At 51.9% G+C, this 65,863-nt stretch overlaps 4 protein-coding genes and 2 long non-coding RNA genes across 10 annotated transcripts; 4 read left to right on the top strand and 2 right to left on the bottom strand.

The window, feature by feature from the left end:
* Positions 1-11,196: 11,196 nt before the first annotated feature.
* Positions 11,197-13,835, top strand: LYPD2 (LY6/PLAUR domain containing 2). Its single transcript, XM_054498859.1, has 3 exons — positions 11,197-11,334; positions 12,555-12,674; positions 13,513-13,835. The coding sequence occupies exons 1-3, from the start codon at positions 11,277-11,279 to the stop codon at positions 13,710-13,712; spliced, it is 378 nt and encodes a 125-aa protein (XP_054354834.1). The 5' UTR covers positions 11,197-11,276; the 3' UTR covers positions 13,713-13,835.
* Positions 13,836-21,354: 7,519 nt separating this feature from the next.
* Positions 21,355-22,778, top strand: SLURP1 (secreted LY6/PLAUR domain containing 1). Its single transcript, XM_054498860.1, has 3 exons — positions 21,355-21,433; positions 21,838-21,957; positions 22,484-22,778. Exons 1-3 carry the CDS (start codon positions 21,376-21,378, stop codon positions 22,615-22,617), a joined length of 312 nt encoding a protein of 103 aa, XP_054354835.1. The 5' UTR covers positions 21,355-21,375; the 3' UTR covers positions 22,618-22,778.
* Positions 22,779-26,907: 4,129 nt separating this feature from the next.
* THEM6 (thioesterase superfamily member 6) lies at positions 26,908-36,718 on the bottom strand. Of its 3 annotated transcripts, none has more exons than XM_054499012.2 (2): positions 35,978-36,718; positions 26,908-28,511 (listed from the first exon to the last, which is right to left on the bottom strand). In XM_054499012.2, the coding sequence occupies exons 1-2, from the start codon at positions 36,488-36,490 to the stop codon at positions 28,398-28,400; spliced, it is 627 nt and encodes a 208-aa protein (XP_054354987.1). In that variant the 5' UTR covers positions 36,491-36,718; the 3' UTR covers positions 26,908-28,397. The 3 variants fall into 3 exon arrangements, with proteins under 3 accessions (XP_054354987.1, XP_063525232.1, XP_054354988.1); XM_063669162.1 differs by having other exon boundaries at positions 35,864-36,665; XM_054499013.2 differs by having other exon boundaries at positions 36,137-36,660.
* Positions 30,293-34,066, top strand: LOC134740052 (uncharacterized). Its single transcript, XR_010127312.1, has 2 exons — positions 30,293-31,221; positions 33,412-34,066. It is a non-coding gene; the product is annotated as an uncharacterized LOC134740052 (long non-coding RNA).
* Positions 36,719-36,781: 63 nt separating the features above from the next.
* Positions 36,782-57,150, top strand: LOC129042723 (uncharacterized). The gene is made up of 3 exons (XR_008504193.2): positions 36,782-37,115; positions 55,838-55,941; positions 56,649-57,150. It is a non-coding gene; the product is annotated as an uncharacterized LOC129042723 (long non-coding RNA).
* Positions 57,151-60,762: 3,612 nt separating this feature from the next.
* LY6K (lymphocyte antigen 6 family member K) lies at positions 60,763-64,137 on the bottom strand. Of its 3 annotated transcripts, XM_054499009.2 has the most exons (4): positions 63,626-63,839; positions 62,544-62,657; positions 61,640-61,726; positions 60,763-61,135 (listed from the first exon to the last, which is right to left on the bottom strand). In XM_054499009.2, the coding sequence occupies exons 1-4, from the start codon at positions 63,726-63,728 to the stop codon at positions 60,855-60,857; spliced, it is 585 nt and encodes a 194-aa protein (XP_054354984.2). In that variant the 5' UTR covers positions 63,729-63,839; the 3' UTR covers positions 60,763-60,854. The 3 variants fall into 3 exon arrangements, with proteins under 3 accessions (XP_054354984.2, XP_054354985.2, XP_063525231.1); XM_054499010.2 differs by lacking the exon at positions 61,640-61,726 and having other exon boundaries at positions 63,626-64,137; XM_063669161.1 differs by lacking the exons at positions 60,763-61,135; positions 61,640-61,726 and adding an exon at positions 61,169-61,382 and having other exon boundaries at positions 63,626-63,847.
* Between the last annotated feature and the right edge of the window lie 1,726 nt (positions 64,138-65,863).

Raw genomic sequence — 65,863 nt, 5'->3', positions numbered from 1 at the left:
GGCTGTGCAGGGTGGAGGAAGGGAGGAGGTGCCCTTGGCAAAGACGGCTGCAGCAGGCCTTCTGGAATAGGGAGAGGGGTGAGGCGGCATCCTCACCCTCGCCCTCATACATGCCCCTGGGCCAGTGGCCCGGCCTGCCCCGCTCTAGGAAACCCCCAGTTCTGGCAGGGAACACTACCTCCAGCTCCTCTGGGCCACTGGGTACCCAGCACACAAGGCAGGGTGCTGGGGAGAGATGCCGGGAGTAGGATGAATCAAACTGAGGTGATGGGCAGCTGTGGCCACCCATCTCAGGGTGGACATGGAAACTAGGTAAGTGATGTTTGTGGAAGTTGCTCACTCACTAGGCGAACATTGCATCATGGCTGAGCTTCGGGCTGCGAGGTGAATGAGACTCCCACATAAGCCTGGCACTCCCCTCGGAGAGGCCAAAGTGAGTCAACACCTGCAGCACCCAGACCCCCCCCCAATGAGTTAGCACCTGCCATGAAACACACCGCCAGGCCCTTTCCTTGGCCTTTTTTGCTCTCACCTTGGCAATGTTCTCATAAAGAATCAGCACAGGAGAAAGCTGAGGCAATTGTTAAGCTGCTCCACAAGGAGCGGGTGTCTCAGGCAGGGCCGCCAGACACGCAGGTGCAGGACAACTTTCAGAGTAGCCCCGGGCACAGAAGAAGACATAAACGGGGGCGCTGGAGATACCCAGATAAGCTCAAGAGTTGAGGTGACAATGGAGCGCTTCTCAGATCTGCGGGAGAGGGACAGGGCTCACTGACAGCCGCCGCGGAGCACTGCGGAGAGAACAGGATAAGGCTGGATCCTCACCTCTCTCGCTAGAGCCAAAGGCATGCCAACTGAATGAGAGGTTTCGATGTAAAAAGAGGAGGTTTTTAAATGCTAGATAATTCAGAATAGAAAAGCAAGACACGTTCCTGAAAGGACTGAACAGAGTTGCTGTAAACACAGCAATTCCACCCCCGCCTCCCCGCCGGGCCAAATTCCACCCCCAGGCCAAATTCCACCCCCAGGCATGGCCCAAGAAGAGTAAACACGAGTCCACACAAAAGCCTGTGCACAAACATTCACAGTGGCATTATTCATAGCAGACAAAAGGCGGGAAAAACCCAAATGCCCATCAATTGATGGACGGGTCGACAGAGATGACAGACCCATACCACGGAATGTTATTCAGCCACATAAAGGAATGAAGCCCCGACCCACGCCAAAACACAGGGGAGTCTTGAAAACACGACGCTAAGTGAGACAGAAGCCGCGCACAACAGGCCAAGCAGTGTACAATTCTATTTCTCAGAAGTGGCCGGAATAGGGAGCTCTATAGGGAGGAAAAGGAGATGAGTGGTTGCTAGGGGGTGGCAGGGATTATTAAGAAATAGGGAAAGTCCGGGCGTGGCGGCTCACGCCTGTATTCCCGGCACTTTGGGAGGCCGAGGAGGGTGGATCAAATGAGGTCAGGAATTCAAGACCAGCCTGGGCAACATGGTGAGACCCCGTTTCTACTAAAAATACAAAAATTACCAGGTGTGGTGGCACATGCCCATAATCCTAGCCACTTGGGAGGCTGAGGCACGAGAATCACTTGAACCAGGGAGGCAGAGGTTGCAGTGAGCTAAGATCGTGCCACTGCACCCCAGCCTGGGCAATGGAGCGAGACTCCATCTTAAAAAACAAACAAACAAAAAGAAATAGGGAAAAGCCAGAGTACTTTTCCTGCTCTCACACAATACAGTACTTCACCCCATCACCAAAGTGTGTGTATTTCTCTCCACCAGCAACCAAGCCACACTGGAGTGGACACCAACTGGGTGTCCTCAATTCAATTCCGACGCCATTCCCATGGAGGTCACGTCAGATCTCGCAGGTGGAGGGCTCAGTCCCACGCAGTGAGCCCCACTTCCAATGCCAGTCGCAAGCCCCAGGTGTAGCCTGTGCTTCTGACCGACCTGCCATGAATCAGGGTTCCCACAACCCCCTCCTCGGGTTTGATGACTTGCTGGAGCGGCTCACAGAACTCAGGGACACACTGACCTGCGTTTACCCATTTATGACACAGGCTGCCACAAAGCTGCAGATGCATAGCAGGTGGAGGAGACGCGTGGGGCAGGCACGGGGAGGGGCGCGGAGCTTCCAGGCCCTCCCAGCACCACCCCCAGACACCTGCGCATGTTCTGCTATCGGAAGCTCCCTGAACCCTGTCCTTGTGGAAAATTTACGGAGGCTTCATTACGTAGGCATGATGGATTAAACTACTGGCCACTGACCAACCCAACCTGCAGCCACCTCCCCTCCCCTGAAGGCTGGGGGTGAGGCTGAAGTCCCTGCTCTCTAATCCCATTGTCCCTCATCCTGAAGCTCCCTGGGGACCCCCAGTCACCAGTCCTCTCATTAGCGTACAAAAGATGCCCTTGCCACTCCAGAGATTCCAAGGGTTTTAAGAGCTGTATGTCAGGAAACCAAAATATCCATCTCACAATCTCACAAAATAACCATTTCACGTTCTTACAGGAATGGAGCAACAATAGCGCTAAAGCGTTCAAGGTTTCTTTTCAAGATGATGAAAATGGGCTAAAACTGTGAATATACTTAAAACCACTGAATTACACACTTTAAACAGGTGGATTGTATGGTACGTGAAGTATATTCAACAAAGCTGTTAAAAAATTTTTTTAAAACAAAAGACACAAAACGAGGATTGGCATTCATAAATACTACCTAAAAATCTAAAAAAAAAAAGAAAAGAAAAAAAGAATAAACAAACTGAAGGACAAGACAAACAAGGAAATATTTGCCACGCATGTAACAAGCGATGATTCCCTCCACACATAATGTCCACAAAAAGAGTCAAACTCTGTAAAATATTTGAAGACATTTATTCTGAGCCAAATATAAGGGGCCATAGCCCATGACACAGCCCTCAGGAGACCCTGAGAACATGTGCCCAAGGTGGCCGGGGCACAGTCTGGTTTTAGGGAGACTGAAGACATCAATCAAATACATGCAAGGTGTACATTGGCTCCATCCGGAAAGGCAGGACAACTCCAGGGGACGAGGTGGGGGCGGGGCGGGGGGGGCGGGATTCCAGGCTTTAGGTAGATTTTTAAATTTTCTGATTGGCAATTGGTTGAAAGAGTTAAGATTATCTAAAGACCTGGAATCAATGGAAAGGAATGTGTGGATTATAAGAGGTATGGAGACCAGGGTTTTATCATCAGATGAAGCCTCCAGGTAGCAGGCTTCCGAGACAATAGATGGTAAATGTTTCTCCTCAGACTGAAGGTCTGTGTTGATGTTAATGCTGGTCAGCTGTTCCTGAATTCCAGGAGGGAGGAGGGATGATGAGGCTGTCCAACCCTTTCCCGGCATGGTCCGAACCAGTTTTTCAGGTTCACTTTGGAACACCCTAGCCAAGAAGAGGGTCCATTCAGATGGTTGTGGAGGGCCTTAGAATTTTATTTTTGGGTCAAATGGTATTTCTAGTTCTAGATCCCTGAGGAATCGCCACACTGACTTCCACAATGGTTGAACTAGTTTACAGTCCCACCAACAGTGTAAAACTGTTCCTATTTCTCCACATCCTCTCCTTTGTAGGGACATGGATGAAATTGGAAATCATCATTCTCAGTAAACTATCGCAAGGACAAAAAACCAAACACCGCATGTTCTCACTCATAGATGGGAATTGAACAATGAGAACACTTGGACACAGGAAGGAGAACATCACACACTGGGGCCTGTTGTGGGGTGGGGGGAGGGGGAAGGGATAGCATTAGGAGATATACCTAATGTTAAATGACGAGTTAGTGGGTGCCGCACACCAACATGGCACATGTATACATATGTAACTAACCTGCACATTGTGCACATGTACCCTAAAACTTAAAGTATAATAATAATTAAAAAAAAGAAAAAAAAGAATTTTATTTTTGGTTTACAGTAAATAATCCTTCCAGATTCCCAAAGAGTAGCAGATATGAGCAGCAGGTTTCCAGAAAAAGCCATTCAAGTGGCCAAGCCAAGGAGAGGAAATTCAACTGTACTGGGAATCAGAGAGGTGCCAAGCAGAATTGCAAACCCCCAAGCAGGAGAGCTACCAGGCCACGCGGCGAGAAAGGACACAGGCCAACCTCGGTGCTGTCACAGATGCAGCCCTTGCAGGACAGATCAGCCTTGTCCAGGAAACTTCAAAATGCCACTAGCATTTTGTTGAATGCTGGCTCCCTAAAATGTCACCAAAAACCCAAGGACCGGTCACCCCAGCTCCCTCCAGCACTCCTGGGATTTGAGTCTGATTTGAGGTAGGTCTTCCAATGAGGGAGCTCCGTTAGGGTTGAGCCAGGACTCGGAAAAAGTAGTTTAGAATTTTGAGGCCATGGGTTCTGAGTCTTGAGGTGTCCCCTAACGGTTTCTATTGAAGAGTCAATAGGCCTTTTGGGAAGATCCTCAATAAATGATAGCTATTTGCTGCTTTATCTTCCTGGAAGCGTGAAGCTCAGGAATGAAGATGCAGGGTGGAAAGTCATGGTCTAGGCCAAGTGCAGTGTCTCACCCCTGTAATCCCAGCACTTTGGGAGGCCGAGGTGGGCGGATCACTTGAGGTCAGGAGTTCAAGACCAGCCTGGCCAACATGGTGAAACTCCATCTTTACTAAAAATAGGAAAATTAGCCGGGCATGCTGGCATGCACCTCTAATCCCATCTACTCAGGAGGCTGAGGCAGGAGAATCACTTGAATCCAGGAGGCAGAGGTTGCAGTGAGCCCCATCTCTACTAAAAATATGAAAATTAGCCGGGTGTAGTGGCATGCACCTATAATCCCAGCTGCTCAGGAGGCTCAGGCAGGACAGTCACTGAGGCAGAGGTTGCAGTGAGCTGAGATAGCACTGTTGCACTCCAGCCTTTGACAGAAGGAGACTTTGACAGAAGGAGACTCTGTCAAAAAAGAAAGGGAAGGGGAGGGGAGGGGAGGGGAGGGGATCGTGGTCCCATGAACAGTGAGCCCTGTGGTGGAGTTGGCTCCGGTTCTCAGTGTGAACAAGCCCTGCTCCTACCCGCTGCTCCTAACAGGGCAGGAGGCAAAGAATATGCACAGACAGATGTTCCCTGCAGTTTTCCCATCATGAAGCTGCAGGTGAGCTAACCTGCGTGAGTGCAGAGGGTGGCACTGGAGGGCACATCCCTTCTGGAAGTGCAGAGGAAGGGCACTGGAAGGGCACATCCCTTCTGGAAGGACACGGGAGACCTCTTTCCAACGTACAACCCTTGGTGCTGTTTGTGCCTCCACTTCCTTTTCAACATAGGAACATTGGTTTAGGAGCCATCAGTCTGCCCTGCTGGATGACCCGGAGAGCCGGAGCCCAGGTGGGGCAGCCCTTGAGACTGCCGGGAGGAGACCACCCAGAGGCAGACTGCGCAGGAAGGCTCGCTGGGCCCTGGAGCTGCAGTGGCAGAGAGAGCTCCTCTGGGTTCTGGGCAAGGGTGGGCGTTGCCAAAATAAACTGGGAGGGACTGTGAGGGGAAAAAGCCGCAGAGGGGAACAACGCGAGCTCCTACAGGGCTCTGCGTGTCAGACTCAGGATTGTGTCTCCTGCCCACTCAGCACCTCTAACCTGACTCCTTCCAGCCAGCCCCCAGGCCTCGCTGGACGCTGCCAGCCCTCCCTGAGCCTTGCTGGCATCTAGCCTGGAAGGGTGCCCCAGGCTTGAACTTTTGACACTTCCTTTTCCCCGTCCACCCAGGAAGCTGCCCGAATAGAGGAGTTCCTTTTTTGGAGGCAAAAAACCAAAGAGGCCGTCCCATACGAGTGTGATCAGAAACTGCCCTGCCCCAGGCTTGGCCACAGCCTCCCACATGGGGCCTGGGGACCCCTGCCCCGAAGCGGAGGTGCTCACAGCACAAAACGTAGACGGGGTTAGAGGATGGAGGAGAAGCCACCAAGAGCAGAGCAGGTGGGGCTGTGCACAGGCAGGGCATCCCTGGGTGCAGGGGAGAGGCCCCCAGTGCTGCCCCTGTGGCACCTCACTGTGGCTTGGGGCCAGTGGGGAGCCCAGCCTGTGTTGATGGAAGGCCCAGGCCTCCACCCACAACCTTGCCAGGGCACCGCCTGGCACTGCAGGGGTTGGAAAACCACAGCTTCCTTTCCCAGGGGCCCTGGACCCTAGGGGCGACTTCTATTTCCTGAATATGGAAGGCAGGAATCCAGGCAAGGCACCTACTTCTCTGCTGGCTGTGTGGGGTCCTGGCTCGCGGGGCTTCTGGGCCGCAGGCCACCTTGCAAAGGTGCACATGTGAAGGCAGTGGCTCCTGCATAGGCCCCGCCCACCACCTCCCTGATAAGCAGTGGGCGTGGGGTCTCGTTCCAGGAGTCTTTCCTCAAGACTCATTGAGGCCATCAGAAGGCATTACCTACGAGTGACCCTTGAGGGTCAGATTCTGGAACTGGTCATCTGACCTCTGAGGGTCCCATCAGCTGAGAAGATGGGCAGCAACAAATCAGCTTCCAAATCCCTCCCTGGGATGAGGTGGCCATGGAAGGTGAGGCTTTGGGGACGGCGTGTGGCTGCACTTCATCATAAGGGTGGGAAGGGGGAAGGCAAGAGCAGAGGCCAGAAGTCACCTCCAGTGAACCTCAGCACTTGTGGAGAGAATGACAAAGTCGGGGGTTTTACTGTTTGGTGCAAGATGCAGCCAGGGATGGAACATGTCTGCTAGTGGCAGAAAAGGAAGACAGAGACTGAAACTGGAGGAGGGTGCAGTGCGCATGGCTGACTGGCAGGTGGAGGGGTCACCCAAGGAGGAATGGGGGCCCTAAGGCAGACAGCAGCCTCCGCAGATGCCAGCAAGGAAACAGGGATGTCAGCCCTGCAACCTCAAGGACCCGGATTCTGTCAATGCCTGAGTGAGGCTGAAGATTCCTTCCGGAGCCTCCAGGTGGAGTCCAGCCCCACCACACCTCGATTGTGGCCTGTGGGACCCTGAGCAGAGAGCCCAGCCAAACCCACATGGCAAGAAAGACCTGAGCTAAAAATGGGTGTTGTTTTAAACCACTAAGTGTAGGGTGATTTGCTACCCAGCAACAGACACTAGCGCAGCTTGAGGCTCTGACGAAGCTGGTGGCCGCGTTGAACAGGCCCACGTGGCTGGGAGCTGAGGGCGGCCTCCACCAACCGACAGTGAGGAACAGAATTTGGCCAACTCCACACCAGTTTAGAAGCAGATCCTCCCCAAGCTGAGCCTTGAGATGATTATGGCTCAGCCAAAGCCTGTATTGTAGCCTGGGAGTGACCCGGCAGCAACATGAAGCCGTGCCCAGACTCTGAAACAGAAACAGTGACACAGCAAGTGTGGGCGGCCCCAGGATACTGACTGACCACAGGGCCAGAGCAGACACAGAACACTGGGTGATGATGGGACACCAGATGACCACGGACAGACCCTGGTAGCAAGGGACATGGGAGATCATGGAACCTGAGCTCCCATCCCACCCTGGGTACCATCCGACCCACTGACCTGTCAGCAGAAACTGCCAGGGACCAGGGTGTGGCCTCTCTTCACTGCTGCCCTCCCCCACCAGAGTGCCTCTAGGTGACAGACTTGAATCTTCACCCTAGCCCATGGAGAGGGATCTGGGGAAGGTCCTGGAGAAGGGCTTCACAGCAGGGGTCCAGTGTGCCCAGAAAAGAGGCAGTGGTGTGGGAGCAGGTGTGAGGGCCCCATCTGATCCCTGGATCACAGTTCAGGGGTAATTTCTTGAAGTCAGCAGCTCTGGTGGCAGCCTGACAATCCTCAGTTTAGCAGCAGCATTACTGTGGTTGGAGGTCATCCCTAGAGGCTGTCTCTGGTCTCACGCTGAGCCCTGATCCTAGTTACACACTGATTCCAATACAAGTCACAAGCTGAACTCTGACATTTGTTACATGCTGAGCCCTGCTCCTGATCACACACTGAGCCTTGATCCTGGTTACAAGCTGAGCCCTGACATTTGTTACATGCTGAGCCCTGCTCCTAATCACACACTGAGCCCTGATCTTAGTCACAAGCTGAGCCCTGACATTTGTTACATGATGAGCCCTGTTCCTGATCACACACTGAGCCCTGATCCTGATTACAAGCTGAGCCCTGATATTTGTTACATGCTGAGCCCTGCCCCTGATCACACACTGAGCCCTGATCCTGATTACAAGCTGAGCCCTGACATCTGTTACATGCTGAGCCCTGCTCCTGATCACACACTGAGCCCTGATCCTGATTACAAGCTGAGCCCTGCCATTGTTACATGCTGAGCCCTGTTCCTGATCACATATTGAGCCCTGATCCTGATTACAAGCTGAGCCCTGACATTTGTTACATGCTGAGCCCTGCTCCTGATCACACACTGAGCCCTGATCCTGATTACAAGCTGAGCCCTGACATTTGTTACATGCTGAGCCCTGCTCCTGATCACACACTGAGCCCTGGTCCTGATTACAAGGTGAGCCCTGACATTTGTTATGTGCTGAGCCCTGTTCCTGATCACATATTGAGCCCTGATCCTGATTACAAGCTGAGCCCTGACATTTGTTACATGCTGAGCCCTGCTCCTGATCACACACTGAGCCCTGATCCTGATTACAAGCTGAGCCCTGACATTTGTTACATGCTGAGCCCTGCTCCTGATCACACACTGAGCCCTGGTCCTGATTACAAGGTGAGCCCTGACATTTGTTATGTGCTGAGCCCTGTTCCTGATCACACATTGAGCCCTGATCCTGATTACAAGCTGAGCCCTGACATTTGTTACATGCTGAGCCCTGCTCCTGATCACACACTGAGCCTTGATCTTAGTCACAAGCTAAGCCCTGACATTTGTTACATGCTGAGCCCTGCTTCTGATCACATGCTGAGCCTTCATCTTGGTCCCAAGCTGAGCCCTGCTCCTGATCACACACTGAGCCCTAATCCTGATTACAAGCTGAGCTCTGACATTTGTTACATGCTGAGCCCTCCTCCTGATCGCACACTAAGCCCTGATCCTGGTCACAAGGTGAGCCTTGCTCCTGATCACACATTGACTCTGATCCTGGTCACGTGCTGAGCTCTGACATTTGTAACTGATCTTGATAATAGACTGATCCCGGATTCTGGTCACACACTGAGCCCTGACCCAGAAGTTCCTGGTGGAACTGAGGAGGGAAGGGTGTGGTCTTCTTGGAACACAATCCTCCCAAACAAAGCCAGCCCAGACCCTGGCTAGGCCACATTTTTCCACACCCCAATCAGGCAGCTGCAACTTTGCAGAAAGGCTTAGCCTGGATCTCTCCAGTGGGGGTCAGGCAGAAATTCTAGGAGGAGCTGAATGCCTGGGGGCCAGGCGTGTGTTCTGGGTAGAAGGCGCAGGTGGGGCCCCTGGGTCTGAGGACAGGAAGGAGCTGGGCCATGCCATGGCAGAGGAATTGGGTCAGGCCTCAAGAGGAACCCAGGGCGTGTAGGGTGGGGTGTCTAATCCAGTTAGCTGCACCCAGCATCAATGGCCAATTGCAGTGTGGCTGAGTGGCACCATGCAAAACAAGACAGGCTTGCTGCTATTCCGCCTTCACCCAGCCCTGGCTGGGCAGCCTTGCCTAAGTCAATTACTTCTCAGAGCCACAGTTACCTTATGCAAAATAAATTCATTAGCACTGTGCACCTCTGAAGCTGCAGTGAGGAAAAGGGAGATCCGCTAGGCTAAGTCTCTGACACAAATGGGGCGCTAGGGAATCCTTGGTGCCCCACTCACCACCCCTGCACACTCCACCCCCACCTAGTGCTCAGGGAGACACAGGCTCTCCCAGCCGCTGGGGCGAAGACCAGATCCCAAACAGAGCTGATCCAGCAGGAAAGCGTGGGGACACCAAAAGGGCCATGGCAGGGAGGGGGTGCGGGCAGGAGAGTTCAGTCGACCAAAGACAGAATTTCAACCACTGGGACAGAAGAGGGAAGGACATTCCTAGCAGTGGGAACAGCAGGAGCAAAGACCAGGAGGAGGTGGGATTTGGGCGTTCAGGCCGAAGAGCTCCAGTGTGAGTCTGGGCTTAGCTGAGATCACGGCCTTGACCGCCAGGGCCCAGGAAGACACAGGCTGCTTGTCACGCATCCGTCCCCCCACCCCCACACCCTACACACTGGCAGCTGCAGGACTGGGAGCAGGGGGTGGCATGATCACAGACCAGACACAACCTGGGGAGGCCGGAGCAGGCAGTCTGGGGGGATGTCCATGGGGGGAGCGGGGAGCTGAACAGGAGATGGTCTGAGTCATCCCAACCCAAAGTCACTGTCCCCTGTCTGAGCTCCGGGTAAGGAACTTTCCCTCAGTTTCCTTACCTGCAAGGAGATGACAAGCCCTGCCTGAGGGCAGCTTTATCAGAAGGTTAGAGATGAAGGTACCCAGCTGGCAGGTGGCTGGGGGCATGGGATTAGCACCCCCAAGAGACCCCAGCTCCTCCCCACCCCACTCTCCATCCAGGACCTTCTCTGCTGACCCAGTAGTTTTTGGCATTTGTCTCCTTAAGCCTCTGAGCAAACCCTGTAGCTGGCTGTCCGGGTGGCAGTTCAGTCCCAGGCCCCCAACACCCAGCCTGACCACTCGAAGGAGCTCGGAGGTGGGACCAAGGTCCTCCTGGGAAGATTCCAGCCCAGAATCTTGGAAGATCCAGCACACGGATCTGCCTTGGAACACAGATGACCTGAGGCAGGAGGGATCCCTGAGGAGCCAGCAGCAGAGAGTGGCCCGTCACACTCCCGTGCCCCCTTCCAAGCAGTCTGGGGGGTCCCTGGGCTGCCTGGGGTGAGCCAGTGGGGGCTGTCCTGGATGAGGGGAGTGGAGAGAAGAGCCGAGGCATCCCGGATGAGGGGGGTGGGGAGAAGAGCCCAGGCATAGGGTGTGTAGGAGTCAAGGAGGGTCCCCACAAAGGGAAGAGGGGGCAGCCCCAGGCCATGGTGGTGGAGCGGGGAGCTGGAGGGGTCAGGAAAGGGCAGGGAGGGGACCGGCCTGATACTGGAGGAATGAGAAAGGGACAGGGAGGGTCCCAGGCGGGTGGGGTGGGCCTAGAGGGCCAGGCTGGGAGTGGGAGGAGCAGCCTGGAAGGATGGGGAGCCCCTGAAGGGGCGGGGTCTTCACACCTCCACCCTGGGGAAACTTGATCCCACTAATCCGCTCAGCAGACCGGTCTGTCACCACCTCACTTGGTGTCTGCTGTCCCTGCCAGGCAAGCCTAGGGTGAGAGCACAGAGGAGTGGGCTGGGACCATGCGGGGGACACGGCTGGCGCTCCTGGCGCTGGTGCTGGCTGCCTGCGGAGAGCTGGGTGAGGTGTGGAACCCACAGGGGAGCTGGGGCGGAGGGAGATGCCACCCACTGACATTCACACTGTTCCCGGGAGGGCGCCCCAGGAAGGGGCCTCAGAGGCAGGAGAAGCCAGAGCAGTGGGGCTGGGGGTGTGGCCCACCCCGGCCATAAGGAGGGGAGGGTGGAGAGGGAGAAAGGGGCGGGCGGTGAGGGGGGTGCCTAATGAGGGTGAGCAGAGGGTGGCCTTCGAGGTGGGTGGGGGCCCAGCCAGCCACATCCCTGAGCACCAGCCTGGGTGTCACACTTTATGGGGGGCTGTGGGCACCCAGAAGGGCCTTGAGTGGGGGAAGGAAGGGGACCCCAGGGAGGCTCTGAGGCTGGGGTGGCAGTAGGGGTGGAGAGGAGTGGGGAAACCAGACACATGGGGTGGGGTGACTCCCTGATGTGGGGCCTGAAACAACCATCAGGGGCAATGTCCTGGACTCAACCAGAAGCAGCTTGGCCCAGAGGCCCCTGGCGGATGGCTCTGCCCATTTCCCAGAAACAGGTGCACCAGAGAGAGGCAGAGGTCCTGCTGCATCCCCACAGTGGGGACAGAGGGGTCGGGCCTAGCTGTGCAGCTGGCTGCCCCGGTCAGCTGGAGCCAGCCAGACCCACCTGGGCTGCTGCGGTTGGGGCCGGGGTCACTGGAGCAGGAAGGAATTGGAGCCTCTCCAGTCTCCACCTCTGCCAGCCTGCAAGTCCCTGTGGGAGAGGAGTGGGCACCCAGACACAGCCCGGATGCAGCCTGGCACACCCTGCATTCCATGGGCCTCCTGGCCTGATCCCTTAACCTCCACAGCAGCACTTCCCTGATGGGGAAACTGAGGGGTAACCTGCCCCCAGCCACGCCCCCACCCAAGGCTTCCTGCCCGAGGTGCCTCTTGCTATGAAGATGCCAGGGCCTCGGTCCCCCTGAGTCTCCCAAACACTTACAAAGGGGCTTGGCTTGGCTCCGCCCAGGCCTTGCAGGCTGGATCCTCACCCCCAGCAGCCGACTCTGCCTCTGGGATGCAGGGCCCCGAGGCTGAGCCCGGTCTGTCCCCAGCCCCAGGCTCCTGGTATTGCTCCTGAGTTCTGGCTGGTGGGCATCTCGACCCTGGCCAGTGTCACTGTCCTCTTCAGACCTGGGCTTCCAGGACTGTCTCTGGGCTTGGGAGGGGTGGAGCCTGCCTGACTGCCCTTGTCCCTTCTCCCCAGTGCCGGCCCTGCGCTGCTACGTCTGTCCGGAGCCCACAGGAGTGTCCGACTGTGTCACCATTGCCACCTGCACCACCAACGAAACCATGTGCAAGACCACACTCTACTCCCGGGAGATAGGTCAGTGGGCACGGAAGGCGGGCAGGGCTGGGTTCCCGGTCAGAGCCACCTCCAGCCCAGTCACACTCTACTCCCGGGAGATAGGTCAGTGGGCACGGAAGGCGGGCAGGGCTGGGTTCCCGGTCAGAGCTACCTCCAGCCCAGTCACACTCTACTCCCGGGAGATAGGTCAGTGGGCACGGAAGGCGGGCAGGGCTGGGTTGCCGGTCAGAGCCACCTCCAGCCCAGTCACACTCTACTCCCGGGAGATAGGTCAGTGGGCACGGAAGGCGGGCAGGGCTGGGTTCCCGGTCAGAGCCACCTCCAGCCCAGTCACACTCTACTCCCGGGAGATAGGTCAGTGGGCACGGAAGGCGGGCAGGGCTGGGTTCCCGGTCAGAGCCATCTCCAGCCCAGTCACCACCAGCCAGCTTGGCCCCAGTGCACAGCCACCACCTCACCCATCTCCAGAAATGGCTTTCTGCCTGAGCTAGGCCTCTCTCTGCGCTCCCCTTTCTTCCCCTCTCCCTCACGTCCTTCAGTGGGAACACATCTGCAGCCTCGTTTTGGGGGGAGTGGAGAAGGTGGGCGCACTTACAGGCTTTGGTTTCAATGGTCACCTGGGGGTGGGAACTGCCCCATCAGGCCGGGTGCAGAATGCCAGGTGTGTGCCTGGCACGTGGTAGACACCCGGACAACGTCGGTGGGAGGAAGGAGGAAGAGGAGGGCACTGGGCCAGGAGGGACGGAGACCCGGGTGGGTGACCCCAGAGTGAGGCCTCCATGAGGTGGTACCGGCAGGGACTAGGGCTTGGAGGCAGTGACCAGCCCTGACGGCTGACTCTTCCCGCACCCCACAGTGTACCCCTTCCAGGGGGACTCCACGGTGACCAAGTCCTGCGCCAGCAAGTGTGAGCCTTCAGATGTGGATGGCATCGGCCAGACCCGGCCCGTGTCCTGCTGCAACACTGAGCTGTGCAATGTAGACGGGGCGCCCTCTCTGAACAGCCTCCACTGCGGGGCCCTCACGCTCCTCCCGCTCCTGAGCCTCCAACTCTAGAGTCCCCGCCCTTCCCCATGGCCTTGCCCCAGCTGGCCCTGTGTAGCCCAGCCCCGAACGCCTTGAAGAAGTGCCCCCTGCACCAGGACTCCTGAGTCTCCTTTCTGGGCACAGACCTGCCTTCCAGGGCAGAGAGAGGGGCCCCCAGCTGCATCTCTGACCCCGTCTATGTCCCCGTTCCTGTTTGTCTGTCTCTCTTCCTGCCTTCCTGTGATATTAAGCTCTATCCCATCGCGAGAACAGCCACTGGGCCTGGGACCCCCACACAAACCATGCAGATCTCTGCCCTCAGGGGATGTGGGGACCTGACCAGGGTGGGGCAGCAGCTGAGACCCATGGGCAAGGGAGCACCACATCTACCAGGGTGAAGTCAGGGCCAGCTCCTTGGAGGAGGGGGCATTAGGGCCAAGCCTTGAATGATGGAGAGATCTGGCAGGCCTTGAGGAGGGCAAGGCATGTCAGGTGGAAGGAAGGTCAAGGCAGTGACCAGGAGCTGGGGTTGTCTTCTGGAGCACCCCACTACCCACCTCCCCAGCCTGAGCAGGGCCTTGCCCCAAGGCTGATGGTGGAGGCTGCTTTGAGGAGGAGGCCATGGGCCGGATCCCAATGAGTCCACTGCCTGCCTCCCCGGGCTCACCCCACATGTCCACCTCACATCCCTGCCCTCGCTCAGCTCTGCTCCCAGGGGTCAGGTGCCCAGGGGGTCAGATGCCCAGGGCAGCCACAAGTTCTGGTGCAGAAGGGGCCTTCATTTCACCTTGGCCCTAAGCCAGCACCCCAGTCCTCCAGGCAACTCTCCAAGGAGTCCTCTGCCCCAGAGGCTTCCAGGCTGAGACTCCCCATGATCACAGGCACGGACATGCATGCACACACATGCACGTGGTCCTAGAAACACACAAGGAACTCAAGGACATGAGGAAGGACAGGACCCAGTGGCCCTCCTACCCAGCGCCGGCCCCTCCCAAGGGCTGCCCAAGGGAGGTCGTGGCAGGAGATGGGCCCCAGTCTGGCCAGAAGAGGAGAATGTTCACCCTGGAATCTGCCACTCCTCCCGGACCCTGCAGACCCCCACTGAGCCTACCCACCTCACCCTCCCTGCTCCAGCAGCTGTTTCTGGGCCCCTGGGTGTCACCCTCCTGGGGCTAGACCTGTAGTCCACAGTGGGTGCTATGGTCCAGGGCCTGCTCCCAGGGGCCCCACCACCTGGAGCATAGCCACCATCTGTCAGAGACGCCTTGGTGGTAAAATGAGGGCAGCCTCCTGGAGAGGAAGGGGCCTGGGAGGCTGGGAACATTCTAGTGCTGTCTTGGATGCCCCATTCGGGCTGTGACCCTGAGCTCTGATTTTGTCAAGAGGGAGACATGCTCTCAGCCATCAAACATGTCACAGCTCTCAGCTGGCTTTTCTCAAGACTCCCACAAAGTGTCCTCAAAGCCTAGGCTGAGACTCTATTTACACACACACGCACACACACACCCTACAAACACACATGCATTTCATAACCCCTCACAGAGACTGGGAACAAGGCCTATCTGTGACCAGAGATCAGGACTCAGCCTGGAAACAGGATCAGGGCTCAGCCTGGAATCAGGATCAGGGCTTAGTCTTTGGCCAGTGATCAGGGCTCAGTCTGTAACCAGTGCCAGGCCTTGATCTATGATTGATGTTCTGGCTCCGTGTGTGAGCCTGTGGCTCAGCCACGGAGTATGACTCAGTCAAGGGCCAAGGATCAGGATTCAATCTGTAACTAGGGTCCAGGCTCAGTGTGTGATTGTGTGATCAGGAAAAGGCTTCAGTCAATGATAGGGAAAGGGGCTCAGCTCAGGCCCAAGCACAGGCTATGAGTGAGGCCCAATCCAAGCCTTAGAGCCCTATCTTTGACCTTAGCCTCACCATCCATGATGCCTCCTTTTGGGTACCTGCCCCTGAGATTCCCTATGACCCAAGTCCTTCATCCAGGCTTACTCCTCAGCTTGCCAGTGGGGTAGGAGAGGCTTATAGTGAGATGCCAGGGCAGGGACCCAGGGCCCCACCAGTGCAGTGCCCTGGGCAGTTTCACAGCCTGTAGAAATGGGCAGGGCAGGACATGGCTTGATGGGAAAAGGAAGAGCCAGTGGTTCCAGATTTTGGTTAGAAGAGGAGCCAGGAGCAGGCAGGCGAGGGGAGGAGTTGAACTCAGTGTCTGGTGATGCAGACCACTCCCACCCCTGGCGGGCTGATGGAGTGGGCTCTGCTCCTCTCTAGGACCTGCTAGCTCTAGCACCCTCTGCCCTGGCCCCATTACATCTGGCCCTGAAATCAGAGGAATGATGAGACCACCTTGCCAGCTGTCCTCTTTTTCTCTCCTACTCCTGACCTCCCTAAGGCCACCTGCTGTGACCTTCCAGAACAGGATGAACACCTGCCACACTTCCTCAGGGAGCAGTGCCCAGCCCACTCCAGGGCAGGGATGTCTGGATCTCAAATGCAGACAAGAGAGCCAGGACAAGGCTGGAGCCCAGCACTAACCTTCAAGAGGACAAAGCACCCTCAGGACCTCAGCCACCACCTCCCATGTCTCAGCATTAGCAATCCCCTCACCCCACTGCCAGGACATCTTCCTCAGCCTCAGCCCTGTGCCCACTGTCATCATGCCATCTAAGCCACCAGGCAATGTCCCTGGGTAGCTATCACAGCCACCTCCAGCTCCTTGCCTCCCCCTCTCTACCCTAGCCCATTGTTAAATCCGCAGCCAAACCCGAGAGCTCACTCAGTGCCTGTCTATGCAAAAAACCTCAATCCTCCAAGGAAGTTGACTAGCTATCAGACTCGCCTGTGAGATGTGATTGGCTCTGCAGCCTGGATACAGGGTCAGAACCAAGGCTGGGGGTGTCAGACTGGCAAGTCCGAGCTCCCATGGAAGAAGGCCTGAAACAGGTCTGTCCCAGTGGGGCAGGTACTGCCCTGAGAAGGAGTAAGATTCCCATTCCCAGGGGTGTCCAAACCTGTGCTAAGTTCTGTCAGAGAGGCTGCAAGAGCATTTGTACCCTGGGGAGAAGTCAACTTGAATGCCCACAAATACCCATCTTGGGTCACCTTGGAAGAAACAACATTAAGCCTGTCTTTAAGTACTCATCCATCCATCCATCCATCCATCCATCCATCCATCCATCCATCCCTCCTCCACCCACCCACTCATCCATCCATTTCCCCTTTTAGCCATACATTATTCACCTATCCATCCTTCTACCCATATGTCCACCCACCCATCCATCACTCTCTCCATCCATCCACCCATCCCCTATCCATTTATCTATCCATCCATCCATTCACTCATCCATCCACCATCCATCCATCCACTCATTCATCCACCCATCCATCCACCATCCATCCATCCACTCATTCATCCACCCATCCATCCATCTTCTGTCCAGTCTCCATTCATTCACTCATCCATTCATCCCCCATCCATCGACCCATCCACCCACCCCTGCATCTGTCCCTCTTCTGTCCCCCATCCATCCACCCACCCATCCATCCACTCACCCATCCATCCACGCATCCACCCACCCATCCATTCATCCATCCCCCATCCATCCACCCATGCACCTACCCATTTATCCATCTATCCCCCTTCCATCTACCCATCCATCCATCCATCCATCCTCCATCCATCCCCCATCTATCCATCCATCCATCCATCCATCCATCCATCCATCCATCCTCCAGCAAATGCTGCTCAACAGTCATTTGCTCAGACCCAGGCTGTGGGAGAAGGATTCTTAGAGAAATGGAAACATGTTCTACTTGAGGAGATGACAGTCCAGTAGTCCCTCAGGCCAGCCCAGACAGGGCAAGCATCAAACACCAACGGTGGTGGTGGGGCTTTTTGACTGCATGCTGAAGGCAGTGGAGAGCCAGGGAGCGTTTCTGGGAAGAGCAGTGCCATAGGCCAGTTTGCATTTTAGCTGGTCTGAGTGGAGGGTGGAGAGTGTAGTCAAGGAGAAAGGGCCGGGCCCCTGGGAAAGAGACCAGGCTGACATGGCAGATAGCTGGGGCTTGGTTTGAACTGGCTCAGTGCTGCAGGCCTATCATGGATGAGAACTCCGGGGTTTGGGGGATTGAGCTGCCCTCAAAAAACCTCGTCTCCTGGTTCCACATTTTGGGAAAAGGTGTGGATTCATGGAGAGGCAGGAGGAGGGGAAGGCAGTCGCCTAACTAGGGCATAAATTCTCCCTGCTTGAGTTTTGTCTGACACAGTGCTGCTTTTCCACCTGCCAATAGGGTGCTGGGCTCAGGGATGGGCCAAGTTAGTGCCCACTCTTCCCACACAGCGGAAAGGCTGCCTGTGCCCCTCTGCTGGCTGCTACTCCCGCCCAGAGCACCCTCTGAGGACTTCCCTCCCTTTCGAAGCCAATGCAAGCAGCAGCTGAGAGCAGTGCCCCTGTCCTCAGCATCCGCCCACCTCTGCCCCAAGTACACCTGCACTGTGCCCCTGACCAGTTTATAGATGAAAGAAAGTGGGGTGAGAGTCCTTGTGAGTAGACATGGGCTACACGGGAGGCTGGGTGGAGCTCAGGCTCCAGAACTGGACAGTCTCTGACTCCTCTCGAAACATCTGGGTGTGTCTGTGGACCAAGCCCTGGGGAGAGGCTGCTCTTGGTTGCCATCTGTGCACCAACCCATGTCAGCCCCTTTGTTTGATTTGCAGTAACTACGCCCTCCCTTGGCTTTCTTGCAACCATCCCACAGCCTCACACAACTCACCTCAGCCCACAAGGCCAGGTCACTTCAGCTTTCACAACTATAAACAGAAAACCAAACACTGGAGGGAAAAAGGGGCCACACCAAGGCCACAAATGGAGAGAGCAGTAGGCCAAGACCAGAATCCAGGATTCCCGGTGCCAGCCCAGAGCTCCTTCCAGCATCGAATTCTGCCTCGGAAGGGCCCACTCACTACACATTTGTCTGCCACCACTTTTATAGCCACCCATCCCTCCATCCCTGAATTCTCCCATCCATTCATTCATTTTTTCACCCACCAACTCTCTCAAATGTCATTCATTCAATAATCCATCCACACATCTTTCCCCCATTCATCCATCCATCCTCCACCCACCTATCCACCCATCTTCCATCCATCCATCCTTCTGAAATCCACCCATCCACACATCTATCCAACAACCATCCATGCATCCACCCACCCATCCTCTGCCCATCCACCCATCCATCCCCCATCCATCCACTCATCCTCCCTTCATCCCCCACACATCCACCCATCCATCCTCCACCCATTCCCCATCCATCCCCCACTTATCCATCTACCCATCCATCCACCCATCCATCCATCCACCCATCCATCCATCCACCCATCCATCCATCTATCCATCCCCCACCCATTCTCCATTCATCCCCCACCCATCCACCTATATATCCTCCACCCATTCCCCATCCATCCTCCATCCATCCCATATTCATCCCCCACTCATCCATCTACCCATCCATCCATCTATCCATCCCCCACCCATCCTCCACTCATCTCCCACCCATCCACCCATACATCCTCCACTCATTCCCCATCCATCCCCCATCCATCCCATATTCATCCTCCACTCATCCATCTACCCATCCATCCACCCATCCATCCATCCACCCACCCATCCATCTATCCATCTACCCATCCAGCCATCTATCCATCCCCCACTCATCCTCCACTCATCTCCCACCCATCCACCCATACATCCTCCACCCATTTCCCATCCATCCCCCATCTATCCACCCATCCATCCATCTATCCATCCCATATTCATCCCCCACTCATCCATCCACCCATCCATCCACCCATCCTCCACTCATTCCCCACCCATCCACCCATATATCCTCCACCCATTTCCCATTCATCCCCCATCCATCCGTCCATCCATCCAATCCATCCCCCATCCATTCCATATTCACCCCCCACTCATCCATCTACCCATCCATCCATCTATCCATCCATCCCCCACCCATCCTCCATTCATCCCCTATCCATTCATCCATACATCCTCCACCCATTTCCTATCCATCCCCCATCCATCCACCCATCCTTCCATCTATCCATCTACCCATCCAGCCATCTATCCGTCCCCCACTCATCCTCCATTCATCCCCCACCCATCCACCCATACATCCTCCACCCATTCCCCATCCATCCCCCATCCATTCCATATTCATCCCTCACTCATCCATCCACCCATCCATCCACCCACCCATCCATCCATCTATCCATCCATCCCCCACCCATCCTTCATTCATCCCCGACCCATCCACCCATACATCCTCCACCCATTTCCCATCCATCTCCCACCATCCACCCATCCATCCCATATTCATCCCCAACTCATCCAGCTACCCATCCATCCACCCATCCATCCACCCATCCATCCATCTATCCATCCATCCCCCACCCATCCTCCATTCATCCCCGACTTATCCACCCATACATCCTCCACCCATTTCCTATCCATCTCCCACCATCCACTCATCCATCCCATATTCATCCCCCACTCATCCAGCTACCCATCCATCCACCCATCCATCCATCCACCCATCCATCCATCCACCCATCCATCCATCCATCTATCCATCCATCCCCCACCCATCTATCCATCCATCCCCTATCCATCGCCTATTCATCCCCCATTCATCCATCCCCCATCCGTCCATCCATGCATCAACTCATCCATCTATACAACCACCCATTAGGACATCACAGGACGGAGAAACCAGAGAGGCTGGTATACCTGGAAGGACCGTGGAGAGGGGCACCTTAGTGGGTCTCACAGCCTGGGGAAGATGTGGGACATCAGAAGGGAGACCAGGCAATGTGGTCATTGAGCGGTATGGCAAAGGCAGGCATGCGTGTGGAACAGGGTGTCGTGGGGGGCACACAGTAAAGAGCAGACAACACAGTCAGGCCAGGAAGCTGGAGGGTGAGCAGAATCCTATTGTCAGGCACCTAAAACCAAGAAACTCAGGTTTGGTCTAAAGGCCATTAGTGGGAAGGGGCTGGCAGTGATGAGGGGCCACTCCTGGGCCCAACCTTGTCAGCCTGAGAGTGGTCTAGCTGGCCCACGCTACCCTCACCTGACATCTGCTTCCTACCTCTGGCTTCTACTTTGTAGGTGTGTATCAGGTGTACATAGACCAGATAGAGGTCTGTGGAGAGGGCTGCAGGCCAGGCTGCAGGGAGGGGGTGCCAGGCAGGGCTAGAGCAACAAGGGCAGAGGCTACAATGAACCCGGGTCTTAAGGGTCCCCCAGGCTGGGGCTGGGTGGCCTATGTGAACCCCAGAGGCACAGCCAGGACATGGGGGCTCATCAGAGGGGCAGTCTGAGCTTAGCGGGAAAGGCCTTCTCTGTCAGAGCTGTCCCAGGACCACTGGACATGGCTGGGGAAGAGTGAGTTCCCCAGTGTTGAAGGTGTGCAAGCAGAGGGCAGGGCCATCATCCTCAGACAGAGCTCCCAGATCCAGCTCCCTGCCCACCTGCCATGTTTCTGCCAGCTGCCTCCCCACTGGGCCCTTTATCACCTTCCTGACTCACACGGCCGGTTCTGCCACCGCCCAGGAGCCGGTGCCCAAGGGGCTGGGTATAAATCCTTGATGTGAGGCTGGCTACCTCCCATCGCTTCTGAGCACGGAGCAATGGCCTCTCGCTGGGCTGTGCAGCTGCTGCTCGTGGCAGCCTGGAGCATGGGCTGTGGTGAGTGGGCCGCAGGCTGGTGGGGACCCTGCCTCTGAGCTTGTCTGCCCACCTCCTAGGGGGATGGGGCTGTTGGGGGTGCTTTGTGGCTGAGAGCCTCCTTAGGCCCCCATGAGGCTCACCCTCCTCATTCTCAGTGAGCCTCCTGGGTCCCAGAGCCCAGCTTCACCCTGGGACAGGGGTCATGGCTCCATTCTGCAGGAAGGGAGACTGAGGCTTGGTGGAGGGATGCAGCATTCAAGTCTGTGGCTCAGCTCAGTTAGAGAAAGCTGCCAGAGAGGCCCCTTGAAGGGCTCCCCGGGCCTTGAAAGATGTCAGCGAGACTCCTTCAGCCCCTGCCTCCTGGTTCCAGGATGAGGCCCCCGAGGTCAGGTGATGAGGTTCTGTCCCCATCCCTCACCCAGGTGAGGCCCTCAAGTGCTACACCTGCGAGCAGCCCATGACCAGTGCTTCCTGCAGGACCATTACCCGCTGCAAGCCGGAGGACACAGCCTGCATGACCACGCTGGTGACGGTGGAGGCAGGTGAGGCCAGGCCCCACGGCAGCCCTGGGTGCACTGGAGTCAGGGCCCCCTCCCCCAAATGCCTTCCTCCTTTGCTGGTGCTCCTCTCGGCCCAAAAGGCAGCAGGTGGGATGGGCAGAACAGGCTGCCACACCTTGGCAGGGGTGCCTTCCACGAGGGTGGCACAGCCCCCTCAGAGACCCAGTCCTGGGGCACCAGGTGCTGGAGGTGGGTGGGGCTTAATGGCCACGGTCCCCTGGGGGGCTCAAACCCCAGCTCTGACACAGACCCACTGGGTGGTGTTGCCACAGCCTCTGGGCTCGGGCTCCCATCTCAGCGCAGGCACTTCAGAGGTCCAACAAGGCCTAATAATTCATGAACAGGTCACAGTCAGAGGAGGGCTTGGCCCTGGGTGGCTTCACAGATGTGGGCTATTGGGAACAGGGATTGCACGGAGGACGAGGTCAGGTGACGGCGGTTGGGAGCAGTGCAGCGGCAGGCAGGCGCTGCAGGGGAGTGCGGGTTCTGACACTGGCCCACCCTGCAGAGTACCCCTTCAACCAGAGCCCCGTGGTGACCCGCTCCTGCTCCCGCTCCTGTGTGGCCACTGACCCCGACAGCATCGGGGCCGCCCACCTGATCTTCTGCTGCTTCCGAGACCTCTGCAACTCGGAGCTCTGAACCCAGGGCAGCAGGGCAGAAGGTGCTCCTCAGGCACCTCCTCTCTGACGGGGCCTGGCAAGGTGCTCCTCAGGCACCACCTCTCTGACGGGGCCTGGCTCCACCTGTGATCACCTCCCACTGCTTCCTGCTGCTGTGGCACAGCTCACTCATGGGGTCTGAGGGGAGAGAACCACACCGGGGCACGCTCTGCCTTCCATACCCCACACTTATAAAACATAACTAAGCCAAGAGTGGAGATGACTTTTGTCCTTCCTGGGCACTGAAACCCTGCAGAACTGGCCTTCAGGAGAGCCAGGCTGAAGGACAGCACATTCTAGGCACCTGCTCCTCCCTCTCACCCAGAGCCTCTGTGACCTATTTCACAGATAGGAAAACAGAGACTTAGGGGGAGAAATGCCTCCTGGGCCCCTTTCCTGATGCAAACTAGCCTGGCATCTCAGACCAGGACCTGTTCCCTAGCCCAGGGAACATCTCCTCCCGCAAAGAATCTCCTCTGTAAACCCTGGAGGCATCACTCCCACCCTAGAGTGGAAAGGAAGCTCAGAGTTGGAATCCACTTTCCTCCAAGGGTGGATACATCTGGCTCTGCCTGCCCAGCCCAAGGGGTCTTCCTGGGTGTGTGCACCCGGCCCTGCTGGTACCACACAGCTCCATGGTTTCAGTCACCTCCTCTGACAACTGCCCACTGTCCCCTTGGGACAGCTGAGATTAGAGGAGGAGCCCAGGGTTCTCAGGACCCAGGAGACCTGACTTCCAGGCTCGATTCCCCCTCTGCCTGGCCCTGGCTGTCCATCACAGTCACAGTGCTCTGTGCCACTGTCACCCCTGTCGGGAGGTGGGCAGAGCCAATGGGGAGCACCGGCTGCTGTGGACCTGAGCCACCCCTGGACACTGCCCCTCTCCAGGCCCCAGTCCCCTGGTGTCTCCTGGGCTGCACACCTTCTAAGCGCTGCCCAGCTAGGTCTTGGGTTCTAAGGCCCCACACATCAGCTGGGCCACGCCCGTGGGGTCTTGCGGGCACCTGTGGCTGCTGGGGTGGGAGTGGTATGCAGCAGGCTGTGGTCTGACCAGCTGGGCATACTCGAGGAGCATGCGGGAGTAACCAGGGCAGTGGCGGGGGTCGCCTAGGACCCCTGTGAGAGCTCACCTCTGTCTATGGAGGGCCCAGATGTCAGAACCCACCCCCTACCTCTACACCCTCCCAGAAATACCAGGAATTAAATGCTCTCCTGGGGAGCAGCCCGGACCAGAGAAAGCTGCCAGAGAGGCCCCCTTGAAGGGCTCCCCGGGGCCTCCCCGCTGGCCAGCACCGGGCCGGCGGCGTGGCTTCCCGTTAGGGCCCATCCCCTGGGTCATGGCCGGACCTCCAAGGGCCTCACCAGGGCCTGGATTGGAGCCAAGGGGCCAGGGCCTTGGCCTCACCAGAGGGACGGAGCAAGAAGTCGCCGCATCTCTGGCAGCGTCCCCAGCGGCGCAATGGGGATGAGGCCTCCAGGTTCTTTCGGAGCGCAGTGGGGAAGGCTCAGCAGGTGCCCCCATCCCTGGGAGGGCACCTGCGGGGGGCCCCCGGTGCTGAGCCCGCACGGCCAGCAGAGGGCGCGCGCCCGAGTCCCGGAACCCGCGCCACGAAGACTCCTTCCAGAGCGCGCACCGCGAGCACGCGGCGACCCTGTGCGCTCTGCCTGGAACCTGCACTGCGCGCGCACCTGGGCCGCCTGGACCCCAGGGGCCCGCAGCACAGAGTTCAGAGAGCCCTGGCCCTCTCGGCCGGCCTGGAGGACGCCCACCTGCCCTGCCTGTCGCCGCGACCCTCCCAGGAAATGCGTGGGGAGGCCACGGCCAGGGAGGGACCTCGGGAGGGCGCGCCCACGGGGTAGGGCTAGCGGAGGCCAGGCGCTCACCACCCGGGCGCGCGGGGTCTAGGGAGGTGAGTGGGCGTCGCATCCGTGACCGTCGCAGGACGTGGGTAAAGCTGGCGGGGAAGCAGCTAGCCGCAAGAGGTGGCGGTGGAGGGGAGGGAGAGGGGCGCCCACCCGTGCCGCTAGGCCCTACTGCGCGGAGGGGAAGCGGAGGCGCTTGTGAACCCAACTACCGCGGAGAGATCAGAGCAGCCAGCGCTAGTCTTCCGTAGCTTTAAGAAATCTCTAAAGATAAAGGAGAGGGGTGTGCAGACCGCAGGGCGTCCCTCCCCGCCCTCAGGAGCAAGACCCTCTACCTCTCCAAGGGTGCCCCCAACTCGCAGGTGTCCAGAGGGGAAGTCATGCGGGGAGCGGCGGCCTGGGCCTGGGACGAATCAGCCCCTTTGGCCTGCCTCATTGAGCCCCTGGCGGCCATACTGGGAATTCCCTGCCCTAGTCTGTTTCCCTATCCATGAGGTGGGCGATGGTCCTGCTGTCCCAGAATTCTGGACACCAGGCACAGTAGAACTCCACTCAGCAAGGCCTCAGATGTGGGGATCTGTGTCCCTGGGCTCTGAAGGGACACAACAGTGGCCAGTCAGCTGACTGAGCCCAGAGGCGGTGGCTGGATGCCGAGACTGAGCAGGCAACTGACCCAGGGTGAGCCCCGGGGACACCCACCAAAGCAGTTGTGACTCTGTCCACCTGGCCATCAGAGGGCACAGTGCCTCCTCCCCCAGGACGACGGACCCATGCACAGCCACCACCCCAGGACCTCCGGACACACTCCCATACCCTGTACCTGTCCCTTCTTCACCAGCATCCACCAAGGGCTTCCTGTACCCGACACCTGGACACTGTGCAGACACCTCCGAGGGTGGGGGCGGCTGGGGCAGAAATTCTGCAGCTGTTGGCCTTGGGGGAAGGACGCGGGCCGAAGCAGTCGCTGCCCTCTAACTTCTCCGAGGTGGCAGGCTCACAGGAGCAGAGTGGGCTCCAGTGGCCCCACCAGGACAAGGCACTGGTTCACTTCCAATCCCAGCTGCCCATTCCCTGACCCGGGCCAGTCCTGCTGGCAGCAATCAGCACCACCACAGACAGCAAGGGCCCTCCTCCACCCTGTGGTCAGCCCGTCCTCCAAAAATAAGACCAAGAGAGGGCCCTGCTGGCTCAAACCTTCCTCTGAGCCAGCCTATGACAGCCCAGGGTGTTCAGCCTCTGCATGGAGAGAGAAGCCCCAGAGGCCTGCGGGTGCTGCTCATTCAACCACCTTGAATCTCGCGCGCGCACACACACACACATACACAAATGCACACAGGCACGCACATGCATATGCACACTGGATACACTCATCCCTAGTCCAGTTACTGAGCCCTACTCCCTATCCAGGCCAATGTGCCTTCCACGACCCGGGGACAGCTGCTGAGCCAGGGACCGCAGTGGCATCATCACATGGTACCCTCCCAAGGCCCAGGCACCCTGTCCTGTGGCTCCCGCCCTGCTCCAGGCCTCAGGCAGATGGTCAGGACTATCAGCTGGATGGCATCCCCACAGCTTCGTCTGCAGCCCCATTGGGAAGCTTGTCTGGCAACACTCAGCTCACACACCCGTGGCGACCCCACGAGCCGCCTCCCCCAAGGACCCCACAGAAAGCACAGAGGCTTCTGGCCAACCACGCTGGCTGCAGACCCCAGATTTGCTGAGCAAGTTTGCTTCCCCTCCCCAGCCCTACTGCCCCATCACTAAATGCCGGTTCCATAGCTGTTTCCAAGTGCCCACTCTTTCCCTGGCCCTCAGAGCCTTCTGGACCCTCCCGGGAAGGTGGTCAGAGCATGGATGTGGACACACCCCACCTCACCTTTATGTCCAGGAGGGTCCCACTTCTCCCCACCCCTTTTGAAGGGCCTGCAGAACAGCCCCCATGCTCTCTCTGCCTCCTGTCCACCCACCAAAGTCCATTGACCTCTGCCCCCAATGGCTACCCACACCCTGCCCAAGGCTTTGGGAGCCTGGAGGCCCAGACCCAGAGTCTGGGGCATGACCGCCAGGGTAATCCCTGAACCTCCGGGATTACCTGGAGCTGGCATCTGTAGATGGGGCTGCAAGCCTCAAGAGCTGGGAACCAGGAGGGCTGGAGCAGGAAGGGCTCCCCAGGGGGCTTTGGACAGCACCTTCTTGGCCTGTCCTATGCCCCATGGGATGGGGACAAGTCCTGCCCTGCCAGCCTGATCCCTAAGTTCATGGGAGCCCAACAAGCCTGGATAGCCCCCCATGCTAGAAAACCCATCTTGGGAATGGGCCCCAGCTTCCCTGGTCCCACCTCCGCCCCTGCATGGATGATGGTGGTGGTGGTGATGGGAGCTCAGAAACAAGGCCCTCCCCAGCACACTTGTGATGAAAACCCTTTAATGTTGGGCTTTCTTTAAAAAAAAACAGAAAGGTTGCAGCTTTCCCACGGTGGTTGTAAGGCAAGAACAGCAGTAGGGGCAGGCGTGTTCTATCAGGGGCAGCGCGGTAGCTCTTGACTCTGGCTCAAGGTGGGCTTCCTGGAGGCAGCGGCAAGGAGGCGGTTCTGGATGTGCAGGCACAGATGTAGGGGCACAAGCAGGCGGGCACAGGGCCCTGAGCTGACAAGCAGTGACCCCTGCACCCAGCTAGATGGGGCACCCCCCTCTCTGGGAGCTGAGGGCATCAGCTGGAGCCTCAGGCTGGGACCAGCCCCAACTTTGCCTTGGTGACTCTGGGCCATTCCAAGCCTCAGTTCCCCCAGCTGTAAGGTGAGGCATTAGGCAGGAGGGGGTGGCCCCGGCCAGTGTCCTAGTAGCCTGGTGTCTCCATTAGGGAGACCTGAGAAGCTAACAGGAGAGGCTCTGCTAGCGCAAGGCAGGGCCGGCCCAGCAGCTGACAAGGAACACACTAAATATAGAGGACAGAGGAGTTAAGAAGACGCCTGCTGGCCAGGCCAGAGAGGGGCAGCTCTAAGGGGGTACAGAGGCCTGTGGTGCTATAGGCCCAGAGAGGGCAGGGATCAGCCCAGGTCACAGAGCATGGCCCTGGTGGGCACCGAGGGGTGCGAGTGGACAAGGACGCCCCTGCAGAGTCCCATGCCCGCTCCATTCCCTCCAACAAGGGAACCCCCAGCAGGAAGCCTGCTGTCTTTCCAGGAGGCCCTGTGCCACCTAGTCTGGCCCCTCTCAGCCACAAGGCTACCCTCCCATCCAGCCTGACTGGAAGTGGAGGAGGAGGAGGCAAGGCCGACCGGGGAGCCCGGGTGCCCCATCCTCTGTCGGCAAATGCCTCCCTTCCATCTGCCTCTAGCCCCGGCCTCTGACCACCCAGGCTCTGCCCCAGGCCTGCATCCACCTCAGCGGAAGCCAGAGGGGGCTGCCTGGCAGATGCTGCTCTGACCCTTCAGGAGTGCCCACTGCACCTGAATCAGGCCCAGGCCCTGGAGAGCCCAGGCCTATACCCAGGATGCTCTGGTCTGGCCCTGCCTCGGCCCTTGCAGTGGTCCGAGCCAGGATCTAGGCTCAGGAGGCACTTGTGGGTCCCTCTGCTCCAGGCACCATCCTCCTCTACCTAGGCCCACACGAGTGGCCTCATCATAAGGCCAGGCAGGACTCCCCTTTGCCCATCCATCCTCACCTTGAGGGCAGAGCTGGCTCAGAATGCCAATGCCACTCCTCCCTCTGCCTAGCGTGGAGCCCAGCACAGGGGGGTATCAATAACTGGGGGGGGGGCCCAGTGGGTGGAGCGGGGTGGGCCAGGCTGGTCAGGAGGCCACTCCAGCTGGAACAGAGTGTGACCCAGACTGCCCATCTTTGGGCAGTCCCCAGGACCAGGATGGTGGCCGGGGCAGACAGGGTGTGAAGGTGGCGGTCACTGGTCCTTGGTGACATCACTGAGCCCACTCTCCATGCGGAGCAGCTGGCTGCTAGCCTCATTGTAGGAGATCCAGTGTTGCAGGTCAGCGGGCAGCTCAGGGGGCTCCACCTGCAGAAGACAGAAAGGGGACACCCAGCCAAGCTGTGGCCTTCCCACCTCTGGGCTGCTGCCCACACTGCTCCCCAGCCCGTGACCTTCTAAGAGCCCCTGCCCCGCCGCCTGCCATGCTTTGCCCATGCCTCCCCAGGCTCTGCATACTTGTGCTACCCCTACATACCCACCTTGACAAGGCCCTGCTTATGCCAGGCCCATCTCCCCTAGGGGCCATCCCCAGAACCCAGCCAGAAGCCCATGAAATTGGCAGGTTGGGAAGGGCAGACAGGAAATCCAGAGGCCTCAGGGTGACAGGGGACAGAGGGGTGGAGAGGGCCAGCATGGGAGCCCTCCTCCGGGAAGGTACCAGACAGGGCTCACTGAATCCTGTTCTTTCTCCAGGGCACCCAGAGGATGGCACTTCATCCCCCAGGGCAGCCTGGGCCTGACCACTCCACTATCAACCCTCTCCGCACACACAGCCACCATGTGGCAATGGGAGCCAGGCTCCAGGCCACTCCTGAGGGGTCCACAGCCTTGCAGATGGGCACTGGGAGCTCCCAGGATGAGAGGACAGGACAGGCACAAGCTCACCCCCACTTCAGGGTGAGCAGCACACACAGGTGCTCAGAGATAGAGCCCAGACCTTCCCTGCAGATGAGTCGGGACCCCCATGGCAAGTCCCAGCAGAGCTGGGCCTGCACTCTCCCCTGGACCACTCCCTTCCCCACCTAGTTTCAACCGTGTGACCAACACTCACCCCAGCCCAGCTCTTCCTCTTTGGCCACATCAACGCAGGCCAGCCTCTCAACATGCAAGACCAGACCCTGGCTCAGCCTGCCCAAACTGCACCCGCGGTCTTTCCACATCATCGAAAGAGTCTGCTGTTCTGGGTCCCAGCCTTCACCTCCCACAGGGACCTCACCAACCAGCCCATGCCTGATTTTATCCCTCTTTCCCGGAAAAGCAACCCTGGCTCCCCATCTCCTCGGCCTCCGTGCCCGGCTCTCAGCCTTGGTGGCCTTTGCCTCTGGACTCTGGATGCATGAAAGACATACAGAGTCCAGCACCTGGGGGCAGAGAGAGATCTAGGCCTTTTAGGGGGTTCCTGACTGTAAAAAAAAATAACATCGGAAGGTACCCCCAACCATCTGAATGAACTTCCTCCAATAGGCCAGGGCCCTCCACATTTAACCAGAAAGACTAGCCCAGGCCACGATGGAAGAGGGTGTAGGACAGGCCTGTTATGCCCTCCAGCATTAACAACACAGACCTTAAGTCTGACAAGAACATTTACGATCTATTCCCTCTGAAGCCTGCAGCCTGGAGGCTTCATCTGTATAATAAAACCTAGGTCTCCACAACCCGTATCTTAACCCAGACATGGCTTTCTACTGATAATAGCTCTTTCAACCAACTGCCAATCAGAAAACTTTTACATCTACCATGACCTGGAAGCCCCCCTTCCAGATGGCATCAATGTGAATCTTACATGTACTGACAGATGTATTGTGCCTCCCTGAGATGTATAAAAGCAAGCTGTGCCCCGACCACCTTGGGCACGTGTTGTCAGGACTGGTGAGTCCTTATCCTTGGCAAAATAAACTTTCTAAATTGACTGAGATATATCTCGGATACTTTTTGGTTCACATGACTCAACAGAAACAGAAGACCAGGGAGCTGTGCAGCTTTGTGCAGTGCCATTGCTCCTCTGAGCCTCAGTTTCCTCACCCCTGACATGATCTCTCAGTGTCAGAGGAGTTGGAACCAGAGTGACTCCATTTTGAGTGAGGGCTGGGAAATGAGGCTGGGGCCTGCTGGGCTGCATCCCCAGAAAGTGAAGCATTCCAAGCCTCTAGATGTTTACAGTTGTAAAAAGTAAAGCAGAGGTTCCTCTTCAAAGACTTTCCTACCGATCTAATTAGGAATAAATAATAATTTCTCTTAGAAGCAAAATTTATTCAAAGACCTGTGCTAACATTCTTAAATATCTGCTAGCAGTAATAAAGAAAGCAACGTACTACTTTACGTTTTTAGCTCCCACAATTTAGCCTAAATATTTGCCCTGGCATGCTTATACTGGTCCAAGCGGGCATTAGGTCATAGCCTGTTCCTCTTCCTTATTTGAAGGTGTTTTTACCTTTCTCAGCATTCCACAAATTCCTTCCTTCCTTTGTTCTCCTCTGCCTTTGCCTCTTTTAAAAAGTTCTAAGTTGCTAGCCAATCGGGACAAATACAGAAGGTGAGGTCCCATCCCAACCAGTGGAAACCGGACACAGCAGTAGGGTGGACGCGTCAGGTTATAAATGACCCTGTTTCCTTTGTTGGGTGAACTCTCGTGGCAAAGCTGCTAGCAAGTGTGTCCTTTCTGCAGGAAGTAAAAATGGCCTTGCTGAGTAAATTAAATTTATGTTCAACTGCTACTTCTTGACGGCACCGGGGAACAAGCATTTCAAGCAATTTGGTGGCAATCCGTACGGGGCTACATTCTCCTCCGGGGGCGGTCTCCAGTCCTCTCATGAGGGAGCACGCTCCTCTGCCTCACTGCAGTGGCCTCAGGGATGAGAAATCGAGACCCACCTGGTGTGACGAATAAACCTGGACTCTCAGCAATGCAGAAAAAAAAAAAAAAAAGAAACTGGCCAGCAACCTAAGGTAAACGATTCTCACACACCAGGGCTACAACTCTGTGCTCAGACGAAGGAACGAGACGCCACAGGAGCTGGTAAAGTACTTCCTTGGTGGTGAAATTCTGGAAGGCTGAATGTATGTGTGCGTGAATGATCACAGACAACCCCGCTTGCAGTGGTGTTTGTGTGGATGGTGACGAGTCGTACTGCTGGACAGTGAGTGGGTCCTCTCCATGGTTCCGGTTGCGTAGTGACCTCATATGGCTTAGGGCAGATCCTGCCGTGGGATTTATACCAGCACGCCTACACTAAGAGGGGCCTAATTCTCCCCTGGGGGAGCGGCCAGAGAGGACAACACGAGTGTGAAGTGTACAAGGGACCTTTGGGGGGAAAGGAGGAAACAGGTCAACCTCCCAGGGCAGGCAAGGCAAGACACCCCTGGTTTGAGGGGTTAAGTCTTCCATTAATTTCAGGGGGTTGAACCTCACACAAACTTCCAGTAGTAAAAAATATATATAGATATATAGATATATATATTAAAAACTCCCTTTTCCCCTCTTCACAGGGAGAGAAAAAGGCTAAGCTTCATTCCCACCGGTTGGTCCCCTGGGGAAGGGGGGAGGAAAACAGAAGCATAGGTGGCTGGCAGAGACAAAGGAAAGACCAGCAGACAGGAAAAAGAACTAGGAGAGGAAGTCAGAAAAAAAGAAAGCAAAACCAGCAAGCACAGCGGCGCCAGAAGAGAGCAGAGGAGGTGAAAGGGCATAATTCTTGCAATTTGTGGCAGGCATCTGCCAAGCCTCTGGGCCGCCCGGGCTGGACTGCAGCCGTGCAAATCCCACCCAGCCCGAGAAACTAAGTGTAGGAAGAAAGGGGAAAAAAAGTAAAAAGGGGAATGGTGGGGGCGGAGAGAGAAACTGAAGGCAGTGCATGCCCCGGGGCCAGTGCCATTGCCTGGCCCTGCTGCTGCAGGAGCGGGAGAACTCAGGAGGGAAAAACGAAGGAGGGGAGGAAGAGAGTGAAGAGAGAGAAGAGAGACAGAGAAAGAGATTAAAATATAGAGGGAAAGAATAAGTAAGAGAGAAACTGGAAGAGACAGAAATCAAAGGAAGACATAGAGGGTGAAACTGGGAAAAAGAAATAGCGTAAAAGGCAGGCAGAAAGTTAAGACATGTTGAAGACTGTGAAAGTTGTAAGAAAAGCTATAAAAGGGAATTTATGCAAGAAATAGTGTATAATTTAAAATTAGGCCTCCTGAATGTAAAATTATTTTTAAAAAAAAACAGTTTATATACAAGGTATGTAAGAAAAATAAAATATACTTTTAATAACAAGATTATAAGGAGACATAATATGGATTTTTACCTACATTAAAAGGTTAAAAAAAATTTTGTTTTAAAGATTTAAGCAAATTTTAAAATGTTAATTTTCAAGGAAATTCTGTGTGTAAACATATTGGCTAAAGTTAAAGGGGTATCATGCACTTTTTCTGTGAACTGAATGTTAAAAGCACAACAGATTTTTCTTAAAGCACTAACCCGCTCTTTAACAAAAATTACAAAAGCTTAAAAAAAGTCTATAAAAATCTTACCCTACAGTCAGACATTAAAATTGAATAAATAATGTCTACAAGAGTTTATTAAGTTTGGCCGGGTGCGGTGGCTCAAGCCTGTAATCCCAGCACTTTGGAAGGCCGAGGCTGGCGGATCATGAGGTCAGATCGAGACCATCCTGGCTAACACGGTGAAACCCCGTCTCCACTAAAAAATACAAAAAATTAGCTGTGCGTGGTGGCAGGTGCCTGTAATCCCAGCTACTCGGGAGGCTGAGGCAGGAGAATGGCGTGAACCCAGGAGGCGAAGCTGGCAGTGAGCTGAGATTGCGCCACTGCGCCTCCAGCGTGGGAGACAGACCGAGACTCTGTCTCAAAAAAAAAAAAAATGTATTAAGTTTAACATTAATAGCACATTAATATAAAGGTAAAATTTAACTTATCTGGTATAAAATCATACAAAAAGCACTGTCAAATATAAAATGGTGTTTAGCTTTCTTAAGGCCTGAAGCTGGCTGCGTAAGTCACAAGGCCCATCATGTCCAAGGCCACAGTGCACAGGGGCAGTGAAGGCTCCAAGAAGGCCAAGAGCTTAAGAGGAGGCAGGGCCGCAGTGTCCCCTGGGCAGCGCTGGGCAGGAATGGTGCGGGAGGCATCACCATGGGGCCTCAAGCCCCAGGATACGCAGCAAAAATTATATACTTAATTTATCTTCCACTTTCCCTTCCCTCAGAACTAAAAGTCTTTTAGGACAGGTACCACCCCTAGAATTTCCAGTACACCAGCACCAGCCTGAAAACCACGTCCTCATCAAAAGACAGAAAGAAAAAACTTGAGCCAGCCTGGGAAGAACCCTATTTTATGCTGTTAACCACTGAGACTGCTGTCCGCAGAGCCAAGAAAAAAATGGACCCACCACACTCCAGTCAAGAAAAATCTTTCTCTCAGAATCATGGGTGACTGTACTAGGACCAAGCCCTACTAAGTTAAAGTTAAAGAAAGCTTAATTTTCATGTACCTTCTATATTGCTTCCTTTCCTTTCCTTATTCTGTTACTAGCTCCTTTGTTATTCCTGTAACTAACTCACCTCGGACCACTGCCTTTAATGCTTGCTCTGTCATACCTTGCGGAAATGTAAAAGATCAACAACAGCTAGCCTTTTCACACAAATACTTATGTCCCAGCCCTCTAATTGACACGGTTACCCCTAGCACTCATTATTGTAATGACCTGCAGTCCAGACGCCAATTTTCTGCTCCTACAGCCTGGCAACCTCGTAGTAAATGGACTACATACATTAAACTGCTCAGGAGCAAAGTTAAACTTCCACGAAAAAGGTTTGTGCAGATCTAAAACCCCTCATCTATTTCACTGAAAGGACTACCCCTTCGAACCGTCAGCTTTATCAATGTAACCCTGTCCTTCTCTAGCACTACCTCCACCTTAACTAACTCTAGACCTGCCCTCAGTCACTTCTGTGGTATGGGGATTGACATAAATGGAAAAGACCCCCCAGGTATTTTTTTAAATACGCATTATTCCCCCATCTCCCCCTTCTTCAGTAGCCTCAGTTCTAGATCTCACACCGGTTGCTTCTACATCTAATAATAAAACTAGGGTGTCTACTGTAAAAATAAGAGATCTAAAACAGACCTTAGCCATCAACACAGAGCATCAAGATGCAAATCCCTGGCTGAAATGGATTAAATATTCCGTTCGCACTTTAAATACAAGCGATTGTTACGCATCAGGTTATAGATGACCCTGTCTCCTTTGTTCGGTGTTCTCTCATGGCAAAGCTGCTGGCGAGTGTACCCTTTCTGCAGGAAGTAAAAATGGCCTTGCTGAGTACATTTAATTTATGTTCAGGTGCTATTTCTTTACGGCACCGGGGAACAAGCGTTTCAAACACCGTTAAGGGAACAAATTAATAATGTTTACTAAAGAGACCCAGACTTGGGAGTGTCCAGATATCCCGATGTCTGGAGAACAAAGGCATTCCTAATTTTGAAACCCCATCTCTACTAAAAATACAAAAAATTAGCCAGGCGTGGTGGTGGGCGCTGTAGTCCCAGCTAGTGGGGAGGCTGAGGCAGGAGAATGGCATGAACCCGGAAGGCGGAGGTTGCAGTTAGCCGAGATCACGCCACTGCACTCCAGCCTGGGCGACAGAGTGAGACTCCGTCTGGAAAAAAAAAAAAAAAAGAAGAAGAAGATAGTAATATTGATTCTTGCAAAATATAGTAATTAAGAAAATTACTCCTTTATCACAAACCCTTGTAGCAGAACACACCTCCCCATATATACAAGCATTGCACCTACGGTGGACGCGTTCCTCCTCTTACAGGAACATCCTACTCGGTCTACGGAGCAGCTATTCTTTCACCACTTTACTTTCTTAATAAACTTGCTTTCACTTTGCGCTGCAGACTCGCCCTGAACTCTTTCTTACACAAGATCCAAGAACCCTCTCTTGAGGTCTGGATCTGAATCCCTTTCCTGTAACATCAGGACTGAGATGAGACGTTGACCCTCCTCTGCTCGGGAGGCACCTGTCCAAGACCGGAGAGGGCAGTGCCCTGCCTAAGGGCACACCAGGGGTGGGCAGGCCCTGGCTTCCTGCATGGACGCTCCAGGCAACTTTTCAGGCAACTGCTCTGGCCACATGGGCCTAGTGGCCGTCCCCAGGGCCCCAGGTGCCATGCTGCAGGGGCGGTTCTGCCCTGCTGGAAGGAGCGAGCCCTGGGGAGGTGCATGGCCCTCCTCTCTCCAACTGCAGAAAGGCCAAAAGGCTTTCAGCTACTCGGCTCAGTACTTCAACCCCAAACCCAGGTGACCAGAACCCAGCCCTTCGGCTCTAAGCTGTGTGAAAGTGGGGCTCAGGTCCTCGGGAACTCCTAGGAACCTCTTCTAACTGATCACCTCTCCAGCTTATATTCAGGACCAAGGACCAGAGAGGTCAGCACTCCAGCCACAGAACAGAGTCCCAAGAGGAGAGGAGAGGGGTGAACATGAAACCGTGAGGGGCCGGGTTAAGAAATGGCAGGAGGGAAGCACGCTAAGCCCGACTATGAAGAGTTGATTCGGGGACCCTAGGAACCCCCACGAACAAAGGCATCAGTGAGGAATGCCCCCGGTAGAGAGGGAGGGGCGGGAGCGGTAAGAGGCAGGACTCCAGCAGTACCCGAAAGAGGTGCAGGCAGCGGGCCTTCCCTAGGGGAGGGGGCCAGGGACTAGGAGGAGCCCCCGGAGGTCCCACAAAGGCCGTGCTCCGGGGCCAGGGGCAGGGGCCGCTCACCCTGCGCTGGCACAGGTGCTGCACGACGCGCTCGGGTGAGGTGCCCAGCAGGTGCTGCCGGAAGCGCAGCAGCGCGCACACGAAGCCGTCCCGCAGGCTGACAAAGCGCGCCTCCAGGTAGAACGCGCGGTCGTCCCAGCCCAGCAGGCGGGTGCGCACCTCGAAGGGCTCCAGCAGGCGCAGCGAGCGGCGGTGGCGCGCGCACGAGGCCGCCAGCACTGTGTGCGCCCGCAACTCCCTCAGCGCCCCGAGCACCCCGCAGCGGGTCAGGTGCGCGACGCGCGCAAAGTCGGCCTCGCGCAGGTAGCGCGCGTTGTTCATGTGCAGCAGCAGGTCCAAGTCCGAGGGCAGCACGCGGCCCGGGAAGCGCTGCTCGGCTAGCAGGTCACGGACGCGCGGCTGCAGCAGGCGCGCGCGCAGCACGGCGCACGGGAGGCGCACCAGGTACCAGGCGTCCAGCAGCGCAAAGACGGCGAGCCCCAGGGCCAGCAACGCCACCAGCAGCCCCAGCATCGCGGCGGCGGCGGGCGCGGGGTCCTGCGGGGTCCGCGGCGCTGGTGCAGGTGTCCGCGGCGCTGGTTACGGTGCCCGCCAGGCCTCCTGGGAGCTCGCGCGCCCAGCGCGCCCGGAGCGAACCACAGCGCCAGGCCGGCCGAGGGGGGAGGTGCCCGGAGCCCCGCCCAGGTGGCGCGACTTCCTCAGCGCCCTACGTGGTCCGTCCCGCCGTCCAGGCCCGCGCCACTTTCGCGTTCCCTGGGGCGGGGCGGGCGGCGCGCCGAGCGCCACAGCGGCACCTGGCGGCCGTACGCGGCGCTGCAGGCGCGAGGGTGCACGGGCGCCCCGGCGTCTCCGCCTCCCCAGCAGCGCGAGCCCCTCGCCAGGCTCTGAAGATGCGGCCTGGCCCTGGCCATTAGGCCTTTCGTCTGAGCACAAAGGCTCCAGCACCTCCGCGGCCGAAGCCGCGGGACTTTTCGTGGAAAATGGGACCCAGCCCGGTCGCCAGCGGCGCTGCAGCGGACTCTGCGGGAACCTAGCTTCTGCTCCAGGACCTCCAGGGCCACCCCAGCTCGCAGGGCGTTCGCAGCGGCTCAGGGCGAATCACGCTCATGGTCCCCTTGCGCATTTTCAACCCCAGCCGGTACCTCCTTACTCGCCCTCACGACATTCATTCTACCCACTAAAGGTCCTACCAACCCCAGGCTCCTCCCGAGCGTTCCCGCCCTTCCTCGCTTTTGAAACCAGAGCAAATCAGGGCCGGGCGAAAGGTGGGGGAGCCCGGGTGAGAGTCAGTGACTCAGCTGCGGACTCCAAGTGTCGCCGGAGGCCCTGGGGCGCAGGCCCAGCGGGCTGTTGTGCAGCTCGGCTGTCCTGTGCCCCTTCCTGAAGAGGCTGGGGAGGAAAGGCGGCCCAGAGAAGGCCAGACCAGCTCTTCCCGCTAGCCCCAGCCTCTCAAATGACAGCGGATGCCAGCGACCCAGGATGGGGTCCCGGAATTGCTGGGTTAAACAAGCTCCGGATTCAGGCCTGGGCCTGGGCTCGGGTTCCAGGGTTCTGGACCTCCCTCAAAGGAGGAGCTCCCTGGGGCGGCACCTGGCTCTGCTTCATAGCCCCAGGGACAGGGAGCTCACTACCTATCAGGGCAGCTCCCCTAGTGCCAAGACCAGCTCGGTCCGGGAGACCCTAACCCAGCGGTGCTAGAGGAATTAAAGACACACACACAGAAATATAGAGGTGTGGAGTGGGAAATCAGGGGTCTCACAGCCTTCAGAGCTGAGAGCCTCCAACAGAGATTTACCCACGTATTTATTCACAGCAAGCCAGTGATAAGCACTGTTTCTATAGATTATAGATTAAAAGTATCCCTTAGGGAAACAAAGGGATGGGCCAAAATAAAGGGGTGGGTTTGGCTAGTTATCTGCAGCAGGGGCATGTCCTTAAGTCACAGATCACTCATGGTATTGTCTGTGATTTAAGAACGGCCTTTAAGCGGTTTTCTGCCCTGGGTGGGCCAGGTGTTCCTTGCCCTTATTCCGATAAACCCACAACCTCCCAGCGTGGGCATCATGGCCATCACGAACATATCACAGTGCTGCAGAGATTTTGTTTATGGCCAGTTTTGAGGCCAGTTTATGGCCAGATTTGGGGGGCCTATTCCCAACACCCTAGCATTGCTCACACTTGTTCCTGAAGTGTCACCTTGTCGTGGCTCGGCTCTGAGCCCTCTGCCCCGGGGAGGGGTGGCCCCTGGGGCTGAATGGACTGAGGACATAGCCGTTGAGCCTGTTGGCCATTGCTCAAAGAATGCAGCCTCCTGGTCACCCACGTTGTTCCCCTGCCAACAAAAAGAGTGAAACACTGCAATGTTTGAAGAGATTTATTCTGAGCCAAATCTAAGTGACCGTGGCCGGTCACACGGCCTCAGAAGATCCTGAGAACATGTACCCAAAGTGGTCAGGCTGCAACTGGGTTTTACAAATTTTAGGGAGACATAAGACATCAATCAGTACTTGCAGGATGGACATTGGTTTGGTCCAGAAAGGTGGGGACAACTGGAAGTGACAGAGGGACTTCTAGGTCATAGGCAGATTCAAAGATTTTCTGATTGGCAATTGGTCAAAAGAGTTAAGTTGTCTGGGCATGGTGGCCCATTTCTGTAATCCTTGCCATGGGGAGGCCGAGGACCATTTGAGCCCAGGAGTTAGAGACCAGCTTGGGCAACAGAGAGAGAGCTCACCACTACAAAAAAAAAAAAAAAAAAAAAAAAAAGGTTATTTTTTAAAGACTTAGCATTAATAGAAAGGAATGTCTGGTTAAGATAAGGGGTTGTGGAGAGCAGTGTTTCATCATCAGATGAAGCCTCCAGGTAGCAGGCTTCAGAGAGAATAGATTGTTTCTCATCAGACTTAGAGAGTCTGTTCTCTCAGTCTTAAGGGCTGTGTTGATGTTACTGCTGGTCAGCTTGGCCTGAAATCCAAAGGGAGGAGGGTACAGTGAGGCATATCCAACACACATTTCCCGTCGTGGTCTGAACTCGTGTTTCAGGTTAACCCTGGAATGCCCTTGGTCAAGAGCAGGGGTCCATTCAGATGGTGGGGGAGCTTAGAATTTCATTTTTGGTTTACACCACTATGTCCTCTCCTGCCAGGGGAGGGACCCACAGCTGGAGGCTTAGCCCTGGAGATACCAGTGAAGATTGATGAATGAGAAACCAGTTGGAGCTTCCAAGGTCTCTACCCACCCTCCAGGCCTCCTCTGCTCCTGCCCCTGCCCATTCATTCCCAGCTTCTGCTCTCCCAGCTCTCCTCTCACCCACATGCTGTTCCTTCCTCTTCCATCTTCCCCTTCCTGGGCCCGGAGACTGGGCGAGATCCCCAGGGCTCTCCTTGCACAGGGAACCTCTCCCAGGGTGCACTGGCCTTGCTGCAATCTTACGCAGGGAATACATAAGCAAGGAATACTTCTGTCCCTCTTGGACCCTGAAGCCAGAAGGCCAGGGCCTGGTTGGCCTCCTAACTGCTATGTCCCAGGGCCAGAGCGGTGCCAGACACCCAGCAGTCTTAGCACCCACGAAAGCTGGAGGGACCCACACCTTCCCCATCACTCAGTTGCATCAGTCTAACACAATGGATTTGGGCAGCTTGTGGTGGTTCACTGGCAGTTTATTGGGGGACTTGAAGGAGTCAAGATCAGGTGGGGGACTTCTGGGTGCCGGACCTGGCCCTTCCTTGGCCTGGGCTTGGGGTGTCCAAGCCCACAGAGCCGTGCGGGGGAAGGAGCTAGGCAAGCAGGGTGGTTGAGGAGGTTATTAGGGTGGCCTCAAGGGAAAACAACTCCAAGAGGAGCCCAAATTTGAATGTCCCCTGGTGTCATTGAGAATGGAGAGGTTCAGGTTGAGTTGTGCAGTTGGGGGTAGCAAGCCAGGGTCCTGAAGATAGTCTGCATATCCCCTGGTATATATCATTTATATAAGGATGTTACTTAACTATTGCTGTCTTCCAGAGGCAGCTTCTTGAACAAATACTTAAGGTCCTCTATAGGTTTACGGGAGTAGACTGTTTTCTCCAAGCAGGCCTGTCGTCCATCAGGAGAAGCAAAAGGTTTTATTCTAGAGACAAGTCCTTCCAACTGTACAGCTCTTGCAGTGGCCAAGGAAACCTGGTATGGACCCTTTCATTTCTCAGTGAACTGAGCCTCTGGGCTTCCTTTTCGCCATGTCTTGAGTAGGACCTGTGCACCTGGGCTAGCAGGGAAATGATTTGAAACTCCATGACCCAGCTGACGTCACATCTTACTATCATATTGGAAGATGGCCTGCTGAACTTGTCCCAAGTTAATGATGTATTTTACAGCCTGATTTAAATCTTCATCTAGAAGAAAGTGGCTAGGAAGAGGCTAGCAATCAGAGGAGTGGGTTGGGCAGATTCATTCTGTCCTGGCTTCCCAGGATGGAATGAGCAGTCCCTTTCCCAGTGCCCCTCCTTCCTATGGTAGGAACATGGGTTACGGGAGCCAAGGGGCCAAGCCGCTCTGTCTGGGCCACCTGTTTGGCAGCTTCACCAGCTCAGCTGTCTCCTCGGCTGGTTAAAGAACTGCCCACTGGGGCCCTTCATGGTGCATGACAGCTATCTGGGCAGGGAGCTGAACTGCCTCAAGAAGGGACAGAATCACTTTTTTATGTTTTATGGGGTAGCTCCTAGGAGTCCACAATCTCCTTTCTTTCCAGACAGCTGCATGAGCAGGGAGCACTAGGAATCCATACTTAGAGGCAGGATATACATTAAGTATTTTCCTTCCCTTAGTTAAAGAGCCGTGACTAGGGCTCTGAGCTCTGCTTCCTGAGTGGAAGTGCTTGGGGCAAGGGCTTTTGCTTCTACAATGTGGTTCAGGCCAACAGCAGCATAGCTTGCCTTTTGGATGCCATTTTCTACAAAGCTGTACCCAGATGTAAATAATTCTTTATCTGTATTTTCTAAGGGGGAGTCCTGCAGGTCCATTTGTCTAGAATAGGTCTGCTCTAAAGTCTCCACACAAGTGTGTTTGTGTCTCTGAAGTGGGCGAGGAAACCAGGGCGGCAGGATTCAAGGTCTAACACACCTTTAAGGTTCAGTCGAGGGTGTCTAGCAGCAGGGCCGGCTATAAAGTTAGGCTTCCCCACCCAGTGGTGCTCTTTTATTTCTAACACATTCCAGACCTGGTGAGGAGTGTCAACCTGAAGGGGTTGGCCTCGTGAGTTGGGAGGCCTCTCTGACCAGGAGGCTGGTGGCCACCACTGCCCTAAGTCAGCTTGGCCTTCCCTGGGCTACTGGGTCTCATTGCTTTGAAAGTAACCACTGGCCATTGGATGGACTCCAGATTCTGAATTAGGACATCCAGGGCTGGCCTGAACCTCTCATATACAGATAGGAAGAAAGGCTTCTACAAATGTGGGAGTCCTAGGGCAGGGGCCTTCCTAACTCAGATTTTAGCGTTTCATATGCTTGCTGACAGGCTTCTACCCAGTGGGATGGTTGGTTTTTTCCACTCTTGAGTGGGTTTAAATATGAGGCCAAAGTTTAGGATCTAAACCCAGCAGAAGCCAGCCATCTGCAGAAATCCATGCAGTTCTCTTCTACTACCAGGGACTAGTAGTGAAGCAATGGCCTGCTTTCAGTATGGGGCAAGCATCCTGGCTTCTGGGGTAAGTATGAACCCTAGTCATCGAACCTGTGTCTGGGAGATCTGGGCCTTTAAGGGAAGAACTTATATTCCCATTCAGCCAAGAAATTTAAGATTTTAATAGTATGTTCTTGAAAACTATGGAAGCCCTCACTAGCAATAAGCAAATCATCCACATATTGCAATAAGGTTCTACTTGTAAGTTTAAGATCTCTGAGGTCTTTTGCCAGGGCTTTCCCAGAGAGGTAGGAGCTATCCTGAACCCCTGGGGTAGCACTGTCCAGGTATTTTGGGAAGTTTCCTGGGTCTCTGGATACTTCCATTCAAAGGCAAAAATTTAGGAGAATTTGGGATGCAATGGGATACAAAAGAAAGTGTCCTCTAGATCCAGCACCATGTAGAACTGAGTGCGCCTAGGGATCTGAGAGAGGAGTGTGGATAGATTGGGAACTATAGGATGACTGGGAACAACTGAGTCATTCACTGCCCTAAGTCATTCACTCCTAAAAGGAGTACCCTAAACCAGTACTCCCCTTCTGGTTTCTCCACAGGTAAGATTGGGGTATTACAAGGTGACTGGCAGGGCTGAATAGGCCTGTGCTGTAGGAATTTTTTCCAGGAGGAGCTGTATTCACTGTAGGTCTTCTGTCCTCAAAGGGTATTGGGGCTTGCATGGGTAGAGTATGCTTGGCTTAAGTTTTATCTTAATAGGCTCTGCAGTGATGGCTTGTCTCAGAGTGCTGGCATCCCATATAAACTTTGCCACTTGACATACTATCTCTTCCAGGACAGGAGGTAGCTTCTGACCTTTGGGAGCCAAAAGGGCCAGTAAATGGATTCTCTTCTCAGAGGTACTGAGACTTATATTGCATCCCCCTGGAGGGAAACTGAGGCTCCCAGGTTGGATAATAAGTCATGACCTATTAAAGGAAGGGGACACTTAGGGATATATAGGAAAGAATAATACCCTTAAATCCGATTTCACAAGTCAAAGGAAAGGCAAATCATTTTACCTTCTCCTGGCTATCTATTCCCATCACCATACAGTCGGCATTGCAGAGGTCCCACAGGTTGGGTGAGGACAGAGTAGGTGGTCCCAGTATCCAATAGTTATTCAAGTTTCCTGCCTGCTACGTTGAGAGTGACCTGAGGCTTTGCGGTGGTGATGCCAACAGAACGCTTCAAGACTGCAGCTGGGAGAGCAGTTGGGCTACATCCAGCAGAGAGGGTGGCCTTTTCATACAAGAGACTAGCATCAAGAGGAGTGGGTTGGGGAGATTCATGCTGTCATGACTTCACAGGATGGAATGAACAGTCCCTTTTCCAGTGCCCCTCTTTCTTATAATAAGAACATTGGTTGTCCCTCAGTCCTATTGCTGCTGGTTGAGGTCTGGTCACCCCTTGTCTGGAGTGTTTCTCCTGCCTAGGGTCACCTTGAGGCAGACCTGTAATTATGGCAGCCAAAATTTTTGCCCGATTTTTCATTCTCTCATCCTTTTTTTCCTTCCCTGCCTGGTCCTTATTGTTAAAAACCTTAAAGGCCTCCCCTATCCATGTCACCTGAGGCGTCTTGGGGTAAGCTTCCAGTTTCTGAACCTTTCTCCAAATGTCTGGTGGAGCTTGAGTTATGAAATGCATGGTAGTCGTATGTTCATTTTTATAAGAAACTGTCAAACTGTTTTCCATAGTGACTGTACCATTTTAAATTTTCACCAGCTGTGTATGAGTGATCTAGTTACTTTGCATCCTTTTCAGGATTTGGTGTTGTCACTATTTTTTATTCTAGCCATTCTCATAGGTATGTGGTGATATCTCATTGTGGCTTAAATTTGCATTTTATAAAGGATAAGGATGGGCTGGGCGCAGTGGCTCACGCCTGTAATCCCAGCACTTTGGGCGGCCGAGGTGGGTGGATCACGAGGTCAGGAGATGGATACCATGGTGAAACCCCGTCTCTACTAAAAATACAAAAAAAATTAGCCGGGCATGGTGGCGGGCACCTGTAGTCCCAGCTACACAGGAGGCTGAGGCAGGAGAATGGCGTGAACCCAGGAGGCGGAGCTTGTAGTGAGCTGAGATCGCACCACTGCACTCCAGCCTGGGCGACAGAGCAAGACTCTGTCTCAAAAAAAAAAAAAAAAAAAGGATAAGGATGTTGATTATTTTTTAATGTGCTTATTTGCCACCCATATCTGCTTGCTGACAAAATGTCTGTTTATATGCCTTGTCCATGTTCTCATTGATTTTTTGTTTTTACTGTTGAGTTTTAAGAGTTCTTTGTATATTTTAGATAAAACTCTTTGTCAGATTGTGGCTTGTAAATATTTTCTCTTAGTCTGTAGCTTGTCTTTTCATCCTAATAACAGAGTCAATAGCAAAGCAAAGGTCTTAATGTTGGTGAGGTCCAGTTTATCAATTGTTCCTTCTATGGATTCAGCTTTTGGTGTCAACTTTAAGAACTTTTTACCTAGCCCTAGATGGTATCTTTTTATGTTTTTTAGTCTAGAGATGTCATCTTTTTATTCCTGATATTGATAATTTGTGCCTTCTGTCTTAGTCATGATCAATCTTTCTAAGGATTTATAAGTTTTATTAGTTTTTTCAAATAAGCAACCTTTTATTTTTATTTTTTGGTGAATTTTCTATTAGTTTGAATTTCTTCTTTCTGTGGATATATTTGCTATTCTTTTTCTAATTTCTTGAAGTAGATACTCAGTTCTCTGTCTTTAAGAATTTTTCCCATTAATAGATGATTTTAGATCACAAGTTTCTCTTAAGCATATCTTTGTCACTATACCACAAGTAATAATAGGTCATGTAAACAGTATAATTCTCTTTTGGAGAAACAGTGTAATTATTTTTGGACACTATGTCATGCAGGTTGGAGTGCAGTGGCATGACCATGGCTCACTGAAGCCTTAACCTTCTGGGCTCAGGTGATCCTCCCACCTCCACCTCCATAGCAGCTGGGACTACAGGTGGGCACTACCACACCTCGCCAGTTGTTAAAATTTTTTGTAGAGACGGGTTCTCACTATGTTGCCCAGGCTGCTAACTCATGGGCTCAAGCAACCTTCCCACCTCACCCTCCCAAAGTGCTGGAGTTACTGGCATGAATCACTGTACCTTGCCTCAGTATAATTTAATACAAATATTTTCCAACTTCCTTTGTGACTGTCTTCTGAGACTTAGAATATTCATAAATTTATTTCTTATCTTCCAAACCTTTGGGGATATTTTATTTTTTGATATCAGTTTTTTATTCAATTGCATTATGGTCAAAAACATGCCACACGATTTCAAGTCATTGACATTGTGGAGATTTGCTTTGTCCCCAGCATATGGACAAAAATTTGATGAACATTCCATGTACACTTGAAAAAATTGTGACTTTTCAGTTGTTCGGTGCAGTGACCTGTATATGTTAGTGGGCCAAGGTTGTTAATGATGTTCAAATATTGCATATTTTTATTAATTTGCTGGATTGTTCTGTCACACACTGAAAGAAGTATGTTGAGATTTACCATTTCATCTTTTATTTCTGTTAATGTTTGCTTTATATATTTTGAGGTTATGTTAATAGATGCATACACATTTAGAATTATTGTATCCACCTGTCGGATTTACCCTTTTGCAATTATGAAAAGCCCTCCATTATAGTAATGTTTCCTGTATCAACATCACTTTTGTCTGACAGTAGAAGCTCTGCCAGATTCTTTTACTTAGTGTTTGCCTGGTGTTGACTCAGTTTGCCTAAGTTGACTCAGCTCCACACCAACCATCCCCACTCCACCTCTGTGGCTGGCCCTAGCTCAGCAAACTCATTTCTGGGGGGCCAGCTGGTGCTGTGCTAAATTCTCCCACTAGGGGCACCAGAGAAAGCACGCAAGGCTGGGGAAGATGGGGGATGTGCTCCTTTCAGTTTGCTTCCGGTGTCTTTCCCAGGCTTCCGGTCTGCCTGCCACTGGGGCCACGTGTCCTCTGGACACTGCTGGTTCACCTGGCAGGGGCACTTCCCCACCTAGCTGCTAAAACTGGGTTGCAGGTTCCCGACTCTGCAGAACCAGCTTCATCTCCCTCCTAGAGACCTCAAACCACTGCCAGGGACGCCTCATCTCGGGGGTCTGGGTTTCAGGCCGTAGGCCCTTCCAGCTCAGACCCTGGCAGCTGCTGCCATCCCTCTTCAGAGGCCAGATCCCAGTGTGGCAGCCGCCCTGGGGCACCTGGGGAGTGCCTCATGTTCATGAATTCCAACTTACTAGTTTTATTAATTCTCCCCTTTGTACCCCAGACTGAGTGGTGGTAGCTGCCTTGTGTGGTTGCTATTTTCCTGATACGTGGGCTGGCAAACAAAAACCTGAGACCACAGCCAGCTGCAGTCCTGTGTTCGTACAACCTGTGAGCTAAGAATGTTATTTATTAAGTAGAATATTAATAAATAAATAATAAACTATACTATAGTATCTAAGTGTGAATTTTTTTTTTTTTTTTACTTAAAGCATCTTCCATAGATATATATGAAATTCAAATACATTTTATTGGGACACAACTGTTTTAATTCATTTTCATATTTATTGCCTCTTAGCACAATGCTTGAGCCTTGGAATACTTTTAACTCCTTTCGTTCCTCTGTCACCTTCTGTGTTACTGTGGTCACATACAATTATTCACACTACTTATATTCATTATATTAAATCTGCTGTATAATTTTTTACTTCTATATATTATATTCCTAAAGTCCTTGTTATTATTGTCTTATACAATAGATTTTCATTTATATTAACTAATATTCTTTCCATTGCTTATGTTTGATATAATTTTTCATCCACCTTTTGGATTTCCTTTAGTGTGGTCTGATGGTGATACATTCTATGAGAGTGTGTTTCTTTCACTTTGTCTTTACTTTTGCATTTTGAAGGGTATTTTGTTTTGTAGAACGCTCTAGAATTAGTGATTTTCTTCCAGCAGTTTCACAATGTTCTTCCATTGTCTTTTCTCATTGCTTACTTTCTCTTTTTGGAACTCGGGTATTATTCTTATTGTTGCTCCTTTAAGTATTGTGGCTGTTTGCTCGGACTGCTTTTAAGGCTTTCTCTTTATTCTTGGGTTTCAGAAGTTTTGCAATGATGTATCCAGGTATGATTTTTCCTTGTATCAATTCTGCTTCAGTTTCTTAGAGTTTCTCAAATCTGTGGTTATTTTCTGTCAGTTTTCAAAAATGATCTCCTATATCTTCAAATATTGTGTCTGTCCCTTTCTCTTAGTGGATCCATGGTCTATCAGTTAGCTACTGCTGCATAATTAGCCGCCCCATGGCCCACTGATGTGAAACATCCATTTTTGTATTATCACTCATGGATCTGTGGGTAGGCCCAGCTCAGCTGGGTAGCTCCGCTTCTCACTACAGATCTTGAGTCTACTGGGATGGTTCTACAACCCACGTCTCTCATCCTCCTGATGCAAGTGGTCTAGCTGAAGCATTTTCTTCTCAGGATGATGGTGGGGGCATGAGAGAAATCCCAGTCACACAAGCTCATCTCATGTCTTTGCTTGTGTCACTTCTGCTAATATAATTGCCTGAAGCAAGTCATGTGACAACATCCAACGTGAATATCAGGGAACTAAACAAAGTCTTTGGCTGGAGGAACTGCAAAGTTACATGGCAGAGAGTATTGTATAGCAGGGGTCCCCAGCTCCACAGTCCATGGCCTATGAGGAGCCAGGCCACATAGCAGGAAGTGAGTGGCAGGCGAGCAAGGTTTCCAGCCTGAGGTCTGCCTCCTGTCAGATGAGCAGTGGCATCAGATTCTCATAGGAGCACAAACCCTATTGTAAACTGTGCATGTGAGGGATTTGGGTTGCATGCTCCTTATGAGAATCTGATGATCTGAGGTGGAACAGTTTCATCCCAGAACCATCCTTCTGCCTCATCCATGGAAAAATTGTCTTCCATGAAACTGGCCCCTTGGTACCAAAAAGGTTGGGGACTGCTGATGTATAGCAAAGGGTGAAGAAACAGAGTCAATAATTACATCGACTTATATACAACTATGTCAGACCTTGTCTCCATGTCCCAGATACCAAGGCTTTTTCTGTATTTTCCATTCTCTTTTTAAATTTTGTGATCTTCAGTCTGATGGTTCCTACCTACCATTCTTCTTGTTTACTCTTCCTTTCTCTGATTGTCTAATATGCCATTAAATTCACCTCTTGGGCCTTTCTATCATACCCTTGATTTCTATTTCATTAACTTCTACCACTTTGTTATTTTCTTCATACCTACTTTCTGACTTTTAAAGCGGAATTTTTTTGTTGTTTGCTTTTGAAGTAGGGTCTCGCTTTGTCACCCGGCTGGAGTGCAGTGGCACGATCATGGCTTGCTGCAGCCTTGACCTCCTGGGCTCACGGCATCCTCCCATTTCAGCCTTCTGAATAGCTGGGACTACAGGTGTGCGCCATCATGCCCATCTATGTTTTGCATTTTTTGTAGAGATGGGGTCTCATTTCATTGCCCAGACTGGTCTCAAACTCCTGGGCTCAAGCGATTCGCCAAACTTGGCCTCCCAAAGTTTTAGGATTACAGGCATGAGCTCACACGCTTGGCAAAATCGAATGTTTACTGTATTAATTTTCCAATTTTCTTCTCTCCTATTATAAACATTTAAATTTCTAACTGCTTATAAATCTCTCCTTGAGTACTGCTTTAGCTTTACCCTGAAGGTTTTTTTTTTTTTTTTTTTTCATTTCGGTATAGATTTTTAACTGTTCAATTTAAAGTATTTTAAAATTTTCAGTTTGGTTCCCCCCTCCAATAGTTTTAGAGACAGGGTCTTGCTCTGTCGCCCAGGCTGGAGTGCAGTGGCCCAATCATACCTCACTATAACTCGAACTCCTGGGCTCAATCAGCCCTCCTGCCTCAGCCTCCCAAATAGCTAGTACCATAGGCATGCAACACCACACTCAGCTATCTTAAAATTTTTTGTAGGGATGGGGTATTGTCATCTTGCCCTTGCTGGTCTCAAACTCCTTGGCTCAAGCAATACTCCTACCTCAGCCCCTCAAAGCTCTGGGTAGTTTTCCATCTTTGAGAAGAAGGCCTGATCTATAATTGTTGGGTGCAAGGTCCCACATATGTATATTCAGTCAGTCTTGTCAGTTATCTTGTTCAGTGTTTTCACTATACTTTGCATTCTAGATCTATCAATTATTGAGCAATGTGTGTTAAAATATTTCATTATATTGTCGGTTTTGTCAATTTTTCCCTGTATTTACAACATCTTTTACTTCCTTATATTGAAGCACCTCTGGAAGACATAATTTTAAATTGTTAACATATTTTATAGTGACTTGAACATTTTGTCATTTATGTCTATTAATACTTTTTGCCTTGAGGTCTATTTATCTCATATTAATAGTATAAGTCCACTATATCTTCTGCCATTTTTTGTATGATTAACTTTTCTATGCTCTTATGTTTTGGGTGTATCTTTTTATGGATTAAAACAAAAAATCAGTATAATAATTAGCTTCAAACTGGTGATTTTTTGTTTTCTTTTTTGAGACGAGGTCTGACTGTTGCCCAGGCTTGAATGTAGTAGTGTGATTGTGGCTCCCTGCAGCCTAAAACTCCCAGGCGCAACCCATCCTCCCACCTCAGCCTCCGCGCAACCCATCCTCCCACCTCAGCCTCCGCGCAACCCATCCTCCCACCTCAGCCTCCGCGCAACCCATCCTCCCACCTCAGCCTCCGCGCAACCCATCCTCCCACCTCAGCCTCCGCGCAACCCATCCTCCCACCTCAGCCTCCGCGCAACCCATCCTCCCACCTCAGCCTCCGCGCAACCCATCCTCCCACCTCAGCCTCCACGCAACCCATCCTCCCACCTCAGCCTCCGCGCAACCCATCCTCCCACCTCAGCCTCCGCGCAACCCATCCTCCCACCTCAGCCTCCGCGCAACCCATCCTCCCACCTCAGCCTCCGCGCAACCCATCCTCCCACCTCAGCCTCCGCGCAACCCATCCTCCCACCTCAGCCTCCGCGCAACCCATCCTCCCACCTCAGCCTCCGCGCAACCCATCCTCCCACCTCAGCCTCCGCGCAACCCATCCTCCCACCTCAGCCTCCCAAGTAGCTGGGACTACAGGTACACACCACCATGCCTGGTTAACTTTTGTATTTTTTTTTGTAGGGAGGAGGCTTTGCCATGTTGCCCAGGCTAGAACTGGTGATTTTATTTATTGTCACTGCTAAGGAATAAGGATATATTTCTATCATCTTGTTTAGTTCTTTTTATTTCTTTTATGCTTTTCACCATTCAGTATTGATCTCTTATTTTTCTACACATACATAGAAGTTTAAAACTGGATTTCTATCATTTTGCATTTTGGAATTTACTCTTTATGTCTAATTTTTTCTTTCTTTCTTTTTTTTTTTTTCTTTTGAGATGGATACTCGCTCTGTTGCCCAGGCTGGAGTGCAGTGGCACGATCTTGGCTCACTGCAACCTCTGCCTCCCGGGTTCAAGTGATTCTCCTGCCTCAGCTTCCTGAGTAGCTGGCACTACAGGCGTGTGTCACCACGCCCAGTTAGTTTTTTTGTATTTTTCTTATTTTTGTATTTTTGTAGAGACGGGGTTTCATCGTGTTAGCCAGAATGGCCTCCATCTCCTGACCTCATGATCTGCCCGCCTCGGCCTCCCAAAGTGCTGGGATTACAGGCATGAGCCACCGCGCCCGGCCAAATTTTTTCAGTGTATCTGAACCTCCTTGTGAACTCTGCAAAAACTACAGAACAACTCTATCACCTCCCTCTTTCCTTTTATGCCACATGTGTCTAGTATTATCCCTCTTATTTTCTTTAAGCCCCCATAAATTGGAAATTCTTATTGTGCTATCTATTCAGTGATAGTTTTGATTTTTCCGTATGTCTTAGTCTTCTTTAGCTGCCATAATAAATTACTGCAAACTAGGAGGCTTAAACAACAGACATTTATTTCTCACAGTTCTAGGGGCTGGGAAGTCCAAGATCTAGGTGCAGGCAGATTCAGTATCTGGTGAGGGCTCACTCTCTGGTTCATAGATGGCAGCTTGTCATGATGTCCTCACATGGTGGAGAGAGAAGGAGCTCTCTGGTGGCTCTTCATATTAGGAGACTAATTTTACCAGATCAGAGGCTAACACCTATGACCTCATTTAACCTTAATTACTTACTCCAAATGCAGCCATTTTGGAGGTTAGGGCTTCAATATGTGAATTCGTGGGGTGGGTAGGAAAAACAACACAACTCAATCCATAGCACCACACATTAATATATCTTTTTCTATGATTCCTTCTTTCATTCCATCTGCCTGTCTGATATTATTTTCACTCCTTTTAAAGAATATTTTGGGAGTTCATTTAGTAATGGCTGAGCAGTGGTAAACAATTTCAGTTTTGTATTTATCAGAAAATGCCTTTATTCAAATATTCAGTTCTACCTTAATTTCTTGTCATTTTCTTTCAACACTTTGGAGACACTAGTGCACCATCTTCTAACTTCCGTAATCAAATTGAGAAGTCAGTGCAAGTGTAATTGTTGTTATTTTTTAGATGTATGTCTTTTCTCTCTGGCAGGTTTTAAATTTTCCTCTTGGCTTTGGAGTCCTGAAGTGATACTCTGAATGTGCCTCAATATGATTACTTTATCTGAGTATTCATGTCTTTAATCAATTTTGGAAAAACCACTCATTGTTATTTCTTCAAATATTGTCTGTACTCTCTTCTTCTGAAATTCTGCTTATTTCTATATCAGACTCTAATTCTATTCTCCCTGTCTTCTAGTTTATTCTTTGTATTTTCCAACTCTTATTATCTCTGGGTCACATTTGAGTAGTTTCTTCAGCTCATGTTCCAGTTTCTTATTCTCTCTTCATCTGTGTCTAATCTGTTATTTAATTTATCCCTGGAGTTTTAACATATGATGGTTATATATTTTTTTACTTCTGGATGTTCTCTTTAGATTTTTTATTTTGGGGGGGTCAAGTCTGCCCAATATTTTTCTGATGGTATTGTATTCTTTCCTGATGCTTTCTATGATTTTTTTCTTTCTTTAAAGTTATTTTATTTTTATAAAACAAAGATGGGGTCTTCCTATGTTGCCCAGGCTGGTCTCTAACTCCTGGGCTCAAGCGATCTTCCCAACTCGGCCTCCCAAAGTGCTGGGATTACAGGTATGAGCCACCATGCCCAGCTGATCTTTTATTTCTTTAAGGAAACTTATTTTGTATTTGGTATCTATTTTTTCCAATGTTTAAAACCTTTTATGCTCTAATTCTACTCACTCATTGCTTCTTGTTTTTATTTTTCTTTTGTAAATTTTGATTTATAGCAGATTTATGGAGATAGTATCTGTGAGAATTCTATGATTTCTGGACTCAGAGTCTATCCCTTCAGAGAGAATTTTCCTTTGATTTCCAGGCATCTATAGAGTGAAACCAATCCATTATTACCTTACATTTGTTTCTTGGTTTAGAGTTTAGTGTATTTAACTAGTAATATAAATACAAACCCTATACTCTGGAAGTTTCTGGATTCTGAGGTGAAACTTCTCTTCCTATTTGTATCTTCATGCAGAGCCAATAGTGAGGCAGACAGGTTGTGCAGAGTGTGTCTTTCTTCCTAGTTCAGTATTTAATTTAAGATATATCCCTTCCTAAGCTCCTAATTTATGTGTTTTTTTTATTTTAACTTCCTATCTTATGGACATCCGTTGCCTTGTCTCTTATCCCCTACATGTGGCACAAGATAATTAGACAAAAGCAAACATTCTCAAGGCAGCTTCCAGCCTCCTGACTTAACTACCATGTTGAATCATGATCCAGTTCCCATTTTATTTTTGGCCTCTGAAATGTTCATGTTAACTTGGCATAGAGTGGGAAAGGATTTAAGATATTTTTTCATTCAGGATTTAAAAGTGTTTTTTTTATTTTAATTTTTTAAAAACCTGAACAGCCAGAGAATCAGATGAAGTGTTTTATAATAGAAGAGTTTTAAGCTATTACTGTAGTCTGAACATCATGTCCCTCCAAAATGTTGCAGTCTAATCTCCATTGCGTTGGTATTAAGAGGTGGGGCCCTTTGGGAAGGAATTAGATCATGAAAGTTCCATCCTCATAAATGGGATTAATGCTGTTATAAAAGAGATTGAAAGGAGCATTCTAGCTCCTTCTGCCACATGAGTACGCATAGAAGGTGTCATCTGTGAGGAACAGGCTCTAATCAAACATTGGCTATTCTGGTGAGGGCTCAGAAGAAGAGGAGAGCTATAGAGAAAATCCTCAGTCTTCCTGGAGATTATCCAAGTGGTCATGATCAAAATCTGGGTAGAAACATGGACAGTAAAGGCCATTCTTACGAAGTACCAGACAGAAATGAGGGACAGATTATCAGAAACTGAAGGAAAGGCAATCCTTGTTACTAAGTGGCAAATAACTTGGCTGAGTTGTGTTCATGTTCTAGCCTTTTGTAGAAGGAAGAACTTATCAGCAACAAGGTAGAATATTTGGCAGAAGAAATCTCTCAGCAAAGTGTTCAGGGTGTGGCACAGCTTCTCTTGACTGCTTATAGTGAAATGCAAGAAGAGAGTCATTAATTAAAGTCAGAATTTATCATCAAAAGGGAAGCAAAACTTGAATATTTGGAAAATTCTGAGCCTGACAATATTGTAAAGAATGTGAAAGTGTGTCCAGGAGAGACACCAAAGGTGTGGTCAAGCAAATGTTTGATAAGGAGATTAGTATGGATAGAAGGAAACTGTAGGTTATTCATCAAGACAATGGAGGAATGATCTGGAGGGCATTTCTGAGACTTTCATGTGTGGGCAGCAAGCTACCCAGGTGCCAAGGCAAGAGACCGAGGGCACGAGCTGTTCCAGTATAATACAATATATAAGAATAGTTATACTATATATAGATCATAGATATGATTATATATGAATATCATTAATCATTAGTTTGTAGTAATTATTCTTTTTTCCAATATTATAATAATCCTTGCTCTACAATCATAACCTAGGAAAAACCAGGCCATACAGAGATAGGAGCTGAGGGGACATAGTGAGAAGTGACCAGAAGACAAGAGTGCGAGCCTTCTGTTATGCCCAGACAGGGCCACCAGAGGGCTCCTTGGTCTAGCGGTAACACCAGCATCTGGGAAGACGCCCGCTGCCAAGTGGACCTTGGTCTAGCGGTAGCATCAGTGTCAAGGAAAAACACCCGCCATTTAGCACACGGGGAAAGGGAGTCTCCCTTTCCCCAGGGGAGTTTAGAGAAGACTCTACTCCTCCACCTCTTGTGGAGGGCCTGACATCAGTCAGGCTCACCCGCAGTTATCCGGAGGCCTAACCGTCTCCCTGTGATGCTGTGCTTCAGTGGTCACGCTCCTAGTCCGCCTTCATGTTCCATCCTGTACACCTGGCTCTGCCGTTTAGTTAGCAGTAGCGAATTAGTGAAAGTACTAAAAGTCTCTGATAAGCAGAAATAATGGTGTAAGCTGTCTCTCTCTCTCACTCCTCTCTCTCTCTGCCTCAGCTGCCAGGCAGGAAAGGGCCCCCTGTCCAGTGGACACGTGACCCACGTGACCTTACCTATGATTGGAGATGGCTCACTCTCCTTATCCTGCCACTTTGTCTTGTATCCAATAAATATCAGCGCAGCCTGGCATTCGTGGCCACTACTGGTTTCCACGTCTTGGTAGTAGTGGTCCCCCGGGCCCAGCTGTCTTTTATCTCTTTGTCTCGTATCTTTATTTCCACACTCTCTCGTCTCCACACATGGAGAGAAAACCCACCGACCCTGTGGGGCTGGACCCTACATTCATGGATGTCTCATCCACCACAGGTCCAGAACACCAGGGTCTTGGGAGCAGAAGGATTTCAAGGCTTTGCGTTCAGGATTCCAGTTTTGGGCCTGTATTGGCTGTTAACAGCTGTGGCTCAAGCAGGCCCAGGACCAATTCAGAGTACCCCTCTGGAAGGCATATGCGCTAAACCTCGGCAGCATCTGTACGGTACCATTTCCACACGGGCTTTGGAGGCATGGTTGCCTCCACCTAGATTTCAAAGGATGCCTCAGACAGACTTAGGGCAGAGGCAGAGAACAGCCACAGGTGTGGCAGGGGTCACTGGAGAGAGCATTACCCAGTGGCATCATAAAAGCAGGGCTGCCCTGAAGACCCCAGACCAGTAGAGCCACCAGCAGGCAACTCCAGCCTGTGAGAGGTGCATATAGCAAAGCCAGGAGGGCAGGGCTGCAGGGCTGCCAAAAACCTTGGGGTTCAAGCCCCACCCCAGTGTGTCCAGAATGTGGGGCATGGACTAAAAAATATTTTGGAGTCTTAAGATTTAATGTTTGCCCTGTTGGGTTTTGGACTTGATCAGAGCCTGTCATTCCTTCCTTCCTATTTCTCTATGTTGAAATAAGCATGTTTATCTTATGTCTGTCCCACCATTGTATTTTGGAAGCATGTCACTTGTTTGATTTTGCACGTTCATGGCTGGAGACAAATTTGCCTCAGAATAAATCTCACCTTGAGTTTCATCCATATCTGTTTTACGTGATATTTAGATAAGACTTTGGATTTTAGACTTTTGATGCTGGAACTACGTTAAGACTTAACTGAAGTTAAGAGTTTTGAGATGGAATGAATTTATTTTAAATGTCAGAAAGACATGAGTTTGGGGACGGGCAGGGGCAGAATGGTGTGGTACAAATGTTTGTGTCCCTCCAAAATTCATATTGAAACCTAATCACTATTGTGTTGGTATTCAGAGGTGCAACCCAGCCAGATGTGGTGGCTCACGCCTGTAATCCCAGCACTTTGGGAGGCCGAGGCAGGTGGATCACCTGAGGTCAGGAGTTTGAGACCAGCCTCGCCAATATGGCAAAATCCCGTCTCTACTAAAAGTACAAAAATTAGGCAGGTGTGGTGGCAGGTGCCTGTAATTCTGGCTACTCAGGAGGCTGAGGCAGGAGAATAGCTTGAACCCAGGAGGAGGAGGAGGCTGCAGTGGGCCGAGATCTCGCCACTGCACTCCAGCCTGGGTGACAAGAGCAAGACTTCATGTCAAAAAAAAAAAAAAAGAGGTGCATCCCTTTGGGAGGCACCCCTCATGAATGTGATTCATGCCTTTATGAAAGAGACTGAAGGGAATGTCTTCGCCTCTTTAGGTCTTTCCAGAGACACATAGAAGGTGCCATCTATGAGGAACAGGCCTTCACCAGACATCAAATCTGTTGGCATCTTGATCTTTGACTTCTCCACCACCAGAACTGTGAGCAATAAATTTCTGTTCTTTACAAATTAATTAGTCTAAGGTCTTCTGTTATAGGTAGCTATCTAATGGGGCAGATTGTTGGGAACAAGTTTCTATACCCTTTATTTTTCTTATGTTTTATTGCAGTGGTAACAATGTATAGGCTTATCATGTTTTTGCACTTAGATAGAACACTTCTAATGCTTCACCACTAAGTATGGTGTTTGCTTTAGGTTTCTGGTAAGTAACTTTTTTCAAAATGTTGAAATTGCCTTCTATTCTTAGGTATCCAGGATTTTTAAAATGTTATAACTGAATGTTGATTATCATTTGGTTATTATTGCGTATTCTCTTGCTCTGGTGAGTGATATCTTTTCCTAAGATTTTTATTGTTCTCGCATTTCTGGGATAAATTGTACTTATCATAATGTATTAGTATTTTCATACACTTGGATTTGATTAGTCAGTATTTTATTTATTTTTTGTTCACAATTATGATGGCTTCTAATTTCCTTTCTTGTGCTGTTTCTGTTTTATAGTATCAGTTTTGTGTTTGACAATAAAAGAATTTAGTCAGTAATAGTTTTTTAGTGCTTGAGATAGAAAGGCATTTCAGAGACCTGGACATGTTTGTTTGACCAAGCAGAGCCTTCAGAAAGTCTAGCTGTTTGGAAATTTATGAATTACTTCGTGTGTATTACAGGAGGGTCGTTTTCTGTTTTCAGAGATCAAGACATGAAATCCATGTTCAAGATACTTTCCAGTGTGTCTTCATGTGACCCTCTGAGTCCAGCCATCAGGCTACCAGCAGCTCTTGGAAACCCTGACATACTTATTCTTAGAAGACTGCTTTCTGGACTCAAAGTGGAACCTCAAATTTTCAATTTTCTTTGTTTTTAAAGCCTACACATAGGTGATGATATATACATGCATATATATTTTGGAGAATTTATAATTCTGAAAACAATGCTGGTCTTACGGAACCCATCCATTCCCCTTTCCCTGTGTGTGCTCTGAGCTGTGGTGGCACGTGGAAAGGGGTCCTTCCAGCAGTGGCCCACAGCCCTGGGCTGCTTACTTGCTCACTTCATTTACAAGAGCAAGAAATACACATTCTTGTGTTAAGTCATTATGATGTGGGGATTTCCATTACTCACACACCTGATCTAGTAGTAACATAGTAGCCTATTTTAGCAATATCATTTATTCAACAATCCATTCTTTCCCCATTGGTTTTGAGCCTTCATTTATTGTGTACTAAGTTCTGGTTATTTTTAGTGGTTGTAATCTCCTTCTTTCCTACTCTCTTAATCATGGGATTGCCAACATCTGCTCTGTGTTTCTGTGCCATCTAGAGCCTCTGACCTTGGTACTGCTTCAAAACTGATATTTCTAACCTTACTTTGACTTCTCCACTCAGTGAAGTTCCCACAGTTCATCACTCAACTGCTCTCTTTCCATCGTGATCTTCTGAACTAGCTCACACCCAGATATACTTTTGTTATCTGCCTTTCCCCCTCATAAACATGGACTGCTGCTGGGGAAAATCCACTACTGAACTCTTGCAGGTCTCTGCAAATGTTTAATGCCCTGTCTTAGCCATGACCTCCACAATGCTGGGCTATCCTATGTTATGTCCCCTAAGATATCCCTTCTCTCTTGCCTTTGGGGATAGTCCTAAGCTTCCATCATTGCACTCAAAGTCCAACCTTATTTGTACCCTCATTCTCTGAGCAGACACCACTGTATTCTGTTTCACAGAGAAAATGTGACTGCTGGGGATAATTCTTTCAACTTCCTGGCCCCTTCCTATACATGATCTTTCTCTGTATTCTTGCCTATTGCTCTTCCATGTTGATAGAAGTGTCTGTTCTCCTTGTCAGTGTCTCGGCCTTGGATCTGTCCCCTATTCTATTCTGCCTGTGTAAGGACCTTCCCTGACCAGCTGGGCCACCATCTCCTGCTTCTCCAATCCCTCACTCTAGACTGACTCTTAACCTTTGGTCAACAATACTTGAGCTTTTACATTCATAATGGAGCATCTATGTTGAACCTTGTTCTTTTCTAGACACTACCCTCCGTTCTGTCTTCCATCCATGGTGACTTTTCTAGAAAGGGCATCTATCACACTGGAGACAGCAAATTCCTTCATCCATTCTAATTCCTAACCCTGCAGTAATTTTCTATCTCCCTTACTCAAGTAATTGGGAGTGCTCCTAGTGTTACCAGAGACCCAACAGTTCCCAATTTCGAACTTTTCCGTATTCACATTTCTTGACTTGCTATGATTTTACCTCACAGATTACATCCTTCATTTGAAGAGACTTTAATGGAAGGTTGCCATGGAAACTCTCTCATGTGGCTGACCTCCTACCTCACTTGCCCTTTCTGAATGAAGTTCCCACTTTTGCCTGCCTTAATGAAAGTAATGCTCCCCAAACTCAAGCCCAGGGCTGCCAATTGGAAGCAGCTGGGGCTATTGTTTCTGGGTGCTGGTATGAATGGCAGGATGTGAACACAAGCCTGTGATGGGCAAAAAGATGGACACACAGGCAGAGCCTGACAGGTGCTGGTGGTCCTATCTGGTCCTGAGTTGCTGGGACCCTCCTTGCCCACTGCCCCTAGAATGGACTTTGGCCTCAGGTTTGAAGTGTTCAGATGTGACTGAGATGAACCTTTTCCCCATGCCTCAGGAATAGCGAAGAAACTCTATCTGGAAGGTTCCCCAGGGTTCCCCACCCAGCAGCCTCTGGTATTAGACCAGGCAGTGGCTGGCCAGGATGGTGGGGACGGAAGGGAGACAAAAGTGAGCAGTGGGTGGGGTCCTATCCTCCCTGACATTGAATAGACAACATGGGGACGAAGGATGAGTGATCCTTAGAACGTTCATGGAAAATGCATATTGGGAAAAAGAATACATGAATTTCAAATTTTTTGGCAACAAAATAAACTTGTACTAACTTGTGAAAACATGTCTGAACAGGATCTAGTTTGAAGCCCTAAGAAGTATAAGACAATAGTTTGAACACAGCTCCTATCAGACACATGAATTCTGCTAAAATTGAAACCAGAACAAACATGCAATTGATAGTGAAGCTTGGCTGGAAACATGGTGAAATCATTGATGATTTATTGAAAGTTTATAGGGACAATGCCTCAAAGAAATCAGCAATTTAAGTAAGTGGATAACTTATTGGAAGAAGAGACGAGATGATGTTGGAGAAGAAGTCCACAGCAGCAGACCAGCCACATCAGTCTGTGAGGAAACAATTCATCTTGTTTGTGCTCTAATTTAAGAGGGATGATTAATAGCAGCAGAAACAATAGCCAACGCTGTAGGTATCCCAAGGTGTTTAGCTTACACAATTCTGACTGAAATTAAAGTTGAGTAAACTGTCCACTCGGTGGGTGCCAAAACTGTTTCTCCCAGCTCAGCTGCAGATAAGAGAAAAGCGTTCTATGGCCATTTTAAACAAGTGGAATCAAGATCCTGAAGCATTTCTTCAAATAATTATAGCCGGAGATGAAATGTGGCTTAACCAGTACACTCCTGAAGGCAAAGCGCAAGCAAAGCAATGACTACCGAGAGGTGGGCGTGGTCCCATCAGAGTAAAAGCAGACATGTCAAGGGCAAAGGTCATGGCAACCATTTTGTGGATGCTCAAGGCATCTTGCTTATTGACTTTCTGGAGGGCCAAAGAACAGTAACATCTTATTATGAGAGTGTATAGAGAAAGTCAGCCAACGATTTAGCAGGAAAACACCCAGGAAATCGTCACCCCGGAAAGCTTCACCAGAGAGCCCTTCTCCACCATGACAATGCTCCTGCTCATTCCTCTCATCAAACAAGGCCAGTTTTGTGAGTATTTCAATGGGAAATCACTAGGCATACACCTTTCAGGCCTGATTTGGTTACTTCTGTTTTATAATTTTAAAAAATCTTTAAAGGGCACCCACTTTTCTTCAGTTAATAACATCAAAAAGACTGAAGTGGCATGGTTAAATTCCCAGGGTGCCGAATTCTTTAGGGATGAACTGAATGGCTGGTACCATCACTTACAAAAGCGTCTCGACCGTGATGGAGCTCATGCTGAGAAATAAAACATTTTTAAATTTTTATCTTTTAATTCAATGTTTTTATGAACTTTTGAAGTCCCCTTGTATTTGTTTTTGGTGGAACTTTGAGTCTGATTTCTCAGGTCCCCATGGATGGCTGCATCTTAATAGAGAAATGAACGCCATTTACCCTGATGCTCTCTACTTGGCCTGAGTTTCAGATGTTGAACACACACGTGTGGGAATTTATGAATCTGTGCACCTGTGCCAGCTGGTGGGTGAAGTCTAAGTTTCTTCAACAGAATCAGTTATCTTCTGCCTCCTGGAATCTGGTAGGAAAGGTTGAGGAAAAGCAGCCATCCACAGTGCCTCCACCACTGGAATGGGGGCAGCCCTAACGTGTGCCCCACTGCCCCCCATGCTGAGGAGTCCTTCACTCCAGGGATGTCTTCACCCCAATCATTCAGACTCCCCCAGTGTTCCTGCGTCACCTGAAAGGTCAGAAGCATCTCAGCACATACTCTCCATGAGTGGTACTGAGGCCTCCCTCCCCATCAATACTGAAGCCCTCAGAGGCAGAGGGGAGTCAAGGAAAAGAGTGGCCGTCAGCAATAAATGAGTTACAAGGTTTGATTTCAAAGAGAAAAACTTGTCACCAAAATCACTACTCAGGAGATCTAGACTTCCTCTGAATGTGAGTTGAAGAACCCTTGAGGGTTAAGAGCCAACTGCATCTGATCCCCACTCTCCCATCCCAAGACCCTGGAAAGTCAAACCAAGAGGTAATCAACAGAAAACAAGTTTAATGCAACAGGTGACAATGGTCTGGAGCGAGTCCATGCTCCAGAAGGCTCAGTCCGTGGCAGTCCCGTGCCTCAAGACAGGCTGAGGCCAGCTGCAATGGAGGCCAGCAGCAGGAGGACCGCCAGCCCCAGCCCACCATAGCTCTCACCCACGCTCCCAGCAAATTCTTTGAACTCTGATGAGTTGATAGGTGGCCCCTCTAAATTGCAGTAGCGAATTTTACAACACTTGAGGTAAAAGAAGGGCAGGGGCTCTTCCAGGAGAAACCGCTTCTCCTCTGGCTTGGGTCTCTCAATCGCTGCACAACTAGCGGAGCACTGCTTCGAAATCATGAAAAAACGTGGAAATATTTCTAATAGGAAATAAAGACCGAGAGAAGGCAATTACGCAATTCCAATGCCTGACACCGAGGCCTTTCTGTCTGGGTCAAAGCCTCACACCTGGCGGCCCTGCTCAAAGGTGCACAGTCAATTGGGGCACCAAGGGGGAGTCGGGAGGATGAGGGCCAGGCCTGTGTGTTAAATACTGCTTCGGGGAAGGGCTGGCTTCTGCGTGGTATGGCCTGTCCATGTGCACTGGGAATGCGGGTCTAGGGGTTGCTGTTTGGGAACAAACAGGTCTCAACTTCTCAAACACAGGGTTGGCTCAGGCCCTTGTGACCACAGACAGACACGTAACTCCCAGCCATTCTGGCCATCACCCAGGGTGTGGAGCTGGCCTCTTGGTAGGCCTGGCTCGACTCTGAGCTGGGGGTCTTGTCTCATGACCATACTTCATTTTATACATCACTGTACAAATCATTTTGCCATATTAAGTTATCAAGTCGATGTCGGCTACACTGAATCTGAAGCATCACCTCGGCGCCCCACCAACTTCGTGGATACCGAAGGGCTGGAGAGCGACTGCTGGGCGGAATCAGAATTCACGAGCCCTGAAGATCCCCCTGTGGGCAGAATGTGCTGGGTGTCCAGATTCCCCTTGGGGAGGGCTTCATGTACCCAGAGGTTTTCAGGGGAATCACAGATGACAGAGCAGTGGTCTCCACAATTTTTAAGGCATGCACCCTTCTTTGAGAACACACTTGAAGGCTGTACACCTTGGTTTTGTGCATCTCTTTTAAGAGTGACACAGACACTGTTCTCTGTGGTGCATTTAACATTATTAAAGCTTAATTTTTCATTTAAAAATGGATGATATGAAATCCAGATTTTCTTCCTACCTCCCAGTATTTCATCTGGACCCACTGTAGCAGGCACTGCCTTACACTGGCACAGTTCTTACGGACTGACTCCCACCCAACTCCCCCTTCACCTCTCTCTGGCCTCTCAGGACTTTGCTCTTCACATTTTAAAGGGGAAAAAAGGCAGGGCGCGGTGGCTTACGCTTGTAATCCCAGCACTTTGGGGGGCCGAGGGCGGGTGGGTCACCTGACGTCAGGAGTTCGAGACCAGCCTGACCAACATGGTGAAACTCCACCTCTACTAAAAATAAACAATTAGCCGGTGTGGTGGCGCGCATCCATAATACCACCTACTCTGGAGGCTGAGGCAGGAGAATCGCTTGAACCCGGGAGGCGAGGTTGCAGTGAGCCGAGATCATGCCACTCCACTCCAGCCTGACTCCATCTCAAAAAAAAAAAAAAACTAAAAAAGTCTACTTTCTATTAGTTATTCCCTATTGAGGAAAACTAGACAGCCCTGATTCCTGAAAGCCCTCTATTCACCTGCCTTTGGGTCCCCAACAAGAGCGAAGATACTCACTCACGGCCGCTATAACGCAGTATGGCTCTGTCCGTTGGCACCTCCTTGGGTTCTCGCACTCGAAAGTGTTTTCTCTCTCACAGACGTGACACCACACTCTATTGTCACCCTCGTCTGAAAGCAGGAATAAAAACAAAGTAGAATGTTCCAGTTCTCCGTGCCTATCTGATGAACACAGCCGGCATCCGACCAGCACAAACTCGGCGGGTCCCCATCCTTCTCCCCCTGAGCAGTGGCTGGGGCCAGATGACTCGAGTGAGCCGCATGGGGAGAAAGCAGGAGGGGTCTCAGGCCACGTAAGAGCTGCCCGCTTCCCCTTCGCCTTCCCCCATGATTTTAAGCGTCCTGAGGCCTCCCCAGAAGCCAGCACCCTGCTTCCTGGACAGCCTGTGGAACTGTGAGCCAATTCCACCTCTCTTCTTTATAAATTGCCCAGCCCCCGGACTTCTTTACATTCTGAGTGATTTGTCTTCTCTCCCGGGGGCTCCCCCATCCTCCCACATCCAAGCACACGACATGAGCGCACAGCGCACCCCCACTCGGCCGCGGCACCCTGACCCCAGGTCGGCCACGCTGCACCCACGGACCCCGGCATCTCCCGGCCGCCGGCTGCGGAAGTGACCCCGGGGCTTGGGTCTGCTCCCACGTGCCCTCCCGCCCACCTTCCAGGTCCACCCACCTCCCAGGCCCTGCACCCCGGCTCCCTCCAAGGAGTCCTCCCTTGGGTCTGGGCTGGGCCTGGCCTAGCTCTGCAGGAGGAGCCGGCCCTCCTCCCGCGGCTTGAACGGTTCTCAGCACGTGAAGCCCCCGGAGGCCAGGCCGGCCGGGTCCCCCAGCCTGAGGGCTCCCGGGGAGGCGCGGCCGGAGGAGAGCAAGGGCTGGGGAAGGGCCGGGCTCAGGCTGCCCCGCCGCCCTGGGGGAAGCCGCCCGAGGCGAGGCTCCCCGGAGGCCTCCAGGCGCCGCGGGCCCCCTGCACTCCCGGTTCTCACGGCGTAGTGGGGGCGGCGGCCACGCGGTGCTGGGCAGACGCCGCCCGGCCCCGTCCTCTTGGCCCGTGGCTGCGGGGGGCGAGCCGGGCTCACCTGTCTGTGGGGTGTCCTCTGGATCTCGTTGTCTCGCAGTCAGGTTGGCGTCTGTCCACACCCGCGGCAGGGCCACGACCAGCAGCAACGCGAGCAGCGCCATCGTCCCCAGCGGCGCCCTGCGAGGGTCAGCGCGCGACGCCCCCTCCCGGCCCTTCTGGAACCTTCGCAGCCTCCGCGCGCCGCTCCCCGCGTCTGGCCGGTAGGGGGAGCCCCGCCTGCCCCGGGGCGCGCGCCTCCCACCCCGCCGGGGCCTGTCGGGGTCTTTGGAGCCCCCATCTGAGGGCCTCGCGGCCGCTGGCGGCCCTGAATGCCTGTCCTGAGTCCCGCCTTGTGCCGCTGTTGGAGCCAGGCAGGAACGGGCGCGGGAGCCCTGGGAAAGGCGCGTTTGGAAACGCAGCCCCTGAGCCCAAGGGCCGTCTCCTTGGGGACCCCACAGCCCACAGAAAGTGGCCAGTGGCCAGGTAGGGGATTTTCTCCGCTGAAGAGCACGGGCGCACCTCTGATAACTCGCCCCTGAATAGCTTTTAGCTCATTATAATACCAAAAAAAAAAAAAACAAAAACAAAAGCAAAAAAAACCCCACATCCCTGGGGAGAGATTTTAGATGCTAATGAAACACTCCAGTGCACTAGTGTGTGAGGTCACGGTGCATGCGTGCCCCGAGGACTTCCCAAAACGTGCTTACTAGTAAGGCCCCTGCCTGGGCCATTCATGAGTAATCCTGTAAAACTCTCATCAAGAGGGTCTCCCAGCGTGAGTAGGGACTGACTCATTCTTTTGAGCAGCCCACCCTGTTCCTTTTTCAGGCTGTACTGTTTTCCTTAACTAAAAGCTCAAATAAGAATTCCTCCTGGCGCCTGTAGTCCCAGCTCCTTAGGAGGCTGAGGCAGGAGAATGGCGTGAACCTGGAAGGTGGAGCTTGCAGTGAGCCGAGATCGCGCCACTGCACTCCAGCCTGGGCGACAGAGCGAGACTCCTGTCTCAAAAAAATAAAAAAGAAAAAAAGAAAGAAAAGAATTCCTCCTAAGTCATTAGCTTTTGGCTCTATCTCCTGAGTGGCAGGTTCTGTCTTGTCTGAGATCCTGACTCTTTAAATAAAGGTTACTTAACCCTTTACCTTTTGCTATGCATCTCGTCTGAATTCGTTCCTCCAAGAAGACTAAGAACTGGAGGATTTCCATGTCTCTCACAGTAACAGTGCTACCCAAACATCAGGGTTGTCATCTAGGCCACCTGCCCTGCACAGAAAGCCAATCACCAACAGCAGTGCCAGGGAAGAAGGCCTCATTCAAGTGCTACAGCCCAGAGATGGGCGCTCAGTCACAAATCCCTCTCCTCAGCCCACTAAAGTTAGAAGTTTCCAGAGCAGGGAAGAAATGTCACCCTGTGTGGGAAAACAGGAATTAATTAGGGAGAGTGAGGAGGCAGCTAGGCAGTCATGACTGGTGAGGGGTCTGGCCTCAAGGACCTACTGAGTTTCAGCGCCTTGATACTGTCTGGGAGGCCCGATGGTTGGTTTCCTGAGAAAGGAACTCAGATAAGACAAATGTAACTTTCCCAAGTTTTAAGATAGGGTGGGTCAATTTCTATGTTTATTCAAAAGAAATCCTAAATACTAGTTTTACGAGAAATTGGGCCCATGTGAGTAGGCCCCAAGGGGCAATCCACAGGTGTTGTTCTCCACCCTGCTTTCTCCTCTCAACCCTCTGTATAGAGGCCCTCTGTTAACACAGGCAGGAGCAGGACTTTCACACTCTTTTCCTTTCTTTGCTTTCTTCTTCTTCTTTTTTTTTTTTTTTTTACAGTTGTGATATGGTTTGGATCTGTGTCCCCACCAAAATCTCATGTTGAATTGTAATCCCCAGTGTTGGGGGTGGGGCCTGGTGGGAGGTGATTGGATCATGGGGATGGTCCTTCATGAATGGTTTAACACCATCCCTTTGGTGCTGTTCTTGTGATAGAGTTCTCACGAGATCTGTTTTTTTTTAAAAGTGTGTAGGCAACTCCCTTTTTTCCTCCTGCTTAGGCCACGTAAGAGGTGCCCGCTTCCCCTTTGCCTTCCATCATGATTGTAAGTTTCCTGAGGCCTCCCCAGAAGCCAGCACCATGCTTCCTGCACAGCCTGTGGAACTGTGAGACAATTAAACCTCTTCTCTTTATAAATTGCCCAGCCTCAGGTATTTCTTTATAGCAATGGGAGAAAGGACTAATACAAGTTGCATCATATTCCATGGC

The sequence above is a fragment of the Pongo pygmaeus genome, chromosome 7, assembly GCF_028885625.2.
Source record: "Pongo pygmaeus isolate AG05252 chromosome 7, NHGRI_mPonPyg2-v2.0_pri, whole genome shotgun sequence".
In the NCBI taxonomy this organism is placed as follows: Eukaryota; Metazoa; Chordata; class Mammalia; order Primates; family Hominidae; genus Pongo; species Pongo pygmaeus.
This window is presented reverse-complemented; position numbering and strand designations above follow the sequence as displayed.

Bases quoted from the DNA above. Each gene is read 5' to 3' on its own strand.
- LYPD2 (XM_054498859.1), top strand. From the start codon at position 11,277: ATGCGGGGGACACGGCTGGCGCTCCTGGCGCTGGTGCTGGCTGCCTGC. The intron at 11,335-12,554 runs GTGAGGTGTGGA...CCTTCTCCCCAG, and splicing joins GGCTGCCTGCGGAGAGCTGG to TGCCGGCCCTGCGCTGCTAC. The intron at 12,675-13,512 runs GTCAGTGGGCAC...CGCACCCCACAG, and splicing joins ACTCTACTCCCGGGAGATAG to TGTACCCCTTCCAGGGGGAC.
- SLURP1 (XM_054498860.1), top strand. From the start codon at position 21,376: ATGGCCTCTCGCTGGGCTGTGCAGCTGCTGCTCGTGGCAGCCTGGAGC. The intron at 21,434-21,837 runs GTGAGTGGGCCG...TCCCTCACCCAG, and splicing joins AGCCTGGAGCATGGGCTGTG to GTGAGGCCCTCAAGTGCTAC. The intron at 21,958-22,483 runs GTGAGGCCAGGC...CCCACCCTGCAG, and splicing joins GCTGGTGACGGTGGAGGCAG to AGTACCCCTTCAACCAGAGC.
- THEM6 (XM_063669162.1), bottom strand. From the start codon at position 36,490: ATGCTGGGGCTGCTGGTGGCGTTGCTGGCCCTGGGGCTCGCCGTCTTT. The intron at 28,512-35,863 runs GTACTGCTGGAG...TGTCTTCTGCAG, and splicing joins GCTGCCTGCACCTCTTTCGG to GTGGAGCCCCCTGAGCTGCC.
- LY6K (XM_054499009.2), bottom strand. From the start codon at position 63,728: ATGGCGCTGCTCGCGTTGCTGCTGGTCGTGGCCCTGCCGCGGGTGTGG. The intron at 61,727-62,543 runs GTGAGTATCTTC...TTCTGCCCACAG, and splicing joins CTGCGTTATAGCGGCCGTGA to GGGGATCTTCAGGGCTCGTG. The intron at 61,136-61,639 runs GTGATGCTTCAG...ATTTCCTATTAG, and splicing joins GAAGTTGGTGGGGCGCCGAG to AAATATTTCCACGTTTTTTC.